The sequence below is a fragment of the Coregonus clupeaformis genome, chromosome 17 (genome assembly GCF_020615455.1).
Source record: "Coregonus clupeaformis isolate EN_2021a chromosome 17, ASM2061545v1, whole genome shotgun sequence".
Lineage (NCBI taxonomy): Eukaryota > Metazoa > Chordata > Actinopteri > Salmoniformes > Salmonidae > Coregonus > Coregonus clupeaformis.
The window spans coordinates 7,076,778-7,148,866 of NC_059208.1; the positions used below are offsets into that span (position 1 = coordinate 7,076,778).

The following is a 72,089-nucleotide window of genomic DNA, read 5'->3' on the forward strand; positions in this document are numbered from 1 at the left end:
TTATTTATGATGCAAGGTTCTTTGTAGATCAGTCAGTTGGCAGACACCTGTGGGAAGATTTGTAATTGACAGCCTGCACTGTCGGCTGCTATGTCCATCAAGCACAACCATTTCGACTATGACGTCATATTTAGGGTTTATGGCGTACCAGGGGATGATGTGGGTTCTAGAATTGTAAAGTTCAACTCAAATTCTTGTACTGTCTGTTCATGTTATACCCTAAAACATTTTTTCATAGAATAATGCCACTGGAAATGATCCAGTTTTCTTCATCAGAATGAGAATTTGAATTTGATCAGTATGGCACATATGGTATGTAGGCTATTTTCTATACAGACAGTTATATTTCAGCTGCTATAGCTATTTCTTCAATATTCAACAGCTTTTTTTAGTCACTGTCTGATTTCTAATTAGACCATGGCATTTGTACAGTGTATTTAGTTTCATCCATAAAATTAGTTTGAGTTTGGATGTACAGTAGCCTATTTAAAAATGAAACCCCAGTAAAGAAAAACATTTGTCTTTATGGTCAGCTGCCTTCTTATCCTATATGCTACATTATTGATTGAGAGGTTTGCTTATCCACTTCAGGGTGGTGGTAAACAGACCACCCCTCACCCTCTGGACCTGCCCATCCGAGGAAAGATCCCTGTTATCTCTGGGGTCTCCAATGTCTACCACACAACCCGGCTCTGTGAGAGGGTAAGCAGCACTAAGCGCTATTGTTAGCACCACTAAGCACCAGGGTAAGCAGCACTATATCTATTGTTAAAATAACTTTGAAAATTGTAAAGGGTTCAAGCTATCATTTCCTGTGCATCTGCATGTTTTACAACCAATTCTTACACTCTCATGAAATAGCCTACTATTATTGATGAGATAGATCCAATTCCACTTGACTGGGAGAAAGGTCAGAGAAATGTATCACTTATCATGTCATCATGTCAGTTGTTCCAGCCGAAGAGTGACTTTGACCTGACGGACCCCAACGGCTACCTGTTGAGCTCTGGGTACAGCAGCCTCCATGACCCCAACCTCAGGAAGTACCTCCATCGCAAAGACATCCATCAACGCCTCCTTAACCTGGGCTTCATCACCAAGGATGAGAAAGTTAGTGAGCTTTCAGCCTTTTATAATGAGCCCTGTTAATTCCTTTTATGAACTGTATCATAATGTTTGGTGTGATTCTAAGAGTTTTAGTGCACTTGGATAGTACTGACACTACAATATAACAGCCCTCAGGAAAAATAAAGTAATCCTAAATAGAAGTTCTTACACTTAGACCCATCCATGTCTCTACCATGGATGTATTCTAATTCTATGGTCTCCACTCCCTATTTCCCATTCTTCAGATTATCTGTTCAGTCAAAGAGTTGAACCGCTATAGAGATCACCTGGTGGATGTGGAGTTGGACTGGGGTCGCAGATTCAGGACTGAACAGGTGAGTCTGGGCTTTGTGAGAGAATTCAGATTTCAGATACCAGGGCTTTGAGAGAGAGAGGGCGAGTGAGAGGGAAGGAGAGAGAGCGAGAGAAAGAGACACATTCTAGCCATCTCGTCATCGACTACAATTTCTGTGACATGATCCTTCCCTTCTTGGTTTTAGAAAGAATTGGTGCGCAAGTTATATTTGTGTTATTTTTTCTCTCTAATTCCAGAAAGAGTCGGTGCGTAAGTTCCTGACCCTCCAGCAGCAGGGTCAGATCCCTGAACATGTGACTCTGTCTGATGTCACAGAGTGGTTACTGCACAGGGGAAGGAGCCTCTTTATCAAGAGACAGCAGTCCAACAGGGCCAGGTGAGACTGAGAGAGGGCACAGACAGGGAGGCTGACAGGCTACTAAGGAACCTAGGGAATGGCTACTGTTACGGTATAGACACAAAACATGAGAGGAATACATGAGAGATGCTGGCATAGTACCTGATGAGAATAATATGAGTAAGATTAAGAAATAAATTAAGTGCAAAACGAGTATGGTGTGTGTGTGTCTAATAATACCAAAAAAGTAGCAAGGAAAAATGCCCCATGGAAGTTCTCTTTATTGATTTGTTATGGGAGCTATGGTGAATGTGGCTGCACATGGAGAAAAACCCTTACTGACACTTATTACTTTGATGTGTGTAAAACCTTTTAGAAGGTTCCCTTCCAACTATGTGCTGGAGGAGGACTGTTCTCTTGCGAGACTGCCCAGTATCGCTATGAGGGGCAACATGGTAGATCTAGACTGCTGCTCTAGCTTCACCTGCAGGTCGGAACTGGTAAGACATCAAATCAAATATGAGGGGGGGATGGAATTCAAATATAGCCACAACATCAGTAATGAAAGCAATACATAAAAGTTAATATACATCTCTATATTCCACTGAATAGGTGAAATAAAGTTCTGATATACTGTAGCATTTTGTAACATAAAATTTAAAATAACTTTTGGTACATTTATATTCAGTCAATGACTTTAGAACCCTCTCTCCCTGGTCTTAGTTGTGGAATGCCAAGGGTCGTGCGTTACTGCAGGAGGTCACCAAGGAGGTGAAGAGAGAGATGAGGCTGGAGCAACGCTGGGTCACAAACCAGCAGGAAAAAGAGAAAATGGTATGGCTTTGGGTTTTCATTTTATGTTTCAACTCTCCTTAGTCGTGGCCACGCTATACATACTAGTTCAAACTGCGGGTTAAGGATAGCCCTGGCCTAAGAGCATGCAGTAGGAAAAGCCAGTGTGTTTTGTTGCAAAAAGCATCAATGCCTTCACCAACAGAAACAAAATACATGGATCCCAACTTAAAATGATATTGTTTTGATCCCTTGCTCCCAGAAACGAGAGAGACAACAGAAGAGACTGTGTCTCAAAGGCCAGAAGAAAGAGAGGCATTCCCCAACCAAGACAGATTCACAAGACAACCCGGAGAGCATGGAAAACATCCTGATATCAGTATCGGATCCTGACAACAACCAAGGTGAGACTTTCCTACTGATGTTTGCTTTGAAAAGACAGCCAAGTCCTGAAGTATGGTGCAATACATAAGCTCTTTGTAAAGGAATTTAGCCAGTAAGAGATGCCTTGATGTTTTGTCTTTGTTTTTATTCCTCATCAGTCGACCTGGATGGCTCCACTAGAACGAGCCCCTCTGATCATCAACCCTCACCTTCTCCAGTGGAACATAATTGTGACTTAAGGAGAGTAAGAATCTTAATTGATCACTTATAGTGGAGGTGATTTATTTCTGGCTAATGTCGGAAATAACACTATCTGGTCAAAACTAGGGCACTACATAGTGAATAGGCTGTAATTTCAGGCAAGGCCTGTGTGTTTGTATGTGGTTAACATGTTACTTATGAAAAGTTGTATTTGTGTTATAGAAACTCTTGGCTCTGTGTCAAAACATGGTTGAAGCAGTGAATCAGAAATCCATCATCTCTGCCCACAACCTCTGTAAGTAGGAGGCTGGGATTCCTCTTTTTTCTTTCTGTTTAAAATATTTTATGATTTAGTAAATCAGCATTACAATGAAACACCACACTGAGATTCAGGGGTGCAACTTTGGTTTTAGAAGTGGGGACATATATATTAATTTTTTTATCCAGTCGGATAAACACTCCAAGCAGCCTACCCGACTGCTCGGAGGAGTCCGCATGGTCCTAAAGCACACAGTTGCCATGTTTTGTATCACATTCCAATGATAAAACTGGGGTGGACAAAGAAGCAATTTCAGAATGTGGGGGGGACATGTGAAAGTTGCGCCCCTGCTGAGATTAGTCACAACGGCCATTTTGTTAATTGCATGACAGTTGTAGCTTCAATTTAGAGTGAAAACCATAATCATTTCTTGCCATAGGTGACTTTTAACTTACTCATTCTATACTTGATGTGTATGGTATAAATAGTGTTTTTTTCATGTCTTGTAGGTGCTGAGGGCCCAGGGCTGGTTGACTCGGTCTCCTGCACCTTGGCGACCTGTGGCAGTCTGATTGGACAAGCTGGCTCCCTTCATTCCATCACCCAGCAACTGTCTGAAATGTAAATCTGTACTTTCAAAGATTTGTAAATGTTTGCTTTTATATGTATGAAATGTGCTGTATATATATTCAGCAATTGATTGAAAGATGAATTGACATGTATGGTCCACTGAGTTTTAACTGTAAAAGCTGTGGTTCAGTCCGTTTTTCTAGAGGTCTTTTTGAATTTTTCATGGTTTCCCTCCACAGAGAACAGAGGCTAAAGGAGGAGCATTTCAAAGGAACTGTGAGTTTTGATTTATATTCATTCTGCGACCTACATTATTAGTCACTTGTCAAGTAAACGAGAACATCTAGGTATCAATATCAAATATAACTGTCATTCATGTCTACTGGAAATACAGTCTGAATGTTGCATGGGTCCAGTCTGAACGAAGTTTGAATGGATCTTGTGTATTGATTGTTCATTGCTCATGCCATCCTCTCTACATAGATCCACACTGAGGAGCTACACACTATCATGTGCAGTGTGGTGGTGACCGTAGTGGAGGAGGTCAACGGGATCCTCATCCCAGCCATCATGGCCTTCGAGTATGAGCGCCTAACAGGCTCCATCAGCACCAGTGACATACCCAGCAGCGACGTACCCAGTGATGTACCCATCTACAGCAGCCCCTCCTCCTCTGACTACTACCAGACATCCTCCTTCAGCACCAGCCTGCAGTCCTCCTCCCCTCAGATAGGGCTGTTCAGCAATACACCTACACCTCCCATCATGCCGTTCAAACCTACTACCGGTGTCATCAGACAGGAGACATTGACCGTGAACTTTCCTGAAGAGGCTGATCGAGAGTCTGCGAGAGAAACTGAGAGAGAGGCCTCAGTGGACCTGGCTGCCTCCAGTAGCCCAAGCCCTTCTGTAAACCAATCCTCGCCTTTAGAGACAAGTCCTCTGTGCTTGGGGTCTTCAGGAACCCGTTTGGAATCTTCTGGAACCAGTCTGGGGTCTTTAGGAACCAACCTGCTGGTGAAGGTTGAGGCCATTATTCAGGAGGTGATAAGGGGAGCCGTGGATAAACTAGAGGCCGAGGGGTACAACAGGCACATAAGAAGGGTGAGAAACATGAGTCCTGAGGAAAAAGCTGAGAGGGTCTCCAAGAGTATTGAGGCTGCATCAAGAGATAGTAGTGGTGAGAGGAGAGTCAGGGGAGTAGAGACTGTTGCAGATAGAGTGGCTAAGACAGAAGTTCCAGAAGGGTTGACTATTGCAGACACAACAGCCAAGACTGAACTTCTGACTATTGAAGATACAATGGCAAAACTGGAGATAAAGAAAGTAGAGATTATTGCTGATGTGATACCCAAGACTGCAAGTAAGGAGGTGGCCACTGTTGTGGACGCGATGGAAAAGGTGGAGGCTAAGGAAGAGGATACTCTTGCAGATGTGATGGCCAGGACTGAAGTTACAGAGGTGCCAACTATTGCAGGTACAACAGCCAAGAATGAAGTTCAGGAAGTGGAGACTATTGCAGATGTGATGGTCAAGACTGAAGTCAAGGAAGTAGTTGAGATTAACAAGAGGGACACCCAAGAGGCAAAGGTAGAGGCTAGTTTTGAGACAGAGGTCAAGCTGACTGAAGGGTTGGACATTGACACTAAAACGGAAGAAGAAGCCAATACTGAGATGAACAAAGACGAACAAGACAATACCATTTCAGAGAATAACAGCAGGCGCTATGAGCTTATTCTAACAGCTAGAACAGAAGTCAGAGATGAGAAAATAGAATCCAAGATAGAACTCAGGGATGAGAATATTGATGCAAAGAATGAAACTATGGATGCAAAGGATTCTGTAGAGAATGCACATGCTGAGAAGAGTGAACACAGCCATGGAAGCCCTGAGCTATCTCAGTCATCATCAGACAATCATGAAGATGGTCCTTCGATGTTCCCCATGATCAGCATGTTGAAGAGCGCTGCCCTGTCCTCGGACCAGGTTGATGAGATCCTAGACAAGGTAATCTATTGTACAGTCCCTTGTTTTTATGCATAGTTTATTCTATTGATTCTATGGACGTCAAGTATTGTACTTGTTCCACCAGCCATCAGTCCTTGGTCTATGTGTTCTGATGCATGCATGTGTATCAAATAAAGTGTATTCAATTCAATTCAAGGTGATCGATGTCCTGACTGGGGAGGGCCACGAGGTCATCTTCTCAGAGGACAGGCCAAGTATCACCTCCAGCCCAGAGTACAGGCCAAGTATGACCTCAAGCCCAGACTCCACGGTGTGTATTGCCTCAAGCCCAGAATCCAGACCAGGTCTTACCTCTAGTCCAGTGGACAGAACAAGCAGTTCCTCCATCCCTGAGGATAGACCAAGCAGTTATTCTGCCACCCCAGGGTCCAGCCCCAGCAGTGAGTCCCTGTGCTGCGTGTCCGGCGGCCAGGATCAGGAGATTAATGTCCAACGCCCATCTGACCCACCTGGTAAGCTCCTAGGAGGCCAGGCCAGCACCCTGAGGTCTCTCAGCCCACTGCTGCTCAATGAAAAGGATCTGTCAGACAGGGAGATAATGCCCTATGCCAACAGCATTATCAACATTATCATGCAGAAGATGCACCATGACGATGATCTTTACGAGTCTGTGGGTGGCCAGAAACCATTGTCCCCAAGAAAGCGATCACACCCAGCTCCTCTGTCACAATACTCTCCTCAGCACAACTCCGAGATCCCTGTGCTTTACATCCCCAAGAGGGCTGATCTGAAATCATTGAAGTCAGTTGATCCGAAGGCCCTGAGAGTAGTCCGGTGGGTGTTGCAGACCATCCAGAGACGCCATGGGTGGCTGGGTCAGGCTAACGACCACAGCAGACAGGCCAAAGAGAGCCGGCTGCTCTGTGATGTCATACAGGTCCTGCTTGAGAAGCTCGACCACAAGATGCTCACTACTGGAGATCTACAGGTGGCACCTAGCCAAACATATGTGCACCATACTGACGACTGCTTCAAGACGAAGTTGCAGGAGGCTACAGTGGAACCCATCAGCGATATCATCGAACATCTGTCCACCAACCTGCTGAGGTCTGAGTCTTGCTTCGTGCCCAAGAAAAGATGGTCATCGTCAAGCACCCTGGCTAAGAGTATCTCATTGACCAACCTGGGGAGCCGAGCTGTGGCTTCGGCTGTGGCCATGGACATCAGCTCCAATGTGGTTGAGAAGCTCAAGGAGGCCTCAGGTAGCAGCAAGTCCACTTGCTCGATTACTAGCCTTCGGGACTTTGTCAGAGCCATGACCGTCAGCCATCCAGAGCTCAGCCAGCAGGCCACCTCACATGGGTCAAACATTTACAAAGTCTACATGGAGGTTCTGGAGATGGTTGTGACCAAGCTGAGGAGTTTCGTCACCAAAGGGGGATCATTTCACAAGCCCAGAGTGCACTTGGCGCAGAAGATGGCGGAGAGCTGCCTCGAGGTAGAATGTGCTTTCATGGAGATTCTGCAGACGCTTAAGAGTCACGGAACAGGCGACGAGGCATGCAGCACCTGGGCAGTTGACCGCATGTCCACGACTATCTCTGACACCATGTTTAAACGTGTGACTGAGTGCCATCCTCCTCAGGTGAACACCAAGCCTCCCCAGCAGGGGTCTACTGCTCCAGTCAAAGGCTGTCTCAACACTCCGTCATTGTCCGCCAAGTCATCAAAGAATGTCAAGACAGAGAAACAACAACATATCTCCACCATCACCATCAGATCACCCACTATGGAGACCAGGGTGCAACCTTCCCATTCCATCAGCATGAATGTAACCCCACAGAAGATGGCCAAGGATGTGCTTCCTCCTAAAAGCTGTGAGCCGCGGGATGTTGCCATGTTGTCAGGCCTAGTAAGCATGGCAAACCTAGTTGATAGAGTGCCTCACAATCTCACTCAAGTCTCTGGGGCAACGGTCCCAAACTGTGGTCCAATCAGAATCAGTGATGTTAACCAGCAGCGCCCTATCAAGATCAAGGCTAGAATGTCCAGGTCCTCCGTGAACCTCCTAAAAACCACTGTGGAAAAGTTTGTGCATAAACTGACGGGTGAGCGGGTGTCTCTCCCAGAACTAGGAGAAGGAATGTCTACTTCTACCAGTCCCCAGCAGTGGGCGATGTCTCCCAGTCCTCAGCCAGGAAAGGATCCTGGTAAGATCGACAGAGGAAATTATCTATTTTATTTATTTATTATGAAATGTATAAATAAACAAATAATTCAGCCTTCTTCGCTATTGATACTATGTAATGTTTCCTAATTGTAAATAAAATCACTCTCTCTTCTCTCACAGAGAACCAGTGTAGGCCACTGAGTGTTCAGAGGAGATTCACTACTGAGTCTCCCTCCGAGCTCTCGCCACGGAGCAAACTGAAACGGGACGAGCTGATTGGTATGCTGTGTACATTGATGACCAATTGCATCATTAGCTCCTTGTCTCTGGATAGTGCTTTTCAGATTCCAGTTGACACAGTCTCAGGTAGGAGTCCTGAATACCTTTATCGATCCTTTATGATATTCATCACACCACATATTAGATTGAATTTGGTGCAAAATATGCCATAGGCTACTGTATATTATTTTATAAACATTTTCTTTCCACAGATACAAAGGAAAGCAGAGCTTCTGCTGTGAAGTTGGGTATGAATACCAGAACACTGGTGCCAACCCCCCCTCCTCGCCCCACCCTCACTAACAGCCAGAGGGATAAGAAGCCTGTCCAAGAGGACAGCAGGAGGAGAATCCGACCTCTTCGTACTCTTCAGGCTGCCAAGAGGTAAGTAGCCCAGAGGTTAGAGGCAGACCAGTAGCCAGAAGGTCACTGGTTAAAATCCAGGGCAGGGCAATTAAAAAAATGTGGGAACTGAAATTACAACTGAAGGGCTGGTGGTTTCAGATACATTTTTGAATATCCTTTGCAAGATGGACTAATAAAGTTATATTTTTTTCTTCCCTTATTCTCTAAAAAAGGGTGGTCAGCTCCATGGACTTGGACATTTCCAGGACCAGTAGTAGAAGCAGTGGGATGGTGGCTCAGCTGACTTGTCCAGTCAAGAGCAACAACAGTCTCTTCAGCGAGCCTCCAAGCACCTCTGCAGCCATCTCAAACACATCCCTAGCAGCCTCTGAGATCACTGAGAATTTGGTGTGTAAGCTCCTCCAGGGGGATTCTCCAGACTTCATGTCATCCAGCAACCACACCAGCCCAAGCCCCAGAGGAACAGCAGTGAAAACATTCAACTAATGGAACTGCAGAAACATCGTTTTCTAAATATCTAGGCTTAATAAAAAATAATTTTGCATTGACATTATTTGGTCACTTGTTCATGATTTAATATGGTTAATATGATAACAATGCAAAGTAGACTACCTGAATTTTGCATTTTCAGGTGTAAGCAAAGATACTGGTAAGTATCCCACTAAAGGTTTCCTCATGTGTCTGTTGTGTAAGCATAGACCATAAAAAGAAAAGGATGTAAGGGAAAATATTGATTTCATTCCTTGACAGAAGATCATGAACACCGTGAATGTGTTGTAAACATTTCATAGCAATCATAACCAAAGGTTATCTATTATATTGACAAGATAGCCCAGTGACCACTCTAACAATGGAAATACATGTCCTCAATTAGTAAAGGCGTGTGAGGTCAGGTGGGACCATTCTAGCCCATAGACAATAAAAGGAGTGTGAACAACAAGCACAACTAGTAAGGGTTCGTAAATTCAGAGCGTTGTCAGATTGTCCGTTCGTAAATTCAGAGCGCACTCTAGCTTGCTACTTCGAGACACAAGTACGAGAACACCTCACTCTGACCCTTTTACTCACCCTAGCAGAGCTAGTTAGTCTGTTTTCATGTTATCTAGAGCGTTAGTGACTGTAACTGTGCTGCTAGCAACAATTTCATTCGTTTTTGCCAACCTTTACGGACACCTGTCATATTCAAAGCGTGTTGCGCGTTCGTAAATGCATGAGTTATTCTGCGCTCTGGCACACTCAAACGAAAGTACTCTGAAATCCGAGTAGATAGCCTAAATTAATTTATGAACGCACCCTTAGTGGTTTTTCTCAAAGTTGCTGGAATGCTACGTGCATCCACTTATATCATTTTACATTTACATTTTAGTCATTTAGCAGACGCTCTTATCCAGAGCGATTTACAGTTAGTATATCAGTACATTTGTAACAGCCTAAACATTACGAAACGTCTATTCAAATAATCCTCACGTAATTCGACACTCATAGACCTCCATATAAAAAAAGCGCAGACAGATTTTGGGCGGAGTAAATCCTCTTCGCCTCTTCTATAGGGCTGGACGATAAGAGATAAGTACACCTGACCTGTACGCGTTCCTGAATTTAATAGACTGGACAAGACCAAAACAAATGATATTTCGATTCAAATGTATATGTTTAACAGACTGTCTGCAGTTGGTTAGTTAGCGTCGATTCGTAGCTAAGAAAACTCCGACAAAAGCCATCATCTGTCAACATCACCACCGGGAAATTTCAACATTACTTTCTGCCTGGCTGGAAGTGTAGGAGTTGGTGGTCTCATATAGGATCAAATTGAACTGTCTGTATTAGACAGAACCCTGGTATGGTACCATATACATATGCTGTTCATAGGATATGCTTTCTACCTAGCTACTAAATTATCCACTAACGTTAGTCTGCTCATCACTGAATTTTGGGCTAGCTAACTAGTTAACATTAGCCTAGCTTTCGTTAGCCTAGCCAGCTAAGCGGTCTCACCAATTAAATGGGTCACGCACAGGCACAGCTGCTAGTTAGCCAGATAGGATGGATAATATGAAAGTCGAATTGTTCTCTTCAATGAGTGTATATTTTGAGGACATTATTTTCATACACTGGATACGCTTGGTGGTATTGTTGTTGATTCAATGACGACATGCTCCACTCTCATTTACTGGAACATGTTTGTAGCTAACGTCACTGGCAACGCGCTAGTCGATGTTATTGTTAGCAAGCTAGCTGCCTATGTAGTTAGGTAGCTAACTAGCTAGCAAGATATCGGTGACTGTTTATCTGCTCCGGACGCTCAAAACCAGGAGAAATCAAAACTAGCCACCGTTTTTCGTAAATCATGAAAAATTGCGAATACCAACAAATCGACCCGCAGGCACTTTCAACGCCTACACCAACCCCGACCCTGCCGCCGCGACCCGCTGTTGAAGAAGAGAAGGAGGAAGAAAGGGCACGGAGAAAATGGGAAGTTTTCCCCGGCAAGAATCGCTTCTACTGCGATGGACGGTTCATCGTGGCTCAACAAAGCGGTGTCCTACCACTAACCCTCGGCCTCATTCTGGTCACCACTGTACTGTTCTTTGTATTCGAGTAAGTACAAGTTCTCTTTTTGTTTTGCATTTATTTGACGCAAAATAATGTTTGCCCTAGCCAAGAAAACAATTCACAGGTTTCAACAAACCATGGTAAGTTTGGTTGTGCGTCTGGCTCTTTACACAACACAGCAGATTCTGGAATAGAATAATAGTTTTAATACTAGAAAATGTCATTACATCTTCCTGCAAGTGTCTTGTTGAAATGTGTGTTGCATCTCCTGAGACTATGCTACAGTGGTGATTAAAAAGTGAGTTGTCTAAAACCAGATCCTCTCTGGGTGGTTGAGAAACTCAATTGTACTATTTGCGTGTCAGTCTGGTTTGACAGCATTTTCAGTTTCTAATGTTGAAAATGAGAACTAGTCCTTCATGTGGTTACTCAGGGTCCTGATTGTTGCTGCAATGCTCTGCAATAAATCTTAACGTCTTTAGTTGTCCTGGTGAGGGGAAAAAATGACCTTAATGAAGGCAGCATACACAACACTTTAGACTGCGTTTACACAGGCAGCCCAATTCTGATCTTTCGTTTCAGTACCGACACATTGACGTCACTCACAGACGCGCACGGGAAGTCGCCCATCGTCAGTCAGTGCGCATGTATTACCACTGAAATAAGCTCTTCTGAAAAAAACTTTCTGATGATCTCATAGGCTTATAATGTTTTGATTATTGCTTGAATAGTCCCTAAGATTATATTTGGTTGTGATAGTTGCAAAATACCTATTTTAGATGCAGCAGTTGTTAGCTAGAATGCTAACACTCATTGGCATAGGCTGGTAACAAAGCTAGCCAAATAGCTATTTTACTGGTTGAAGTGTTTTTGAAGTATAATGCAGTTGATTGGCGACGATGACACAATTCTATTAAGCAGAACATTTTATACAAGACTTACAATCCAATTATAATCCAAAAGTAGTGTGAAATGCGCTCATAAGCAACATGTAAATGGAGGCTTTTTTTGCTGTCTGTCTAACTCCCGTGTTTTCCCCCACGGTTGGGAAATTGTGAATAGCAATTCAGAGTATTGCTGAATGTGATTTTTCTGGAGAAGCACTCCCGATCTTGCGCTGATAATGCACAGTAATATTCAGAATACATTGTGAAAAACGAATACTTAAGCTCAACATTTTGAGCTCCACACAGATTTTCTGCATCTGTAACTAGCGGTATCCTTAACTAGCGGTTTACGTATTAGCAGGGAGAGGTTTCTGCAACCAAATTGTGTGCACATCGCCCTCGTGTGGCAATGTTTGCAAACACAGAAACGGGCCTATTTTTTGATCAATCAGATCAGCTCTTTTGCAATAATTTGGTAAAGGATCAGAATTGGGCTGCCTGTGTAAACGCCACCTTAGTTTTAACATATAAGGTAGTCCACTTCAATTGTTGCTGAATATGGTCCTCTTTTTGTCCTGTCATCACAGCTGTCCCTTCCTGGTGAAGCACCTGACCGTGTTCATCCCAGCAATTGGAGGAGTGCTGTTTGTGTTCGCGGTCATCTCTCTCCTGCACACCAGCTTCACTGACCCTGGCATCCTGCCCCGGGCCACGCCGGACGAGGCCGCAGACATTGAGAAGCAGATCGGTAAGGGCAACACGTACACACCTGAAAGAACATTCTTCCTTTCCCACTTACTTTCACAGCTTTGTGCACATGTTCACCTACACTGCCCAAGTGGCAACATTTGTTTTCCTGTTCCATATTCTGGTCTGTTTGTTTTTGCGCTGGTTTTTGAGACATTGTAGCAGCAACATATACTTTAGTTTCCTGTTTTTTGTTCGACGCAATGCATTATTCAGTCAGCAAATGGTTGAACCTCCATAATTACAGGCTTCCTCCTCCCTTGAGGGAACCACACACAGTCTCCTCTGACATCGGTAGATGGCTTGATGGATGAGGAATGGATGGATCGAGGTCTTTGAACTGTTAATGGCGCTGTGTGTGGTCAGCCCCCTGGGCTAGTTGCCTCTGCCGTTTTAATTGTGTGAAAAATGAAAGGACACTCTGGCCTAATTGTAGTGGGATGCCACTAACATCTCTCGCTCTCTCACATTCACACAAGTAGCGGTGCGTGGGTAAAATCAATGGGGATGCCAAGCCAGGCTTCCCCAGGCAATTTTTTTTTTTTTACAACCTATGTTGTGATAATTGTGTTGTTTTCTCTATAACCCATTAGAAAAGCATTTAATGGCACCGTGATAGCCGATAAGCCATAGCCTATATCGTTTCACAGACCGTTCCAAAGTGTCACAGTGGCGGAATAAATTCAACCACATACATTTGTGTTTCATCACAGTTAAAACTGGAGAGCAACATCTGTCCTGTTTAAGTCCACAAAGAAAATATGGCATGCAACAAACTGACACAGCATGGTCAAATGCAAGTTAAAGTTAGTTGACAAAGTTAATTTCACCATCGGTTTGCTAAATTTATAATAACATCCTTACTAAAATGTTTCCGACGCAGCAAGATTAAAATAGCCTAATGGGAAGTACAATCGCAATGCACTTCAACTTTGACATGTTGTAGGCGAACTATAGGGAGACGCCCCCGGAATACTGATGTTAACCTGTGGGAACCCCAAGATGTGCATTAAAACAGACTCTGAGCACTCTCAACATTGTTTCAGGACCACAGAGAGTTACCGGAGAGCGTGGCCTCCACTATCAGCACCTCCAGTTGGACAGCGCCTCTCTGGCGGAGGCAGCATCTCAACGAGCACATTCGCACTGAGTCATCACAATAATATATGCAATTTAGAATAAACCTGTGCAGAATATATGCCCACAGTCCAGACTAGATAAATAGTTAAGTATTACCGTCTTGCAGCGAAGATGGAAGCAAACATGAAATAAACCGAGCTAAAAAAATGAATAATATGGTACACAAATTGTAAGCATATAGACATTGATCATCTTATGGCAAAGATGAAAACACATACTATTTAAACAACATTCCAACAACATAAAGTATATGCCTAGTCTAATACAATGGCAATTTTAAAACACAAACAATTCAGTCTAATCGATCTGTGTGTGTGCGCAAAAAGAGAAACATGTTGACTCACCCTACTTGTAAAGGAATGCCGTCCTGTCTTTCATGCTGGCTAAATGGTCAATTACTGTTTCATACAGTACTCCGCTGGACTTAAGTTCATGCAGCACACACGTTTCCTTTGACATTTTTGCCAAATGCGTGAGTCTCTTTTCCACAGCTACCGTAGGGTGGTTTTATCCCTTTCAGACAGGAAAATGACCTTTCAGCTGATGTACTTGTAACAGGGATGGCGCATCAGTTTCAGGAGCTTGCATACCTCGTGTAAAGGGGTGGTCAGTTCATTTTTCACGAGTGATTGCAGCAGCTCACCTGGTGGTTTGTGGAAGGAGGCATCAGCATAGACTACCTGCAGCTCATTTTTCAATCTCTGGTTGTCAAAGAAAGGGTACGTCTGGAACGGCTGTGTAAGTACTCTGTCAGTTAACCCCTCTTGCTTTGAGTACTCAGGAAATTACCCATGATAAAGAACATGGAAGAAGTCGAGGCTCTTCATGTCAGCAAACCTCTGGGTCATGTGCAGTATGATTCCATAGAGTATTCCGAAGTACAGTCGTCGGTATCTGTCCAGGAAGCCTGGGTCATTGTCAGCGTTTTCCCGGTGGTTGAGTCCCTGCTCATAGTCATCCCAGCCACGGCGGTGTCTTTTGCGTCTTTCATCTTCCATTCCAACAGTCTGGACAGTGTTGTCAAATATCCCTTGAAACTTCGCATCACTTCTGATGGCATACAGTGTACTATCAACCCATACACAATAATGTCTTATGTCGAGATTTGCTCTGCAGGGCCTGAAACAGTGGTTCTGTGAGTCCAAAAATGGCCTCACATGCCAAGTATTTTTATTTTTTTACATGAACTCTTTCAGTTTCAGAGCACTGCTCTGGGCGATTGAATCTTTATCCCAGCCGGGCTCAGTAATATTCTGATCAAAAACAATATTGTTATGTGAATTATTAAACAAACTATTTCAGTGTCTCTGTGCGTCTCCCAAAAGGTTGTAAGTCTTTTGGGATTTAAGTAATGGACAGAGTCCCGATCTGCATAGTCAGAGATCTTTATTCATTGAGAATTCTAAAACAAAATGGTGGTACAATCCTTTTATACACACAAGTCATATGAAAAATCCCCCCCATTTGTTGTCTGGTCTAACTCACATTGCTAAATAGTACCTCAATGCCATAGTCTTTACTGGTCCTACACTCACACATTTCTAACACATTATACACAGTTTCAGGGTGTAATAATTAGTCATTAATAATTAATCTATCAATCCACCCTTTGACTAAATATTACGCATATACAAAATATATGTTGCTATAGAAATGAATCACACTCATTGAAGTATATAAGTTGGTTTGCATATAAAAACATAACAAATTGTCTTACCCCATGATTAAAAGCGTAACATTACTCTTTAGCAATGGTACCTAACCTGTTTACCCACTATCTGGAAACAACAGTCTAAGCCTATAGTGAAGAACATTTGCTTCATCACATCCTGCAATATTGATTAATTAGTACATCATACTTAAAACTTTAATACACAAAAATCATTACAATAACTTTTAAACTAGAGATTTGTAGTTCTAGGTTAACATCCAATCACAGCTCTTCGTTAGATTTTCACTGCAACCTTCACACATTAGAACAAAAAAGTTTCATCCAGTCTCAAACTATCTGAATCGTCGTCATCCTCCACCAAGCCTGGTAGGTCATATCCTTCATTCCTTAGGTCGGAGTCCGGGATTGGGCCGTATCTCACCATCTGTTGGGAAACCGCCTCCTCCAATGCCTTGCTCACCAACCCTCGGACACAGGGAATAAGACAACATCCACAAAGAACAAGTATACCCATAGAAGCTATAGCTGCACCCAGAATAGTTACAACAATAGTTTTCCATTTACCAAATATGTTATCAAACCAACCGTTTAGTGAGCTATCAATACCAGAGTTCTCAGCCAGTTCGTTCGCCAGCGTGGTGAGTCCCTGAAGCGCTTTGGTCACGGACCCGTCCGGTGCTGTATTGTTGGGGATGAAAGTACAGCACATAGATCCAAACAGAACACAAACTCCGCCCCGCTCAGCCAAAAGCATATCTAAAGCTATTCTATTCTGCCATGCCATTAAGCTAGTTGCCGCTGTCTGCTCAGCCAATCCCTTTATTGCATCACGAGTGTGGTTTATAAATCTTTGCTACGTTTTTATTAATTGTTGACCACCAGAAAATACTTGATTCAAACTCAGCTGCGATCTGATTCCTAGCTTTGAATTCTTCTGGAACCCCTCGAAGTACTCCTATCCCATCAATATATATCCTTTCATCAAAGGATCCCGGGAGGAGGTCCCGCTTTCTACGTGACAACTCACCAGTCTCTGACACGTTTGATTGTTTGATGAGAGTGAAGGGCATTACCAGCTGAGCTAGCGCACAGGTTCCTGTCCAATTAGTATGTAGGTGAGGCCACAGTCTGTTATCACCACACAACTACCAGATGTCAGCACGGGCCTGGTTTTGGTTCCTACAATCCTCTGGCTGCAACAAAGAGGAGCGATTAGTCATGGTCTATTTAGTTGTGACATTCTCTGTGTGGGAGCAGAAGCTAAAATGCCCTACCCTGTATCCTATCTTATCAGTCCTAGAGAAACAATAGTAAGAATCCCCTGAGACTTCAAACGGAGGCAACCTAGGTCGGGGTGACTTTGTTATCGGGGGATACAGATAGTGCAAGTTACTACAAGACTCCTTCACCACATTCCCAGGTGGCTTGAACAATTTAATCATGCAGGATAAACCTGACGGAGAGTTAAAGCCCGTCAAGGGGAACGGAGTAGTTGTTAACCTTGGTTTGGCTGTCCCACAGGCATAACAGTCCTCTTTAGACATAGTTCTTGCCGTATACTGAATCCATTCCAACCACAGGTTAGGATCCCTATACCCCGTCTCCACCTGTACTACTTCCTTCAGGTCTATAGTTTCCACTATCTTCACCACAGCCCCGGTCTCACTAACTCCCTCAGAGAGGTTTACTCTATAGGGGTCCCAGTTGAAGAGGATATCTCACTTGTCAGGTCTGTAACATCTGCTGGGTTGATTACTACCCAGAAAGCCACTAATGGGTCTCCACAACATTTGCGGTCAAATCCTATGTACCACATTCGCTCATCTGTAGCCTTTACCTGTATTAGCGTAATTCAGACTTTCAGACAGTACTTACCCTTATATGGGTCGCACTGCCATTTCTGGTAATTCCCTACTTTCACAATACTCCACCTGTCCTTAAACTGTGTATGGAGATTGACATATCTCCCCCGCTCGGTATGAGCAACTACATGGTCCCAGGATGTACATGGTGACATACATATATATCTCCCATCCTTTACGATACTACCAGCCAGTAGTCCCCAACTCCCCAACTGGTCCGCAAAGACCTCAAAGGTGATGTCCTTCCCTACAGTCCTTAGTACTTCCCCTTTCCCTACGTCTAGCTGTCTCCCTATGCCTTCGTAGACTGTGCTCAGGTATTATTTTATCAACTTGTGTTAGGTTAACTACTACTTCTGGCGGATCAGGAGGGTTTGAGTGTGTTAGGAATATGGCCCCCACAATCAGACAGCTACCTACCGTCAGGAGACCTGTGAATCCCCACCCTCGCCCTGAGAACATGTCAGACGCCAGAGGCCAACCCATTGCTTTACCTTCTATCGAACTCACACAGGAATGATCAGACAGGGTAAGGAAATCTTCGTTAAGGAGCCAACCCCCGAGCCCTAGTGGTGATCGGTTCTTTCTCCTAACTCTGTGTTTGTTCGTCAGGTGTAGCTGGGTTTACCTTTTTACAGTGTGTGACATGCACGCAGGTGGATCTTTCCGCAATTCTTACAGCGAAGGCCGTCACCAACAGGACCTGATATGGACCTTCCCAACGGGGCTGCTTCCAGTCTTTCTTCTTCAAGGATTGGATCCACACCCAGTCACCTGGTTGGATGGAGAGGGTTACCTTCTCCTTTAGTTCGCCTGTGGGGCACAAAATCTTTGACATACGTGTTTGGTTAATGAACAGTCTTCTCGTGTTGTGCCAACGTGTCTTCTACTTCTATGTCTGCCTGTTCTGGCCCTGCCAACTGTGGCATCCTGTAAGGTCTTCCAAACACTTTCTCAAAGGGGGACAATCCATTCTTATCTGGCGTTATTCGGATAGTCATTAGTACGATTGGCAGACATTGTACCCAATTCCTTCCTGTGCTCATGTGAGTTTTTCGTAATCTAGCCTTAATCGTCTGATTCATGCGCCAGCCGATTTCGGGCTGTATGAACAATGCTTCTTCATGTTTATTTGTAACTTCTGTCCAATATTATCTATTACTTGATTAGAAAAATGGGATCCATTATCAGAAAAAATAGTTTCTGGAAGGCCGAACCTTGGTATTATATCCTGGCATATTGCTTTTGCTACTGTTATAGCATCTGCCGAGGAGGTAGGGAAAGCTTCTACCCATTTAGTGTATTTGTCTATTATATTTACATTACATTTACGTCATTTAGCAGACACTCTTATCCAGAGCGACTTACAAATTGGTGCATTCACCCTATAGCCAGTGGGACAACCACTTTACAATATATTTTTTTTTTGGGGGTAGAAGGATAGTCAAACACCACTTCTTTCCCTCACTCCTGGTCAGCTCTATAAAGTCAATTTCTAATTTTTGAAAGGGGTACTTAGCCGGAGGGTACTCACCCAGAGGTGCCCTTTGTCTGCCCTGGTGATTACTTTGAGCACAGATAACACATCTTGAACAAAAGTGTTTTAAATAATGTGTAATCCCATATGCAACAAAGTGTTGTCTAATCTGCTCTACCATCCATCCGGTTGACACATGGCTCTGCCCGTGTGTCAATATTGCAGCATATCTAAACAGTGATTTCGGGAGAATTGGTAAGCTCTCTTTGACCCATATTCCTTCCTTATTTACTGCGCCTTGCTTCACCCATCTGTGAACTTCCTTAATTGGGGCCCTACTGTAGCTCTCTAAGTAGATCTGTCTATCAAAACTTCCTCTTTTGACAGCTGACAGGAACCAGAAGTGTTTTGACCCAGCCTTCTTAGCTTCCTCATCTGCCTTAGCATTCCCCAAAGTAATGCTATCCTTCCCAGTAGTATGCGCCTCACACTTACATATTGCGAGCTTTTTTGGTAATAGTACTGCATCTAGGAGGTCAAGAATCAACTCTGCATGTGTTATTGGTTTACCCGAAGTCGTAACCATTCCTCTATTCTTCCACTGGGCAGCAAAGACATGTACGGTATTAAAGGCATATGCACTGTCGGTATAGATAGTTATAACCTTCCCTTTACCCAGTTGGCATGCTTTTGTTAATGCCACTATCTCTGCCTGTTGGGCAGAGTAGTTTATTGGCAATGGTTCAGCAGCTAGAACCTCGTTCTCTGTCACTACAGCATAACCAGTTGCATTCGTGCCATCAGGATTCTTCCTAGAAGATCCATCAACAAACATTGTTACTTCACAACATGGTATAGCTAAGTCTGTTAAGTCAGGCCTGGGTAGTACTATTTTTTCAGTTTCTTCAATACAGTTATGGGGACTACCATCATTCACAACTGGAACCAATGTTGCAGGATTCAGCGTTGTACATCGTTCAATAGTTAGATTTGGCATGTTCAGCAATCTTATCATACAAGATGGGTGTCGTGCTGGTGACATGTACGCCATCTTGTGTTCCAATAGCAGATTTGACACTGCATGTGGAACTTTTAAGGTTAGATCATGGTATAGTACTATTGGAGCTGAATGTTGCACTGCATTAGCAGCTGCCACAACTGATTGCAAACAGACAGGCATTGCCTGAGCCACCTCATCAAGTCTTGAAGAAAAATATGCTACCGGTTTATTTTTGTCCCCATGTTTTTGTGTGAGTACTGATGTCATATATCCCTCTACAATCCACAGTTTGAGTGAATGGTCTGTCATATCTAGGGAACGCCAGCACCGTTGAAGAGGTCAATAATTGCTTAATTTCCTCAAATTGCAAATCAGCCTTGTTATTCCAGATTATTTTATCATGTGCTGCCATAGCTTTTCCATAGCTAAGATCACTCAATTTTCCAGTGTGTAATGCATAATGGGGAATCCATGCTTGACAGTAATTTATCATTCCCAAAAAGCTCATCATTTGTTTCTTATTCAGAGGTTTAGGAGCTTCTAAAATTGCTGTTTTTCTTGACGAGTTTAGGGTTCTCCCATCCTGCTTTATCGTGTGACCTAGATATATTACCTCTTTCTGCCAGAGTTGTAGTTTCTTTTTACTGACCTTGTGCCCTTGTCCTGCCATAAAAGTTAACAACTGGAGAGTATCCTTTTTACACCTCTCCTTTGAGGGGTTTGCTACCAGTATATCATCGACGTATATCAAAATTTGGCTCCCCTCTTGGGGTTCAAACATTCCCAGGTTACATGTGATAGCCTGGGAAAAAATTGTAGGACTTTCCGAATAACCTTGTGGAAGTCTCGAGTATGTGTATTTCTGACCTTTGAAGGTAAAGCCAAACCATCCTTGACTATCAGGATGTACAGGTATACTAAAGAAAGCATTAGCTATGTCTATCACAGTAAAGTAAGAATGTTCTGGGTTCAATTGGTTCAATAGTGTGTGTGTGGGTCTGGAACACAGGTTGCTCTTGGAATTATGTTCTTATTTACCCCCTGTAGGTCCATTACCATTCGCCAAACATTGCTTGGAGCTGCCTTCTTTACTGGAAATACAGGTGAATTACACTGTGCCTCATCCCCCGGGATTATCACTCCACCTTTTGAGTAAATGGTCAAATGTGGGAGTAATCCCTATAATGGCTTCTGGTTTCATTGGATATTGTTTTTGGTATGGCCTATGGTTTGACTGCGGAACCACCTGGACTGGAGTTACTCCCTTAATTAACCCCACATCGGCTGGTCCCTTAGACCACAACTCTAGAGGTACAATCTCAAGGTCTCTTTCTTGTTCCTCTGTGAGGAAAATGTCTGGTCATCAATTATCACATCTATGTCTAGGTGCACAGCGGGTGTGCAACCTGCTCTCCAATTCAACTTCCTACGATATTGGCCGGTTGATTGGCTATGTTGGTCCCCGTTAGGAGCAGTCTGCCAGTCTTTAACATACTTTGCCTGTGTCACCCATTTCTCCAGATCTAACCACTCCTCTTGAGCTTCCTTTGCCAAGGAGACATGTGGGCTCCATCTCTCTCTATAGAATTGCTGACTCTGTGGCCTCAATTCGACTTCTGCTGCTGCATGGGTGTCATCATAATGAAACCATTTCAAGCCTATTGTCCTTTCTGTGGTTTTAAACAGAGCTTCCTCATATTCTTTACTAGGGCCAGAGTGTGTATTATACCACAGAGTACAATGTAAGTCATCCTCTGTCATTTTAGGTGAGTCAGGTAATAGGGTTTTAGTCAAGTCTCCTAAGGTCTTTGGTATGTCTGAGTTACCTCCCCTCAACAGGTCCTGGCTATACCAATAACATGGTTCCCCTTCACCACTTACAACCATATTATCCTTTACCACATGAACCTGCAGTCCCCTCACTGTCGGTCTTACTTCTATGTTTAACTGCGTCATCGCATCTCTTCCCAATAGATTAACAGGACATTGTACTGAAATCAGTACAGGCAGAGTAGCTTCACTCCCTGTCTTTACATGTTTCAGTGTTACTGGTGCAGACAGTTGTTCAATACCTTTATGACTAGAGGCTGATCGCACTATAATTTTTTCTCCATTAATGTCAATTCCCTCTGGTGCATTATCTTTACAAATACAGGTACAGTCTGCCCCAGTATCACAGATAAATTTTATCTTTTTACCCATTACTGTCAATGTTAGGTATGGTTTATGTTCCTGTTGTAATGCCAAATCTACAAGAGACAGATTAAACACCTCCAGTGCTTCTCCTGATTTCTCTCTTCCTCCCACTCTAGTCATGCCTCCTCTTCTTCCTCTGATTCTGGCTTTCTCCTCCTCCTCCTCCTCTGCCTGGATTATACTTTCCTCCTTTTCCTCTCTTCCCCTTCTGCTTACAGTTTCTTGACTGGTGCCCTTTCCTTCCACAGTGACCAACACGGCTGGTCATGGCTCACATCAACACCATTATCCCAGAAACCCTAGACCCACTCCAATTTGCATACCGCCCCAACAGATCCACAGATGATGCAATCTCTATTGCACTCCACACTGCCCTTTCCCACCTGGACAAGAGGAACACCTACGTGAGAATGCTATTCATTGACTACAGCTCAGCATTCAACACCATAGTGCCCTCAAAGCTCATCACTAAGCTAAGGATCCTGGGACTAAACACCTCCCTCTGCAACTGGATCCTGGACTTCCTGACGGGCCGCCCCCCAGGTGGTAAGGGTAGGTAACAACACATCTGCCACACTGATCCTCAACACGGGGGCCCCTCAGGGGTGCGTACTCAGTCCCCTCCTGTACTCCCTGTTCACCCATGACTGCATGGCCAGGCACGACTCCAACACCATCATTAAGTTTGCCGACGACACAACAGTGGTAGGCCTGATCCCCGACAACGATGATACAGCCTATAGGGAGGAGGTCAGAGACCTGGCCGTGTGGTGCCAGGATAACAACCTCTCCCTCAATGTGACCAAGACAAAGGAGATGATTGTGGACTACAGGGGAAAAAAAAGAGGACTGAGCATGCCCCCATTCTCATCGACGGGGCTGTAGTGGAACAGGTTGAGAGCTTCAAGTTCCTTGGTGTCCACATCACCAACGAACTATCATGGTCCAAACACACCAAGACAGTTGTGAAGAGGGCACGACAAAGCCTATTCCCCCTCAGGAGACTGAAAAGATTCGGCATGGGTCCTCAGATCCTCAAAAAATTATACAGCTGCACCATCGAGAGCATCCTGACTGGTTGCATCACCGCCTGGTATGGCAACTGCTTGGCCTCCGACCGCAAGGCACTACAGAGGGTAGTGCGTACGCCCAGTACATCACATTTGCACTTGCCCCCCACCCCATCTTTTTACGCTGCTGCTACTCTGTTAATTATTTATGCATAGTCACTATAACTCTACCCACATGTACATATTACTTCAACTACCTCAACTAGCTGGTGCCCCCGCACATTGACTCTGCACCGGTACCCCCCTGTATATATAGCCTCCCTACTGTTATTTTATTTTACTTCTGCTCTTTTTTTCTCAACACTTTTTTGTTGTTTTATTTTATGCACTGTTGGTTAAGGGCTGTAAGTAAGCATTTCACTGTAATGTCTGCACCTGTTGTATTCGGCGCATGTGGCCAATAAAATTTGATTTGACTTTGGAGAAGTCTGCATGTCTGTGATAATATTCTCTCAGATTATCACAGAGTTGTGCCAATTTATCTCCATAAGCCCCTCCTTCTGCCCACTCTAGGACCTGCACATTCCCATCTCCGGGAACCCAGTTCCCTCTCACTGCCGCCCAGTCTTTTAACACTATCTGTCTGACTGCCCTCTCTAGTTCCACTGTATTCAGCTTAAAGCTGGCGGTCAGCCCTTCCATATCTCTTCTGAACTGGTGTACCCCTGTCTTGTGGTGGGAAATCCCTTCCACTGCTCTCACTACATCTCTCTGAGTCCATGCTCTGTATACTTGTAAGGTATCAGGCTGGTTGTCTTCTCCTGCTCTGGGGTTTGGCAGGGCTATTAAGGGATAGGATTGCTCCATTTTACCCTTACCACTGCCAGCCCCATCTGATTCTTCCCTTTCTGACTCATCATTCCCCTTTCTCTTGGCCTCAGCCCTGTGCCTCTCTAGCTTTTTCCTTTTCTCTTTCTCCCTTTTAGCCTCCTGTCTGACTTTCTCTGTTCTTGTCCTGTACTCCTCTGGCTCTTCCTAACCTTCATCTTCCCTTCCTCCTCCAGCCCCTTCTTCCTCATAGGGAGGTGGGGCCGGGGGGGGGGGGGCGACATTATTCCCCTGCACTCTCCTTCTCCTCCCTACGTATTCATCATCTGGATTTTCTCTCCATGCCTGGTCTGCCAAGTTTGGATATAACCTTTCTGCTCTGGGGGAGGCACGGAGACCTCAACCTTCACTTCTCTTTCACTCTCACTCACTTCTCTTTTCTTCCCGCTTTCTAGTTTCTACCCTGCCACACCCTGGCTGTTTCTAAGCCCTCTCTTTTCTGTTGCTTTAGATCAGTACCACAATTTACATGCATTTGTTTAATCATGGTTGCCAGTGAAATCAAGTCGCCCAGTAAAGCCATATTTCTTTCTCCAAATATGTCCATAATACACATTTCGTTTGTCTCGCATTTCCATGTATTTCTCGTCCCCAGTAAATTCTGGGACCTCTAGTGAGGATTTGCCCCCCATGGTTGGTACTGTTAAAAATCCCTTAGCCACCTCTTCTATATAACAAGTCAATATAACAAGTAATTCAAAACAGCTTCACACCACAACACCTGGAATCACCCCTCCCTGTATAAGTATTCTTGACTAGTCCCCCAGAATTATCTCCTACTCTACGGAGGAATTTATCCCCACAATGTAATCTTGACAATTCCTGACAGTCTCATACAACAGGAATGGGTTCTCCCTCTTCTCTATACAACCACCTGGAATTATTCATAGATGTGACTTTTGAGCAAATATTAGGTCTCACACGTATACAACCTTACATGATTATTGGTTAACACTATCGGTAACCCGGAGTTTGTAAGGCTCCAGTTTCATGAAACGGATAGAGTTATGGCAAAATCTACAGTTGTTTTTGACTTTACTAATATTCTATTCCTCACACATGCTATTTTAATTCCTTCTGGTGTACACCCCTCCCTGTATTTCTTTATCCCGGATTATTTGTTGAACATTACTGTTCTATAATCTACTACAGGTTCTCTGTAGTTTATTTTGTTAATGGCCTATTACCGTGAATCGTTACGGATCCACCCTGAGCAATCCCAGACTGCCCCAATTAATGAATAAAGACTACTGACCTTATCCTTGCAGCCGAGATTCAATGTAGGTTTGGATTCCGTCTCTGTCATTAATCAGGTGTCCTCTGGCCTGTCTTAACCCTTAATGTCAAAGGGCAGGACTTTCTATTTACGAATGTATCATTCGCCCGTCGATGGTTTTCAGAGTTACCTGGAATGACAGAAGCAGGTATTGGAGTCCGGCCTCGAAGGACCAAGCTGTTATGTGAATTATTAAACAAACTATTTCAGTGTCTCTGTGCGTCTCCCAAAAGGTTGTCTTTTGGGATTTAAGTAACGGACAGAGTCCCGATCTGCATAGTCAGAGATCTTTATTAATTGAGAATTCTAAAACAAAATGGTGGTACAATCCTTTTATACACGTAAGTCATATGAAAAATCCTGCCTGCCAGCATGCACTGAAGTTCAAATGAGTGGCACAGCCTCCCAGTACCCGACTGGAATTGTCAACCTCAGTAAGCATGGCTGTCTTTTTGCATGACCGGGTAAAAAAAGTTATGAAAACTGTCAATGGATGCAAAAAAGTTTGCGTCTTGAATATTGCTTGTCTCCTGTGCTAAAACTAAGTTTAGTTTGTGGGCATAACAATGAATGAACAGGGCATATTGACAGTGGGTTTTCACGAGCGGCTGAACCCCACCTCACTGCCCACTCATCCAGCTTGTCCCGTCGTAAATCAGATGAGATTGACTGCTGGGTTGTATTTGCCGATAGTTTCCATTACAACAGCGGTGATCGCCTCTGCGTTTCTCTCTGCGCTCACATCAGAAAAACCCCAGGAATCTCTTGCGTATAACACCCTTATCATTGACGTAGCGTGCTATGATTGTCAATTGACATTTGCAGGATATGTCTGTGGTGTCCACCTGGACTGCTATGAAGGGTGCTGAACTGATCTCACTGTCAATTTCACTTTGTATCACGTCTGCGACGCTGTGAATGATGTCATTCTGTATGGTGTTTGACATACCTGTAAATATGGTGCTTGTCCCAAGGTGTTCAGCCATGGCAGTATTGAACTCTGCAAATGCTTTGACAAGTTCTACAAAATTATCTTTAAGGCTTGTTGCTGACTCGTAATGCCCCCTGAAGGCTTGCTCCTGATGTCCCAGGTACATTACTGCGATGACTAGTTTCTTCAGAATGGCTCTGTTTTTATTCACCTGTTCATTGTGCCTCTGGACACTGATCACTGCGGCCCAGTCGAGAGCCTTGTTGATCCGGACGCGACCAAAGAGCTTTAGTTTCAGGCTCGCCATAATGTGTTTTTGAGACTTTCCATGTCGTTCAAGGGACCTGCCCAGGTTTGCAAGATCGGAAAACCAGTGGTGGCCCAAGGGTTGTTGCGCAATCGTGTGCTCTTGTCAAATAGAAGGCATGGCCAGCAAAACAGCCTCTTTAGCCTAGCACTCCCAGCTAGCCAGTCGGTCCTATTCTAATTCTCAGTGATGAAAGATCGGGTCCCACCCTGTACTCCTCTCCCCTGCACAATATCCAATTTTGGAGTTAGCCTCCCATTCTCCTTGATTTTCAGCTGCTGCTCAAATGACAAAATCGTTTTGAACTAGAAACTCTAGATCCCCATCTCATCCATAGCTAGCTACTGCAGGAATGATGAAACGCAGAGAGACAAATTTTTTTTTTTATATACAGTGGGGGAAAAAAAGTATTTAGTCAGCCACCAATTGTGCAAGTTCTCCCACTTAAAAAGATGAGAGAGGCCTGTAATTTTCATAGGTACACCTCAACTATGACAGACAAAATGAGAAAAAAAAATCCTGAAAATCACATTGTAGGATTTTTAATGAATTTGCAAATTATGGTGGAAAATAAGTGTTTGGTCAATAACAAAAGTTTCTCAATACTTTGTAATATACCCTTTATTGGCAAGGACACAGGTCAAACGTTTTCTGTAAGTCTTCACAAGGTTTTCACATACTGTTGCTGGTATTTTGGCCCATTCCTCCATGCAGATCTCCTCTAGAGCAGTGATGTTTTGTGGCTGTCGCTGGGCAACACAGACTTTCAATTCCCTCCAAAGATTTTCTATGGGGTTGAGATCTGGAGACTGGCTAGGCCACTCCAGGACCTTGAAATGCTTCTTACAAAGCCACTCCTTCGTTACCCGGGCGGTGTGTTTGGGATCATTGTCATGTTGAAAGACCCAGCCACGTTTCATCTTCAATGCCCTTGCTGATGGAAGGAGGTTTTCACTCAAAATCTCACGATACATGGCCCCATTCTTTCCTTTACACGGATCAGTCGGCCTGGTCCCGTTGCAGAAAAACAGTTCCAAAGCATGATGTTTCCACCCCCATGCTTCACAGTAGGTATGGTGTTATTTGGATGCAACTCAGCATTCTTTGTCCTCCAAACACGACGAGTTGAGTTTTTACCAAAAAGTTCTATTTTGGTTTCATCTGACCATATGACATTCTCCCAATCCTCTTCTGGATCATCCAAATGCACTCTAGCAAACTTCAGACGGGCCTGGACATGTACTGGCTTAAGCAGGGGGACACGTCTGGCACTGCAGGATTTGAGTCCCTGGCGGCGTAGTGTGTTACTGATGGTAGGCTTTGTTACTTTGGTCCCAGCTCTCTGCATGTCATTCACTAGGTCCCCCGTGTGGTTCTGGGATTTTTGCTCACCGTTCTTGTGATCATTTTGACCCCACGGGGTGAGATCTTGCGTGGAGCCCCAGATCGAGGGACATTATCAGTGGTCTTGTATGTCTTCCATTTCCTAATAATTGCTCCCACAGTTGATTTCTTCAAACCAAGCTGCTTACCTATTGCAGATTCAGTCTTCCCAGCCTGGTGCAGGTCTACAATTTTGTTTCTGGTGTCCTTTGACAGCTCTTTGGTCTTGGCCATAGTGGAGTTTGGAGTGTGACTGTTTGAGGTTGTGGACAGGTGTCTTTTATACTGATAACAATTTCAAACAGGTGCCATTAATACAGGTAACGAGTGGAGGACAGAGGAGCCTCTTAAAGAAGAAGTTACAGGTCTGTGAGAGCCAGAAATCTTGCTTGTTTGTAGGTGACCAAATACTTATTTTCCACCATCATTTGCAAATACATAAATTAAAAATCCTACAATGTGATTTTCTGGAGAAATAAAATTCTCAATTTGTCTGTCATAGTTGACGTGTACCTATGATGAAAATTACAGGCCTCTCATCTTTTTAAGTGGGAGAACTTGCACAATTGGTGGCTGACTAAATACTTTTTCCCCCCACTGTATATACACACTACCGGTCAAAGGTTTCAGAACACCTACTCATTCAAGGGTTTTTCTTTATTTTTACTATTTTCTACATTGTAGAATAATAGTGAAGACATCAAAACTATGAAATAACACATGGAATCAAGTAGTAACCAAAAAAAGTGTTAAACAATCAATATATTTTATATTTGAGATTCTTCAAATAGCCACCCTTTGCCTTGATGACAGCTTGGCATTCTCTCAACCAGCTTCATGAGGTAGTCACCTGGAATGCATTTCAATTAACAGGTGTGCCTTCTTAAAAGTTAATTTGTGGAATTTCTTTCCTTCTTAATGCGTTTGAGCCAATCAGTTGTGTTGTGACAAGGTAGGGGGGTATACAGAAGATAGCCCTATTTGGTAAAATACCATGTCCATATTATGGAAAGAACAGCTCAAATAAGCAAACAGAAACGACAGTCCATCATTACTTTAAGACATGAAGGTCAGTCAATCCGGAACATTTCAAGAACTTTGAAAGTTTCTTCAAGTGCAGTCGAAAAACCATCAAGTGCTATGATGAAACTGGCTCTCATGAGGACCGCCACAGGAATGGAAGACCCAGTGTTACCTCTGCTGCAGAGGATAAGTTCATAAGAGTTACCAGCCTCAGAAATTGCAGCCCAAATAAATGCTTCACCGAGTTCAAGTAACAGACACATCTCAACATCAACTGTTCAGAGGGGACTGTGTGAATCAGGCTTTCATGGTCGAATTGCTGCAAAGAAACCACTACTAAAGGACACCAATAATAATATGAAGAGACTTGCTTGGGCCAAGAAACATGAGCAATGGACATTAGACCGGTGGAAATTTGTCCTTTGGTCTGGAGTCCAAATTGAGATTTTTTTTGGTTCCAACCGCTGTGTCTTTGTGAGATGCGGTGTGGGTGAACGGATGATCTCCGCATGTGTATTTCCCACCGTAAAGCATGGAGGAGGAGGTGTTATTTTGTGGGGGTGCTTAGCTGGTGACACTGTCTGTGATTTATTTAGAATTCAAGGCACACTTAACCAGCATGGCTACCGCAGCGATATGCCATCCCATCTGGTTTGGGCTTAGTGGGACTATCATTTCTTTTTCAACAGGACAATGACCCAACACACCTCCAGGCTGTGTAAGGACTATTTTACCAAGAAGAAGTGATGGAGTGCTGCATCAGATGACCTGGCCTCCACAATCCCCTGACCTCAACCAATTTGAGATGGTTTGGGAGGAGTCGAACCTCAGAGTGAAAGAAAAGCAGCCAACAAGTGCTCAGCATATGTGGGAACTCCTTCTGTCTGTTGGAAAAGCATTCCAGGTGAAGCTGGTTGAGAGAATGCCAAGAGTGCAAAGTTGTCATCAAGGCAAAGGGTGGCTGTTTGAAGAATATAAAATATATTTTGATTTTGTTTAACACTTTTTGGTTACTTCATGATTCCATATGTGTTATTTCATAGTTTTGATGTCTTCACTATTATTCTACAATGTAGAAAATAGTAAAAATAAAGACAAACCCTTGAATGAGTAGGTGTTCTAAAACTTTTGACCGTGTGTGTGTGTGTGTGTGTGTGTGTGTGTGTGTATGGGGACCTGGCTTCCCTTGGTGTCCATGAATACACGCCACTGACACACACACACACACACCCCCACACAGCTCAGAGAGTAGAGAGAGAGAGGGGGGGCACCAAAAGTATAACAACGTTTTTGAGTGATGATGATATTCTCATCTGCAAGATGGTTTAGGCCTAATGTTTTACATATCTGCTGGTTAGGCCTATTTTCCTAAACCAGATGAATACATCCAGAAAGTTCTTATCAAGGGTATCATACTTAGTTCTGACTAGCTGCCTAATATTCAGCAGTCTATCAAACATTGTGACACAAAGTTGTTCTCTGTAGAGTACCTTACACTTTACTGTGAATGATCTCATGCCATGGAGTGATCGAGCCAGTCTATTAATACATCAAATCACCACTAATCTGAAACCTTCTGCTACTATGGCTGCGTTTCCACATGCAGCCCAATTCTGATGTTTTGCCTAATTATTGGCAAAAGAGCTGATCTGATCGGTCAAAAAATATCAGAATTGGATTGCCAGTCTAAACGCAGCCCATGGGACTGCTAGGCAGGCAGTACACTTTCATACATTACACAGAGCCTGTGTTGATTGACTGCCTCCCCCGTGACTCCGCCTTAATGTACACCACTCCGCCAGCAATTAGGCCTAACGCCACTGCCTGGATCACAACATGGACACACGCGTGCACACACACGCGCAAGGTTTTACTATCCTTGTGGGGACCTAAAATGAATTTCCATTAAAAATCCTATTTTACCTAACCCCTAAGCCTAAAATAGAATAATGTTCTTTGTTTTACTATCCTTTTGGGGATTTACAGTACCCACAAGGATATTAATACACACACACCTTGTGTACTATGTCTCTTGATATGTCCTCCCTGTCTTTCTCCTCCTCAGATAACTCTGGCTCTTCTACCTACCGACCCCCTCCCCGCACCAAGGAGGTGATGATCAACGAGCAGGTAGTGAAGCTCAAGTACTGTTTCACCTGCAAGATCTTCCGGCCACCGCGCACCTCCCACTGCTCCCTTTGTGACAACTGTGTGGGTAAGGACTGGTGACAGAGGGGGGCGTTCAACACGGAACACAGACGGGGGGGGTCAACACACTGACATTTATTAGACTGAATTATTTAGACTACTACACAGCCTGTTACTGAGATTGTTTTTTTGAACAGTCTATCGGTCTTATAAAGAGGATGTATTAGTGTTCTCCTCCATAAAGATGCTGATCAACTCTGAAAGCAGGGCCTCTTAAAATGTGAGACTTTTTTTCTACATTTCATTCAAATGTATTTTCCTATTGAAAGGCGCTTGAGATCTTGGCCTCAATGTCAATGAGATGTTCTTCGCCCTATTGCTCTCTCCTTCCCCCTATCGCTCTCTCCTTCCCCCTATTGCTCTCTTCTTCCCCCTATCTCGCTTCCTGTCCTCCAGAGCGATTCGACCACCATTGTCCCTGGGTGGGGAATTGTGTTGGGAAGAGGAACTATCGTTTCTTCTACACCTTCATCGTCTCTCTGTCCTTCCTGACAGCCTTCATCTTCGGCTGCGTCGCTACACATCTAGCACTGAGTACGTAGTCTACACAGCAGATACATCTGGCCACTGCCCTGGCTTGTGATAATTACGGAACTGTTGAGTGTATCCTGATATCATCCTGTCATGATAGTCATGGTTTTCTGTAACAATCTTAAATTGTTCTGTCCTCAGGGGCACAAGGAGGGAGAGGCCTGATGTTTGCTCTTCAGGAGAATCCAGCCAGATATCCTTTTACCAAGACTCTGTGTGTCTAGGTTAACCTATCAGATCCCCTCATAATACCACTCCCTGCCTCGCGTAGTGTGGTGTTAGGGCACCTAAACTGTCATTCACTTTAGCTTCTTGGCTGTATTGCAGAATAAGAATGAGTCTCTGTCCAGCTGACGTCTCTGGTGATATTTAGATACTCAAACCATAAATGTTGTCCTTGACTTTTCTTCCTGCACTGCTGTGGAGCTGGTGATTTGCTTCTTTTCAGTTTGGTCGATCTTGGGCCTCTCAGGCTTCCATACCTACCTGGTTGCTTCTAACCTGACCACAAATGAAGATGTGAGTAAATGCCAAGGAGTGTGATGTCTGTCACCTCTGGGATATGTGTGATAAACCTATAGATATTATATACTTTAAAGGTCCAATGCAGCTGTTTTTATCTCAATATCACATCATTTCTTACTGTGATTGTTTTAAATTAATATGGTCAAAAAGACACATAGCTTCTTAGCGAAGCACAATTCCTCAAGCAAGAATTTAGCTAGAACTGTCTGGGAGTGGTCTGAGTGGGGAGGGGTAAACGGAAAATTGGCTCTTATTGGCAGAGAGGTTTGGAACTCTTTCTTATTGGTCTATTAACTAATTTACTGCATGGTTGTGTCACCATGGAAGGCCAAAACTCCATCCCACCAAAACAGGCAAAAATTTCACTAAAAGGGCATTATCATAATTTTCACAATCATAGCATTATTCTAACCTTATAGTGTGGAAAATGTGTGTCTACCTACGTATGTATGTATGTATGTATGTATGTATGTATGTATGTATGTATGTACGTACATACAGTGAGGGAAAAAAGTATTTGATCCTCTGCTGATTTTGTACGTTTGCCCACTGACAAAGAAATGATCAGTCTATAATTTTAATGGTAGGTTTATTTGAACAGTGAGAGACAGAATAACAACAAAAAAATCCAGAAAAACGCATGTCAAAATTTTTATAAATTGATTTGCATTTTAATTAGGGAAATAAGTATTTGACCCCCTCTCAATCAGAAAGATTTCTGGCTCCCAGGTGTCTTTTATACAGGTAACGAGCTGAGATTAGGAGCACACTCTTAAAGGGAGTGCTCCTAATCTCAGCTTGTTACCTGTATAAAAGACACCTGTCCACAGAAGCAATCAATAAATCAGATTCCAAACTCTCCACCATGGCCAAGACCAAAGAGCTCTCCAAGGATGTCAGGGACAAGATTGTAGACCTACACAAGGCTGGAATGGGCTACAAGACCATTGCCAAGCAGCTTGGTGAGAAGGTGACAACAGTTGGTGCGATTATTCGCAAATGGAAGAAACACAAAACACCTGTCAATCTCCCTCGGCCTGGGGCTCAATGCAAGATCTCACCTCGTGGAGTTGCAATGATCATGAGAACGGTGAGGAATCAGCCCAGAACTACACGGGAGAATCTTGTCAATGATCTCAAGGCAGCTGGGACCATAGTCACCAAGAAAACAATTGGTAACACACTACGCCGTGAAGGACTGAAATCCTGCAGTGCCCGCAAGGTCCCCCTGCTCAAGAAAGCACATATACAGGCCCGTCTGAAGTTTGCCAATGAACATCTGAATGATTCAGAGGAGAACTGGCTGAAAGTGTTGTGGTCAGGTGAGACCAAAATCGAGCTTTTTTGGCATCAACTCAACTCGCCGTGTTTGGAGGAGGAGGAATGCTGCCTATGACCCCAAGAACATCATCCCCACCGTCAACCATGGAGGTGGAAACATTATGCTTTGGGGGTGTTTTTCTGCTAAGGGGACAGGACAACTTCACCGCATCAAAGGGACGATGGACGGGGCCATGTACCATCAAATCTTGGGTGAGAACCTCCTTCCCTCAGCCAGGGCATTGAAAATGGGTCGTGGATGGGTATTCCAGCATGACAATGACCCAAAACACACGGCCAAGGAAACAAAGGAGTGGCTCAAGAAGAAGCACATTAAGGTCCTGGAGTGGACTAGCCAGTCTCCAGACCTTAATCCCATAGAAAATCTGTGGAGGGAGCTGAAGTTTCGAGTTGCCAAACGTCAGGCTCGAAACCTTAATGACTTGGAGAAGATCGGCAAAGAGGAGTGGGACAAAATCCCTCCTGAGATGTGTGCAAACCTGGTGGCCAACTACAAGAAACATCTGACATCTGTGATTGCCAACAAGGGTTTTGCCGCCAAGTACTAAGTCATGTTTTGCAGAGGGGTCAAATAATTATTTCCCTCATTAAAATGGAAATCAATTTATAACATTCTTGACGTGTTTTTCTGGATTTATTTGTTGTTATTCTGTCTCTCACTGTTCAAATAAACCTACCATTAAAATTATAGACTGATCATGTCTTTGTCAGTGGGCAAACGTACAAAATCAGCAGGGGATCAAATACTTTTTTCCCTCACTGTACATACGTGTCAGTGGCGGTTGGTGCCGTTTAAGATGAGGGAGGATTTCTTTATTTTTTATGAGCATGGTCTTATTTCTATTACAGCATATTGGATGACTGTCATTCATATTCAATTCATCCAGTTCAATGTAACATCGATAGATTTAGGCTACTACGTGATACTCAAATTTTCCCTATATCCATCACGAGGTTGCTACAACCTAGCCTATGAATGAAAGTTTACAACGTAGGTGCACACAGGTCGAGAGAAAGATTTGAGGTGACACAGTGAAACATGGACAGACAGTGACACATTCAATACCGCCTTGCACACTCTTGCCTGCATCTAGCTGATCTAGGGTGTAATCAATAGTCCAACAGTTGCAAATGAGTTTCTATTGGACAAATTCAGGTATGTTTATCCCTGTTCCATTTGCTTCCATATAAGAAATGTTTTTCAACACAATCGGTGGAATGAATACACCCCTGATCATACTTTTACATTTACATTTTAGTCATTTAGCAGACGCTCTTATCCAGAGCAATTTACAGGAGCAATTAGGGTTAAGTACCTTGCTCAAGGGCACATGGACAGATTTTTCACCTAGTCGGGGATTAGAACCAGCGACCTTTCGGTTACTGGCACAACGCTCTTAACCACTAAGCTACCTGCCGCAAACAGCCAAATATAAACCGCTCGTTGTATTCCTTCTCGCATCAACGCGCTCCCCTCACCTTTTCCCTTCGCTTCTGGACTTCAGTGCACAACACATCAGCTGTCTGTGACCAGGCGAAAAAACCTTTCCAAACCAAACCTTCATATCATAACAGCTACACACAGCTTACATCGTTGTCACCATATTAGCTAAAGTAACATCATAGTCAACATAGCTAATATAACTAACTCTTTAGTAAACCCGCTACAATCATGCAGTACAGTCAGTAAGCAATTAACAGTTGCACCAAATTAGTAAAACCAAAAGCTTACCTTGACTTGGAAGAGTTCCAGTGTTGGATAGTCATAGCCAGCTAGCTAACATAGCATCCCTCTCTGTTTGAGCCGGGTGTGTGAGTAGGCTAAAGTAGCTAGCTGCATTTGCTACCTAAGTAAATGAAAGTGAATTGTTTTTAAAAACATATTTTCTAATATAGCTCTTTTGCTCCTCCATTTATGAGGAAATTAATTTGTTCAACTATTGTCTTTCTCTCTCTTTGAGTCAACTACTCACCACAAGTTATGCACTGCAGTGCTATCTAGCTGTAGCTTATGCTTTCAGTACTAGATTCATTCTCTGATCCTTTGATTGGGTGGACATGTCAGTTCATGCTGCAAGAGCTCTGATGGGTTGGAGGATGTCCTCCGGAAGTTGTCATAATTACTGTGTAAGTCTATGGGAGAGGGTGAGAACCATGAGCCTCCTAGGTTTTGTATTGAAGTCAATGTATCCAGAGGAGGACGGAGCTAGCTGTCCTCCGGCTACACCGTGGTGCTACCCTTCAGAGTGCTGGTCACGCTACTGTAGACCTTCATTGCAAAACAGTGTGTTTTAATCAATTATTTGGTGACGTGAATATATTTAGTATAGTTTTATCTAAAAAGGATACGTTTTTAAAGGTTTCACTATTTTTATTAAATTCACTGAGGAGGATGGTCTTCCTCTTCCTCTGAGCCTCTCTCTCTATATATAGAGACAGACAGACACAGTCAAAAGTTTGGACACACCTACTCATTCCAGGGTATTTCTTTATTTTTACTATTTTCTACATTGTAGAATAATAGTGAATACATCAAAACTATGAAATAACACATATGGAATCATGTAGTAACCAAAAAAGTGTTAAACAAATCAAAATATATTTTATATTTGAGATTCTTCAAATAGCCACCCTTTGCCTTGATGACAGCTTTGCACACTCTTGGCATTCTCTCAACCAGCTTCATGAGGTAGTCACCTGGAATGCATTTCAATTAACAGGTGTGCCGCCTTAAAAGTTAATTGTGGAATTTCTTTCCTCCTTAATTTGTTTGAGCCAATCAGTTGTGTTGTGACAAGGCAGGGGGGTATAGAGAATATAGCCCTATTTGGTAAAAGAGAAACGACAGTCCATCATTACTTTAAGACATGAAGGTCAGTCAATACAGAACATTTCAAGAACTTTGAAAGTTTCTTCAAGTGCAGTCGCAAAAACCATCAAGTGCTATGATGAAACTGGCTCTCATGAGGACCGCCACAGGAATGGAAGACCCAGTGTTACCTCTGCTGCAGAGGATAAGTTCATAAGAGTTACCAGCCTCAGAAATTGCAGCCCAAATAAATGCTTCACCGAGTTCAAGTAACAGACACATCTCAACATCAACTGTTCAGAGGGGACTGTGTGAATCAGGCCTTCATGGTCGAATTGCTGCAACGAAACCACTGCTAAAGGACACCAATAAGAAGAAGAAACCTGCTTGAGCCAAGAAACCCGAGCAATGGACATTAGACCGGTGGAAATTTGTCCTTTGGTCTGGAGTCCAAATTTGAGATTTTTGGTTCCAACCGCCATGTCTTTGTGAGACGCGGTATGGGTGAACGGATGATCTCTGCATGTGTAGTTCCCACCATAAAGTATGGAGGAGGAGGTGTTATTGCTTTGGGATGAGTCGGACGGCAGAGTGAAGGAAAAGCAGCCAACAAGTGCTCAGCATGTGGGAACTCCTTCAAGGCTGTTGGAAAAGCATTCCAGGTGAAGCTGGTTGAGAGAATGCCAACAGTGTGCAAAGCTGTCATCAAGGCAAAGGGTGGCTATTTGAAGAATCTGAAATATCAAATATTTTTTGATTTGTTTAACACAGGGGTGTCAAACGTCCGGCCCGCGGGCCGGATCAGGCCCGCAAACGGGTTTAATCCGGCCCGCGAGATGATTTTGTAAAGTATAAAAATGCGCTGCAATTTTTCAATAAAATAAACTGCTGTTCCAATTGCGTCCACTGGATGGCGCAATAGCAATTGTGTTAAGCAAGCAAACTGTTTATACCGGGGCAGAGCAAGTAGGTCAAGTCTGTGTTTACTCACAGCCGAGACATCAGTGACGCTGCAGTGAAAGCTAGCTACCTCATTGCTAATGAAATCGCAGTGGCTTCAAAACCATTTAGTGAGGGGGAATTTGTAAAAACATGCATGATGAAGGCAGCGGAGATTGTGTGCCCTGAAAAGCGTCAGGCTTTTGTAAATATCAGCCTGACAAGAAACACAGTTGCAGACAGGATTTCCGATCTTTCAGTGGATTTGGACAGCCAGTTGAAGCAAAAAGTAAAGTCATTTATTGCGTTTTGGGTTGCAATTGATGAAAGCACGGACATTACAGATGTTGCACAACTGGCCATTTTCATCCGCTGGAGTTGATGACACATTGACCGTCACCGAGGAGTTCGTGGAGTTGGTGCCGATGACAGATACAACGACAGCAGCTGATATTTTTACCGCATTCGTCGGGCGCGCTGGACAGGGTCGGAGTGGACTGGTCCCGCGCTGTCAGCCTGGCTACAGATGGTGCGCCCTCAATGATCGGGAAAAAAGCAGGCGTTGTGACAAAGTTCAGAGAGAAAGTGCAATCTGCAAATGGAGGACGTGATTTTTTGACTTTTCACTGTATTTTGCACCAGGAGGCTTTGTGTTGCAAGTCATTAAAGATGGATAACGTCATGAAGGTGGTCATCCAAACTGTTAATTTCATCCGACCCAGAAGCCTGAATCACCGTCTGTTTGACAGCCTTCTCAGAGAGAAAGACCACATATATGGCCTGCCATACCACACTGAGGTAAGATGGTTAAGCCGAGGTGCTGAGGCGTTTCTTTGATTTACGAGAAGAAATTGAACAGTTCATGGAAGAAAAGGGCAAACCAGTGTTAGAATTCCATTCCGCAGAATGGATGCAGGACCTTGCATTTATGGTGGATGTTACAGAGCACCTGAATAACTTGAACAAACAGCTGCAAGGGCGCAACAAAGTTGTCACGCAGTATTATGACAGCATACGTTCTTTCAAGTTGAAGCTGTCATTGTGGGAGACGCAACTTGCCGGTGGTGATGCAGCTCACTTCCCCTGTCTGAAAAATGTGTGCGCGACCCAACATGTGGCAGACATGAAGCGGTTCAAAGATAAAATAACGGGACTGTTACGGGAGTTTGAGCTGGAGAAAGACTTCAACGTTTTTTGCTCGCCATTCACCGTGAATCCCTTTTGATCTGCCCGTCAGCATCCAACTTGAAATAGACTTGCAGTGTGACTCGGATTTGAAGGGCAAATTTGCTGCAGCTGGCTTGGACACATTTAATCAGAATCTCTTGCCAGGTTACCCCAACTTGACAGCCCTCGCTGCAAAACTGTTGTGCATGTTTGGAACCACATATCTTTGTGAGCAAGTTTTCTCTGTAATGAGCATAAATAAAACAAAGCTGCGCTCAAGGCTCACGCACAAGCACTTTGAATCACATCCTGAAGTTGGCTGCCACTCAGGATGTGACGCCTGATATTGATGCGCTGGTGAAAGCTAAAAGATGCCAGGTATCAGGAGTCAAATAAACTATGCAACCCCACTTAAAGTGCTACATGAGACACCCTGATATAGTTCTGTGATCTGTGATATACTTCTGTGAATCACTGAGGCATTGTGTGTTTGTGTGTTCTTTGTCCTCAGAACTTTCAAATAACTTGAGGTGTTTTATGATTAATAGTGATGTTGTGCTTTTGGACACACTGTCCTCAGGCTCCAGCTTTATGTTTATATGTTTTTATGTTGATGTGCTATTGTTTAATTTATTTTATTTTATTTGTATATTTAACCTATTCTTGACTCTGTGGTTCTTGCACTTGTTTGGGGAACAGGATTTCATTCTTTTTATCTACATTTCTGCCTGAGAAATGACCCCCTGATATAGTTCTGTGATCTGTGAAACAGTTCTGTTAATCACTGAGGCATTGTGTGTTTGTTCTTTTTCTTTAGAATTTTCAAATAAACTTGACGTGTTTTATGATTAATAGTGATGTTGTGCTTGTACTATTTTGGACACACTGTCCTCAGGCTCCAGCTTTATGTTGTATGTTGATCGTATTAAAACAAAGAAAACAATCTGAAGTTGTTGTTTTTAAGTTATATATACCATGATTTTTCCTGTCCGGCCCACTTGGGAATAGATTTTCCTCCATGTGGCCCCTGAGCTAAAATGAGTTTGACACCCCTGGTTTAACACTTTTGGTTACTACATGATTCTGTATGTTATTTCATAGTTTTGATGTCTTCACTATTATTCTACAATGTAGAAAATAGTAAAAATAAAGAACCCTTGAATGAGTAGGTGTGTCCAAACTTTTGACTGGTACTCTCTGTGTGTGTGTATGTATATATACAGTGGGGAAAAAAAGTATTTAGTCAGCCACCAATTGTGCATGTTCTCCCACTTAAAAAGATGAGAGAGGCCTGTAATTTTCATCATAGGTACACGTCAACTATGACAGACAAAATGAGAAAAAAAATCACATTGTAGGATTTTTAATGAATTTATTTGCAAATTATGGTGGAAAACAAGTATTTGGTCAATAACAAAAGTTTCTCAATACTTTGTTATATACCCTTTGTTGGCAATGACACAGGTCATTCCTCCATGCAGATCTCCTCTAGAGCAGTGATGTTTTGGGGCTGTCGCTGGGTAACACGGACTTTCAACTCCCTCCAAAGATTTTCTATGGGGTTGAGATCTGGAGACTGGCTAGGCCACTCCAGGACCTTGAAATGCTTCTTACGAAGCCACTCCTTTGTTGCCCGTGCTGTGTGTTTGGGATCATTGTCATGCTGAAAGACCCAGCCACGTTTAATCTTCAATGCCCTTGCTGATGGAAGGAGGTTTTCACTCAAAATCTCACGATACATGGCCCCATTCATTCTTTCCTTTACACGGATCAGTCGTCCTGGTCCCTTTGCAGAAAAACAGCCCCAAAGCATGATGTTTCCACCCCCATGCTTCACAGTAGGTATGGTGTTCTTTGGATGCAACTCAGCATTCTTTGTCCTCCAAACACGACGAGTTGAGTTTTTACCAAAAAGTTCTATTTTGGTTTCATCTGACCATATGACATTCTCCCAATCCTCTTCTGGATCATCCAAATGCACTCTAGCAAACTTCAGACGGGCCTGGACATGTACTGGCTTAAGCAGGGGGACACGTCTGGCACTGCAGGATTTGAGTCCCTGGCGGCGTAGTGTGTTACTGATGGTAGGCTTTGTTACTTTGGTCCCAGCTCTCTGCAGGTCATTCACTAGGTCCCCCCGTGTGGTTCTGGGATTTTTGCTCACCGTTCTTGTGATCATTTTGACCCCACAGGGTGAGATCTTGCATAGAGCCCCAGATCGAGGGAGATTATCAGTGGTCTTGTATGTCTTCCATTTCCTAATAATTGCTCCCACAGTTGATTTTCTTCAAACCAAGCTGCTTACCTATTGCAGATTCAGTCTTCCCAGCCTGGTGCAGGTCTACAATTTTGTTTCTGGTGTCCTTTGACAGCTCTTTGGTCTTGGCCATAGTGGAGTTTGGAGTGTGACTGTTTGAGGTTGTGGACAGGTGTCTTTTTATACTGATAACAAGTTCAAACAGGTGCCATTAATACAGGTAACGAGTGGAGGACAGAGGAGCCTCTTAAAGAAGAAGTTACAGGTCTGTGAGAGCCAGAAATCTTGCTTGTTTGTAGGTGACCAAATACTTATTTTCCACCATAATTTGCAAATAAATTCATAAAAAATCCTACATTGTAATTTTCTGGATTTTTTTTCCTCAATTTGTCTGTCATAGTTGACGTGTACCTATGATGAAAATTACAGGCCTCTCTCATCTTTTTAAGTGGGAGAACTTGCACAATTGGTGGCTGACTAAATACTTTTTTTCCCGTGTGTGTGTGTGTGTGTGTGTGTGTGTGTGTGTGTGTATGTGTATGTGTATATATATATATATATATATATATATATATATATATATATATATATATATATATATATATATATATATATATATATATATATATATATAACCAAGGAAAATAACATTTTTGACTGCACTGGGCCTTTTAAACAGTTAAGTGACCCTCCCAGTAACCTGCAGATGGAAAGTAAGCATGTACATGTGGTGACATGTTTGTTGTGCATGGTCCCTGACAATTAAACTAAAACTAGTCTAGGACGAGGACTGATGGTCAATCTTGTGTGTCTCTCTTGTTCCCAGATCAAAGGCTCGTGGTCGGGGAAGAGTGGGGCGGAGGACACTGCTAACCCCTACAGCTATAACAACATCATTACTAACTGCTGCTCTGTACTCTGTGGACCCATGCCTCCCAGGTGAGACTCAACCTGGTTTATAATGCATATTTGATAGGGTTTGAGTCAGTACATTTTTAAAATCTCTCCATTGTTTTCTGAGGATTTTCTCCAAAGCATGAATTTAATATCTATCCACTCCTTGAATTGACTAAACAGGAAACTGAATTGACCCTAACCCTGAAGCCTAACCTTTCTGACTAACCTGTTTCCTCCATGTTGTCCCGTGTCAGTTTGATTGACAGGCGAGGCTTCGTACCGGTGGAGGAGTCATCCCAGACAGTTGCCACGGAGATAGAGCTGCCCATGCTGGCTGCTAAGAACGAGATAAACGTGGTAGGAGGGCCCACGCCGTCACAGCTGCCCCCCTCCCCTTTACCTGCAACCCCCAACCCCCCTCAGCCTGACTGGCAGACCCCAGTTTAGTTGCCTGTTCTAACCCAACCCCCTTTGACTGTTTGCTGACTGGCTGTTGTGTATGGGGTCACCCTCTCATGACAGTCCCACATACCAGTGTACTGTTTAACTATTGGTCAGGATCCAGTACAGACCAGTGTACTGTATTACTGTGGGTCAGGATCCAGTACAGACCAGTGTACTGTATTACTGTGGGTCAGGATCCAGTACAGACCAGTGTACTGTATTACTATTGGTCAGGATCCAGTACAGACCAGTGTACTATATTACTGTGGGTCAGGATCCAGTACATACCAGTGTACTTTATTACTATTGGTCAGGATCTGGTATTCAGGACATTACAGCTGGTGATCTCAGTAAAAACAACAAAGGACACCTGGGTTTCTCCCTACTCCCCACTGTTGTTGTGGTCATTACATATGGTGTTGCCTGGTCCTGGTAGCCTAGTCTACACCAGACTGTTCATCGTTTACAGCTGACAGTAAAAGACGAGGAAGTGAAACCGGATGCTAGGCCATGTTTGACCTGGGTGTAGCTCAACGTCTTAACGTCATAACCAGGCAACTCAGTGTTATTTATGTCTTTTCATTTCAGTGAAAAGGGGAACATAGCCTATAGATGATTCGTCCACTTCCTAGCTGGGTTAGAGGCTTTGCTGTTGTTGTTTTTGAGGTTGAGAAAACTTAGGTGCTAGGAGTTTATTAAAACATGTTGGTTTACAAAGTGTGACTGCCATTGGGCTATTTAGTTCAGTCTGACAGCAGTGGCACTCTCCACTGTTTGCTTCTTCCAAACCAACAGGCCTTTCTTCTGTTTACACTCAAGCAATATAGGGACAAGCTAACCTAACCTTTTACTTTAAGGATACAAGGGCTCAATCTTGTCTGCTGGAAGTTTGCATATTATGTATATTTTTGCACAGAAGAAGTTAGACCATGTACAGTATTAGTTCAGAATTTATACTTTTAGCAAACACATGCTGGTAATGGAAGTGGTTACTGCTGGAAATGTACCTGTCACAAACACATATCTGTACCCAAGTGCTGTTTTAATTTGTCTCAATCTGGAAACAATCTGGTCAGCTGAAATAGTGGGGGAAATGTTTTATTGATGCACATGGAATTTACAGATTGATGCACATGGAATTTACAGATTGTGAACACACTCATTTGGCTTTCCTCAATGGTCTTGTTGTCGTCTGTATTTTATATTTGTCTCTGACGTGAGTCTGTTATTACATTTAAATTTTAGTCATTTAGCAGACGCTCTTATCCAGAGAGACTTACAGTTAGTGCATATTTTTATTTTATTTTTTCATACTGGCCCCCCGTGGGAATTGAACCCACAACCTGGCGTTGCAAACGCTATGCTCTACCAACTGAGCTACATCCCTGCCGGCCATTCCCTCCCCTACCCTGGACTACGCTGGGCCAATTGTGCGCCGCCCCATTGGTCTCCCGGTCGCGGATCTCTAGTGGCACTGCTAGCACTGCGATGCAGTGCCTTAGACCACTGCGCCACTCAGGAGGTTGTTATCTGTGTCATAACACACAAGCTACCTACATTTTTACATTTTAGTCATTTAGCAGACGCTCTTATCCAGAGCGACTTACAGGAGCAAATGGGGTTCAGTGACTTGGTCAAGGGGATTCGAACCAGCGACTCCAACGCTGGCCCAATGCTCTTAACTGCTAGGGTACCTGCCGCCCTCAAGTCAAAATCATCTCCCTCTTACTGTTTTCTTATGCTTTTTTATATTTTATATATATTGTTTGTCTTTGTTTATTTTGTCATTTTAAATATTTGTCATTTTGGATTATTATGTCCATCTGAAATGTACAGTATTAAATATATTGCATTTGTACAGTATTAAATATATTGCATTTTAAAAGAAAATAAACACATTTATTTCCAAATGAGTTCTCAATAGACATGCATAAAAAAAAAAGATGTAGCATAATCATAAATGTGTGAACAGTCCCTATGTAGTCATTGTCACTAAGTCTTACCCCTGTGTACGTATTCCATAGTGTCAGCTGGTAATGTGTCTCTCTGTACTTGTGTGTGTACTGGATGTCCCATCACCACCCACCACTAGGAGGATAACTGTCTGGACTTTGCTGTGTCCTGTGCTGGCTGATGAGCCAGGTTTGTGGAGACAGACAGGTTGGTGAGATGACCCCAGGTAGAGTGCAGTGCAGGGTGTTTGGCTGGCCTTATCCATCTCTGTGGCTACTGTGTCTGCATCTGGGTCAATTGAGGAAGTGAATTTTAATGTCAATTCACTTATTTGAAATTTCTAGGGGGCCCTCTCTGTGGCTGGTTGCTGTCTGCTTTTCTTGCTGCCTGCCTGGCTGGCTTCTTTCACAGTGCTGCTATGCTTCTTACTTTACCACGTCTGATTCCTACCACGTCAGGCTGTATCCCATCACACACAAACTCAAGCTCCAGACTTGTGAGATTTGCAATATCAGACGCTCAAAAACTGAGGAAAGGATAATGGTACATTTGTTGTACTTTAATTGCTATATTTGTATTGTTTTCTTGTCAGTTATGCCCGTGCAGATACACTCATGCATGCTTAAATGCACAGATCCACTGAGCTCAAAGTATTGGGACAGTGAAATTGTTGATTTGGCTCTGTGCTCCAGCACTTTGGATTTGAAATGATACAATGACTGGGGTTAAAGTGCAGACTGTCAGCTTTAATTTGAGGTTATTTTCATCCATATCGGGTGAACCGTTTAGTAATTACAGCACTTTATGCACATAGTACCCCCATTTTAGGGGACCAAAGTATTGGGACAAATTCACTTGTGTATTAAAGCAGTCAAAAGTTTAGTATTTGTTCCCATATTCCTAGCACGCAATGATTACATCAAGCTTGTGACTCTACAAACATGTTGGATGCATTTGCTTTTTGTTTTGGTTGTGTTTCAGATAACTTTGTGGCCAATAGAAATGAATGGTAAATAATGTATTGTCATTTGAGTAACTTTTATAATAAATAACAGTAGAATATGTTTCTAAACACTTTAACATTAATGTGGATGCTACCATGATTATGGGTAGTCCTGAATGAATTGTGAATAATGAGTGAGAAAGTTAGACACACAAGTATCATCCCCCTCCCCTGTTATTGTAATGGTGAAAGGTTAGCATGTCTTGGGGGTATGATATTTGTGTGATATCTGTAACTTTCTCACTCATCATTATTCACAATTCATTCAGGACTATCTTTAATCATGGAAGCGTCCACATTAATGTAGAAGTGTTTAGAAACATTCTATTCTTATTAACAATTGAATTTGTCCCAAAACATTTGGTCCCCTAAAATGGGTGTACTATCTATGTACAAAAAGTGCTGTAATTTCTAAACGGGTCGATATGGCTGAAAATACCCTCAAATGAAAGCTGACAGTCTGCACTTTAACCTCCCAGTCATTGTATAATTTCAAATCCAGTGCTGGAGTATAGAGCCAAAACAACCAAAAATGTACTTTTTGAGCACACCAGACAATGATCAAAATAACATGTTCATGCAGTAGACTTAATCGCTTACAGCGAGTCAGTCTTCACACCTGCTTATTTATTTTCTCTTTCGAAGCATAAATGGCTTGACAGAATTGTTCCTGAGGAGAAAATGCAAACCCTAAACCCTTCTAAATTCCCCTTGGTGGGCAGGTTCTGAATGTGTTAAATGTGTGCTGACAGCTACGCCAGTTCTTTACATAACATCGTAAAAGCATCTCTGTCTTCTCTACTCAACCAGTCAGACATGCAATCATCTCCACAGTACAATGTTTATGCTCTGGTGGCTTTTGTTGGCCTTTGTTACTTCATCTTTCAAGTAACTTTCATTGATCTGTCATTTTTGCAAGTGAGAATAAACCCCTCAAAGGACTTTTTCTTCAAGGCAATCGCCTCGTCTCCAGCCGTTAAGGAATCTTACCTGACTCTCAAACGAGAATTTGACGTGATCTCTGGTACTGTGGGAATACCATGGCTGGATTGATACAACAGCACTGTTACTTTGTGACTCCAAGTAACATTTCATCCTCATCTGCATGGTTACCCCTCACCAAAGCGACTGTCGGCTACCAATCATCATCAGAATACCTGCATGTCCTTCTTGCACCACTATAATGACCTTTTGACCCATAGCTTTGCTCTGCATAGCTGTCTGAGGGACCTGTCCTCTCCCTGGGGGGATTTATTTTTCTTAAATATTGCTTTCTTATTTCTGTTTGTTGCTTCTGTCATTTTCTGCTCAGCTGTTTCTCAGTCTTTTTTCCAACTCCTCCAATGATGTCTTATTCTTTGCTTTTCTGTCTTCCCCTTTATCTTATCTTGCTCGCTCTGCCTCTTTCTCTCTTGCTCGCTCTGCCTCTCTCTCGCTCGCTCTCTCTGCCGCTCGCTCTCTCTCGCTCGCTCTCCTTCCACCCAATGCACACAGGGAACTAAAGACCTGTTGGAGTCGGCCTCTCCATGCCCCCAGACAGGGAAACCCCAGACCGTCTCTACTTCCTGTCTAGACAGCATCGACCCAACTGACCCTGCGGTGACCTTTAACCCTGCTGTGACCTCTGACCCTGTTGCTGTACCCTCTCTGACATGCGGAGGCCGCCACCACAGCCATACCACCAGCCCTCCGGACGAACCCCGCCAGCAGCACCGCCACCATAACCGGCACCACAAGACCCGGTCAAAGCGGAGCAGCAGCAAGCGGGTTGCTCTCCACATCTCCAACCCGGCTTACAACGTCAGCCTCAGCCCCCCCACCTTTCCAGGCCTGGGGCCTAGTCATGGTACAGGGGCAGAGGACCACAGATGAAGAGAAAGCTTTGCCGCGCTGCACTGACTCAAACAAACTCCCCCTTAGGGAATGAGCCTGTGCCTTGCCGTCTTCCACAGCTCTAAGCTCTGCCAGTGACACATTACAGCTTCCTATCAGCAGAGGGTGCTACCTGCTTTGTGAGATGCAGTGAGGGGGTGAATGTGATGTGAACAGTTACACTACCAGTCAAAAGTTTGGACACACCTACTCATTCAAGGGTTTTTCTTAATTTTTACTAGTTTTTACATTGTAGAAAAATAGTGAAGACATCAAAACTATGAAATAACACATGTAATCATGTAGTAGCCAAAAAAGTGTTATTTGCCTTGAGCTTTGCACACTTTTGGCATTCTCTCAACCATTCTGCAGCGATATGCCATCCCATTTGGGCTTAGTGGGACTATCATTTGTTTTTCAACAGGACAATGACCCAACACACCTCCAGGCTGTGTAAGGGCGATTTTACCAAGAAGGAGAGTGATGGAGTGCTGCATCAGATGACCTGGCCTCCACAATCCCCCGACTTCAAACCAATTGAGATGGTTTGGGATGAGTCGGATGAGTCGGATGGCAGAGTGAAGGAAAAGCAGCCAACAAGTGCTCAGCATATGTGGGAACTCCTTCAAGACTGTTGGAAATGCATTCCGGGTGAAGCTGGTTGAGAGAATGCCAAGAGTGTGCAAAGCTGTCATCAAGTCAAAGGGTGGCTATTTGAAGAGTAGCTCTCGTACTTAACCCTAGACCCAAGGACAATAGAGTAACTAGTAACCACTACATGAATATGACTGAACTGCACTGGCAGACAAGGACATCTTGAAAATCCTAACTGCTGTATAATGGTTCAAAACCAACCATTCATTCAACACCAATGACTCAAGACACTACTACAGCATACCTCAGAAATGCTTCACCCCACACAGTTTTTTTAACTTTCTTACTTAAGCAGTGTTTCTCATGAGTCATGTACGCTTTTATAATACTTCTATATACCCGAGACATGTTAGCAGTATCATGCATTGCATGTGGTTGCCTCATGCCATGTCCAAAGAGTCCTTCCTCCTCGAGTTGCCACTTTGTCCAGACAGGAGTACCAGCACAAATGACTATTCCTTAATCCACATAAGAGATTAGATGCATGACTCTAATCCCTTCCTTGCTTTTGAGCAGCGAACCCTAGACCAATCTAGCCCCTTGTTCTTTTGAACCTTCCTGTTCTTTGTGCGGTTTGACTAATCTAACATGGTGATGTGAGAAGGCACACTGAACCAGGTGGTCTGAATGGGAGGAATTCAGACTGTGGTTTCAGATTGAGACGTGTGTGTGTGTGTGTGTGTGTGTTTATAGGTTTAGTTATTTGATATGCAAGTTAAATGTGAAAGTTCATGTTGATCCACTTTGTTACGCCTACCCCTGCAATACTTGCACAAAAAATGCAATTAACTAACACTGAGCATGAAATGTGACCACACTGATCACTTAACACTGACTAACACATGTATTATATTCCTATAGTCCACTTGGACATACAGTATTCTCATTCACTAGAGCAGAGAAGTGAAGTCACTGCATATTTTGTATTTTAATGTGTGTTTCCCTTCATCACAGCAACTTAGACATACTGTAGATCGGTGGTCATTGGAGAGAAAAACAATGCATTGTGGAGGTTGTTTTCAAATTGTATTCTAAAGGGCTTTTTCTGTTATTTCAGCCAATGTTCCTCTCAAAATTAAACTTTTGAATTAAAAGCACTGACTTGATAATGGTTTATTTTATGTTAATCATGGATCCAGAATGATTGGTCTGTTGAGCTCTTTGTTTAGTTTTGTTCAACATTATTTATTTATTTATAGAAACCTGTCAAAACATTTGTGTGTTTATAATCTGAGTGAGATACTTGTCTCCTCCATACAGTAACTGGAATTGATACACGCTGTTTACGTGTTACACACCAAGATCACCAGATGGCGATGGTTACAACCAAATGGATATTTACATGTTTACACACTTTCAAAAGAGCTCTCAGAATTAATACAATGTTTGCTTAGTCAAGTAGTCACGTAAACATGGTCTTTTCTTTAAGAGTATTTTTTATCGTTTGTGTTTGTTTCTATTTACTGGCAAAATCACCCAAACATGAGTGCACAATTCCCCCTTTAGATTTTGATAGTCTTACAGTATGTCACCGTTATTTTGGATCCCGAGTGGCACTGCATCTCAGTGCTAGAGGCGTCACTACAGACCCTGGTTCGATTCCAGGCTGTATCACAATCCGGCCGTGATTGGGAGTCTCATAGGGCGGCGCACAATTGGCCCAGCGTCGTCCGGGTTTGACCGGGGTAGGCCATCATTGTAAATAAGAATATGCTCTGAACTGACTTGCCTAGTTAAATAAAGGTAAAATAAAAATTAAGCAATTCAAACCATTACAAATAAATAAACTGAATATAGGCGAACTGAATCGTGGGGAATGTTGCACAATAAAATATTAACTCAATATTTCTTCTTCCTTCAGCAACAGGCCCCTGCATGCCCCTTGTAGTTTGCATGCCCCTTGTAATTGTAATTTGCCTGTGCTGTCTGAATGATGTTGAGGGTTACACAGGGCACATGTGTATGTACAGTATGTTTGCCTTGGATCATCTATAATATATACCACATAGCAGACACTTTCATCCTAACATGCTGACCACAGCGAGCGTTGCAAAATAAATGTACACATACATGTTATTCAATTATTGTACCCACACTGCTCGCGAGCGTCTGCGTAACCAGACGCAAAAATAGAACTTGGTTCTCCCATCTCCTCATTGGTTTTTAGGAGCATAGACCCACGTGGGTGATTGAATGGGCATTAATGTGGGGATTCAGGTTCTCTGTAGAGAACTCAAACAGTGTTCTTTACCAGGAGGAAGGTGGGAGATGAGGTATGCTTGAGGTTATATGGGAGAAACTTGGAGGGGGCCTTCAGGTTCCTTGGGGTATACTTTGATACTAGACTGACCTGGGCAGAACACATTGAGAGAGTGGTGGGAAAGTGCTAAATGTGATGTGCTGTCTGACGGGGAAGGAGTGGGGGGCTGGGCGTTCCTCATTGAAGACCATGTACAGTGGGGGAAAAAATTATTTAGTCAGCCACCAATTGTGCAAGTTCTCCCACTTAAAAAGATGAGAGAGGCCTGTAATTTTCATCATAGGTACACGTCAACTATGACAGACAAAATGAGATTTTTTTTTCTCCAGAAAATCACATTGTAGGATTTTTAATGAATTTATTTGCAAATTATGGTGGAAAATAAGGATTTGGTCAATAACAAAAGTTTCTCAATACTTTTGTGATATACCCTTTGTTGGCAATGACACAGGTCAAACGTTTTCTGTAAGTCTACTCAAGGTTTTCACACACTGTTGCTGGTATTTTGGCCCATTCCTCCATGCAGATCTCCTCTAGAGCAGTGATATTTTGGGGCTGTCGCTGGGCAACACAGACTTTCAACTCCCTCCAAAGATTTTCTATGGGGTTGAGATCTGGAGACTGGCTAGGCCACTCCAGGACCTTGAAATGCTTCTTACGAAGCCACTCCTTCGTTGCCCGGGCGGTGTGTTTGGGATCATTGTCATGCTGAAAGACCCAGCTACGTTTCATCTTCAATGCCCTTGCTGATGGAAGGAGGTTTTCACTCAAAATCTCACGATACATGGCCCCATTCATTCTTTCCTTTACACGGATCAGTCGTCCTGGTCCCTTTGTAGAAAAACAGCCCCAAAGCATGATGTTTCCACACCCATGCTTCACAGTAGGTATGGTGTTCTTTGGATGCAACTCAGCATTCTTTGTCCTCCAAACACAACGAGTTGGGTTTTTACCAAAAAGTTCTATTTTGGTTTCATCTGACATTCTCCCAATCCTCTTCTGGATCATCCAAATGCACTCTAGCAAACTTCAGACGGGCCTGGACATGTACTGACTTAAGCAGGGGGACACGTCTGGCACTGCAGGATTTGAGTCCCTGGCGGCGTAGTGTGTTACTGATGGTAGGCTTTGTTACTTTGGTCCCAGCTCTCTGCATGTCATTCACTAGGTCCCCCCGTGTGGTTCTGGGATTTTTGCTCACCGTTCTTGTGATCATTTTGACCCCACGGGGTGAGATCTTGCGTGGAGCCCCAGATCAAGGGACATTATCAGTGGTCTTGTATGTCTTCCATTTCCTAATAATTGCTCCCACAGTTGATTTCTTCAAACCAAGCTGCTTACCTATTGCAGATTCAGTCTTCCCAGCCTGGTGCAGGTCTACAATTCCTTTGACAGCTCTTTGGTCTTGGCCATAGTGGAGTTTGGAGTGTGACTGTTTGAGGTTGTGGACAGGTGTCTTTTATACTGATAACAAGTTCAAACAGGTGCCATTAATACAGGTAACGAGTGGAGGACAGAGGAGCCTCTTAAAGAAGAAGTTACAGGTCTGTGAGAGCCAGAAATCTTGCTTGTTTGTAGGTGACCAAATACTTATTTTCCACCATAATCTGCAAATAAATTCATAAAAAAATCCTACAATGTGAAATTCTCAGTTTGTCTGTCATAGTTGACGTGTACCTATGATGAAAATTACAGTGGGAGAACTTGCACAATTGGTGGCTGACTAAATACTTTTTTCCCCCACTGTATGTTGCATTGATCCGATCTGTAATAGACTATGGAAATATAGCATATGGTTCGGCAGCCCAGACCTCACTGGAAAGGCTAGATGTCATACAGGGGCAAGGACTCAGAATATGTAGTGGGGCGTTTCGGACGTCCCCAGTGGCTGCATTACAGGTGGAGATGGGGGATATGCCGTTGCAGATTAGGAGACAGCAGCTGGCAATGAATTATTGGGTCAACCTACAAGGACATGGGGTGGCTCATCCTGCAAAAGGGATTTTACAGGAATGCTGGGAACATGAGCGAAGACCGAATACGAGCTTTGGGTGGGTGGGTAATACCCAGACGAAGGAGATGGGACTGTATGGAAGGGAGTTTAGTCCAACGGTAGTTATTCCTGTAAATCCACCATGGCTACTCCCGCCTCCAGTAGTTGATCTAGAAGTGTTGGAGAGACTACAGAAAGATAGGGAGGGGGTTGATCCAGCTGATTTCTTTAAGAGACGTCTGGAAAATGTGTATCAGGATTTTGTGGACATTTACACAGATGGTTCAAAAGATCCAAGGACAGGACGTACTGGGTCAGCATTTGTAGTGCAGGAATGTGGGGTGGAAGTCAGGAAACGTATTACAGATAATCTGGCTGTATATACGGCGGAGCTGATGGCCATACTGTTGGCCTTGCAGTGTGTGGAGGAAGTTAAGCCAGACAGAATAGTTATTTGCTCTGATTCATGTGCAGTGTTAATGAGTCTCCAGTCCTTTAGCTCACGTAGCAGATGACCTGCTTTATGAGGTGCTACAAACCCATGGCAGGATTAAACAGATGGGTATACAGATAAGATTTACTTGGGTTCCAGCCCATGTGGGGGTGGAGGGGAACGAGGCAGTAGATGAACAGGCTAAACAAGCACTTAGTAGTGGGGATGTTGATGTTGAAGTGTCAATGAGCAAGGCAGAGGCAAAAAGACTGATATATACAGTGATGGTGCAGAGATGGCAGGAGCAGTGGAATAGAGATAATAAGGGAAGGCATTTATTTCAGGTACAGAGGAAAGTCGGGGAGGGGAGGACGGCAGGAAGGGACAGAAGAGAGGAGGCTAATTTTACAAGATTAAGGGTGGGACACAGCCAGTTGAATAAGACATTAAACGTGATAGGAAAGCATCCATCAGGAAAGTGTGATTATTGTCAGGAAATAGAGACTGTGGAGCATGTATTGCTATAGTGTGGGCAGTATCAGAGGACAGAGAGCGGATGAGATTTAGTATGAGGGAGAAGGGGATACAGGATATTAGTTTAAAGAGTATATTGAGCAAGAACGTCATTAGATATAGTCTCAAATATTTTGTTATATTTTTTTAAGAGAAACAGGGTTGGCAGGTAGGATTTATTTTCTCCCTGTCTCTGGCCCACATTCCATAGAAGGCGGTAATGCATCATAACGTTGGATGCCAACCGCCGATAAACCCCACTGAAGAAGGGTGATTGAACTATGAACTGAGGTCCACACTCCAGTCCAGTAGGTTGTGGTAATGCACCTTAAAGTTGTTTGCCAACCGCCATATGAAGTCCAAAGAAGAAGAAGACTAAAGGAGGCGAGATTATGAGAAACGAACTCGGTTTACCCTTTTATCTGTGGATTAATTGTCGGAGAAGAGGACCTTGTTCATTTCAGGGAAAATAACAACCCAATGTTTATATAGCAGGACAAATTAGCTAGCAACAGCAAGCTAGCTAGCTAAATTGCCATAATTGCTTAATGCTTTTCGACCTGTCCCCAAATGAATATTGTTGGTTCAGAGTTTGTTTTGATATTTCAACCGCGTGTCCTGATCGCGTCTGGTGTGGGTGGACAAAATCAACATGCACAGGGAGGGCATATATTTGTATGTGTATGTGATTCCTGAGGGAATTGAACCCAAACCCTAGCAACAGGATGGCTTATTTTCCTCCCCGGTCCATGTATTACAGTGCCATGACATAAAGACAGAGTTATCAGGGATGTAGGCAGGGAGATCCCCACTTCAGCTGATGATGAGAGGGTCTTTATCTTAGTATTAGGCTGCAAGTCGCAACATTTCATCAATATTTACAAACTATCTGGCATGGAGTCATACCTCTGTTTGATATGATCAATAATTTGATCAGATAAGTCTGATTTTCAATCAGGAACTATTGATGAGAGGTTATTGCTGACCAACCCTAATAACAGGTTACAGTGTCTGTAATGATGATGATAACCTGTGTCCTATTTCAGTGATGATGTGGCCACGTCAATTGGTTTTGGAGAGAATGATTGCAGACAATTACAGTGATTCCCTTTCCACTGGTCCATGATGGTCCATGCTACAAATAGAGTACCATTCAATACTGCCACTCATAGCAGTAAATATGTATCTCTTCACTGGAGGATCCTGAGGATCCTGGAGATGATTGTGGACTACAGGAAAAAAAAGAGGACTGAGCACGCCCCCATTCTCATCGACGGGGCTGTAGTGGAACAGGTTGAGAGCTTCAAGTTCCTTGGTGTCCACATCACCAACGAACTATCATGGTCCAAACACACCAAGACAGTCGTGAAGAGGGCACGACAAAGCCTATTCCCCCTCAGGAGACTGAAAAGATTTGGCATGGGTCCTCAGATCCTCAAAAAATTCTACAGCTGCACCATCGAGAGCATCCTGACTGGTTGCATCACCGCCTGGTATGGCAACTGCTTGGCCTCCGACCGCAAGGCACTACAGAGGGTAGTGCGTACGGCCCAGTACATCACTGGGGCCAAGCTTCCTGCCATCCAGGACCTCTATACCAGGCGGTGTCAGAGGAAGGCCCTCAAAATTGTCAAAGACTCCAGCCACCCTAGTCATAGACTGTTCTCTCTGCTACCGCACGGCAAGCGGTACCGGAGTGCCAAGTCTAGGTCCAAAAGTCTTCTCAACAGCTTCTACCCCCAAGCCATTAGACTCCTGAACAGCTAATCATGGCTACCCGGACTATTTGCACTGCCCCCCCACCCCATCCTTTTTATGCTGCTGCTACTCTGTTAATTATTTATGCATAGTCACTTTAACTCTACCCACATGTACATATTACCTCAACTACCTCAACTAGCCGGTGCCCCCGCACATTGACTCTGCAACGGTACCCCCCTGTATATATAGCCTCCCTACTGTCACTTTTATTTTACTTCTGCTCTTTTTTCTCTCAACACTTTTTTTGTTGTTTTATTTTTAAAAAATAAATAAATGCACTGTTGGTTAAGGGCTGTAAGTAAGCATTTCACTGTAATGTCTGCACCTGTTGTATTCGGCGCATGTGACCAATAAAATTTGATTTGATGGGGAATTATTGGCAAAACACTCATTTATCCACTCCAGATCTCACACACACACACACACCTGATAACACAAGAGTATTGTAGCGACCCTCTAGCTCTATCATGTGGGGGGCTCATGGGGAAAGTATGGGGGGAGGAGTTCAGATAGCTGATAGGCCACTAGTTTTGGGGGTTGGGGAGGGTCAGAGCGAGACTGAATGGATCACAATAACATCTCTGAGTTACACCAAGTTATACAGTGAGTCTGATACGCTTATTGTTTTGGGCAACCCTTCTGTATTTCGAGGGCATTAAAACTTGGTTTGCCGGTTCAACTTGAGCTACCGTCTCCTTGTTCTTCTAGTTGGTTAACTAGCTAAGGAGTGGACCCTATAATGCCGCACTGGTGTCAGAAGTGGGATGGTGGCTGTGGGGCCATCGGAACGCACAGTCCGGGACGTGTGAGGGGGCTCAGGTTAGTCAAAGCATGGGGACGTGCATTCCTGTTCGGAGGGGGCAATGTAGCGATCCTCGCTGTATAAGCCACGTTACAATTCCCACCAAGTGGGTTAACCTTATTGCCACGATGCGTAGGGTGTTTGCCTTTCAAGCCAGCAACCTGGGTTCGTTCTGCATTACACAAGACTGTGTTAGCATGTTGAGCTGAAGCCTCAGAATGAGCTTGGGCACTTTACTCTCAGGCAAAGTTACTCTCATCACCCAAGTGTGGTTCACTAAACCATTTCCATTACACATGAATGAAACAAACCTGCTTGTATCCAACTGGTTCTGACACTGTAGCTGTCAGCATCACAGGGTTTGCCATGTTATGCCATGCCAATTAATTGGCAACACTGAATATGACTTGGAGCAACAAGCCTTTTTAAAAGTAATGCCCATATAAATCGGTTTATTCGGCAGTCCTTTTAAACTGATTTGGGCTGAGATTAACTGTGGCTATAGACCTTCTGTTACCTCTCCACACTGCCATCCTTTCTCTCAGCATTAACGGCAGCCAGTTACTGTACTACAGGCAGAAAATGGTTCATTACAGGGCAAAGCTTTTTGGATGGCAGAGATGACATTCAGAAAAATGAATTCATTAATTTGGCTCTCAGGGACGTAGTGGCTGTAGTGGCCATGTTAGGTATAAAGGTTGTGTACCACACCCATGTTCTCAATGGATTAACCCCTGTCAGACAGACATACACATACGCACACCCTGCATATGCAAACATATACATTATAAACATATACTGTCCATGTATACACAAACACTTAGTGTGAAAACTAGGAGGAGTTGTGCTTTGTTTCGTCTTTGTTAGTTTTTCCGTGCTCTGTGCTTGTGGAAGTATAAAGAGGGTTCCATGGGTTAAATTCCATACTTCTTCATGCTGTAAAATGATACACCTCCATCGTTATTATTTCCTGAAACGTTCAACCCTGTTGGCATGAACTCTACCTCACTGTCATGAACTCCATGATCAGAAAGGGAACAAATCCAGTTTTGTTACCTAGCTAAAATAGTTAATTACATATGGTCACTGATGTGGAATTCTTTCTGTAGGCCTGTCTTAGAACAAACTCTGTGGTTCTTTGCAAGCTGCCTATTTGACCTTCTCCACTCCTTTTCCTGGCACTCGAAGCACCACTATACATTGACAAGTGCTGGGAACCAAGTGCCAAGGACCAGGCCTTTCCAGTGCAGGGACACAAAAGCCTCCTTGACCATATTAACTTCTGCCCCACAGCCAAGAGAAGAGTAGTACTGCTCTGAAACACAATGCATAGCCATTATTATGCTTCTTCACACTCTTCTGCATTTCTTCATTGCATGAAGCGCTGCCAGTCCAAAAATACTGCCTCATGTTTACTGTAAACATGAGGCAGTATTTTTGGACTGGCAGCGCTACACACACACACACACACACACACACACACACACACACACACAACAGGGTCAAGGAGGTATAGATCCCTTCACACACTGACAAACTCATACATATGTAGATATGCAAGTAAACCCAGCAAAATTACAGCTGTATGTGGCTCACTTGTTCAAACTCACTCATGGACACGTGGAGACAAAGTGTGTATAGTCTATCTACCGGTAAGCCAGTGGAGAGGGGCTGAGAGGAACTGTGTCACTGTGTTAATACCTACTTGGTCTGGTTCCCCCAGGGCGGCCCGGCAGGATGAGTAGCTAATCCACCAAAGAAGAAAGTGCCTGTGATCCACTTAGTCCACTGAGGAACCTTCTCTTGTCCTGTCGTCAATTTCCTTCGCTGCAGATCAAGAGCTTAACGCTGATTCTACTTACCCTTTTTCTTGTTCCTCAAATAGTACTTCCTGTATGGTTGCCAAGTCAGTCACGAGGAGTTGGACCATTTGATTTAGATGAGAAAGATACAAGCTAATTAGAAACAGAGGTCTTTGATTAGGATTTCAGTTTTACAGTTTTTTCTAAATACTAGCCACAACTAATTTTTTTCACAGTGTATTTGATTTTGTTTGTTTAAAAAGTGAGGCTGGTTACCATGACCACAAGCATAATGGGGGATATTGATGGGACCAGCAACCTCTACATAGACACATCTGTGGCTGTGTCTACACTTGACTGAGGAGAAATCTGCACACAATGTATCCCTGGCTGTGTCTACTCTTGACACTTACTTACATTAGACTTCTGCTATCAGAATACAAAGATCGCATTGAAAAGACAGGTCTAGACGCACAAAAGTCGCATTGAAATCCACACACAATGCGTCACTTCCTGAAGTGGTCAGCCAGATCTCAACACAATCCGACCACAATGCGACTTTTGTGCATCCAGACCTGTCTTTTCAATACGATCTTCGTATTCTGATAGCAGAAGTCGCATGTAAGTGTCAAGTGTAGACACAGCCAGGGAGTCATTGTGTGCAGATTTCTCCTTAGTCTGGATGCAATCAGGCTACCGAAAGCGCATACAATGGGCGGCGTCATCAGCACTCTGCTCACAAGTCTCCAGAAAACTTCAGTTTTGGGAGTGAGAGGCAAATGTAGGTGTAGAAGCATTACGTGTTAGGAATTCCATGATCAGAACTCCATGATCAGAATACAAAAGCTGAATGAACTGTCATTTTACCCCATTTTTACATTCTGTCAACTTAATAAAAAACAAGTTTTCCCATTTTTAGATAAGAAAATAAGAAAAAATACTATAGTAACTGCCTATTAAGTGCCAAATAAAGTAACGGGTGACCGTAACAGGGGTGACCGTAACAGGGTTGACCGTAACAGGGTTGACGATTTCATCTTAAATCAGGAAGCTTGTGTGCAACAGGGATAGCAATTGAATGAAAGCGTAATTAATTTTTATGTTTTTAGCCTGTCTATAGATAACAGGGTTGACGTCTTCTGCTAAACCCGCTCAGTTTTCCACCACAAAACACCAGAAAATGGCCAAAAAGAGTAGAACCAGCCCACCTGCTTCTACACTATGATTTGACTATTAGATTTTCAATGTTTCTTTTGAAAAAAATATTTAAAAAGGAATAGTTTGACCATATTAAAACGATAGTTTAGTTCACGTAACAGAATGACCATAAAATGAGGGACCATACAGTATATAAATGAATCACTAATCACAGGAATGATGGTGAAAACTTGGAGACATTTTGGGGTTAAGTAGGTTAAAATCTTCCTAGAAATCACAGAGGGTGCACAGAAGGCATTTTAGCAAGTCTTTATTCAGATACAAATCTGATTTATTGAATTATCCATGTGGTCTATATTAAAGGGCACTTCATTGAAAATAACAGGCTTTTTAAAATGCAATATTAGTGCACAATTTCTACTTAAAATATCAAAAGGATGCAAAGTGCACTCATTTTGTGGAACGACCTATTATCAGTGTGACCTCGGCCCAGCCTGGCGTCAAACTTTAACCATAACATTCAACACTGGCAGACATTTGATACTGGCAGTTAAACTGGCCAAAGGTAGTAACATCAGTACTAAGTTACAACAGATAATTATAGACTCAAAAAGAGGAAAATGATTAATCAAATAATTTCCCATTACAAGCATCATCAAAGACGGTGCTGAAAGATAACTGAGGCTCGGCTGCCAGACACTCTGTGGTGTATTGATTATTCATCTACAAGCTTTGTACTGTTAGAAAGCTCAACGTTTAGCATTAGTGCTGGACAGGGGATATTAATGACAAATAGCCAAATAGCCTACACACAGCGGAGTGTTCTCCCTGATGCATGCAGTCACACCCTTTTGTTTTGACATATCTTATGAAGATCTAAACAATATTTAAGCTATATCTAAATATCTAGGCAATATGTAAACACTCACGAGACTCTCTGACTCTTACACACACACACACACACACACACACACACACACACACACACACACACACACACACACACACGGGCCTGGATTAGTATGGGGTTTAAATGGTACTTGGCTGTGGCCCTGAGGGGACACGCTGACACAGTGACACAGTTGTGACATACAGTGAGGGAAAAAAGTATTTGATCCCCTGCTGATTTTGTATGTTTGCCCACTGACAAAGACATGATCAGTCTATAATTTTAATGTTATGTTTATTTGAACAGTGAGAGACAGAATAAACAAATAAACAAAAAAATCCAGAAAAACGCATGTCAAAAATGTTATAAATTGATTTGCATTTTAATGAGGGAAATAAGTATTTGACCCCTCTGCAAAACATGACTTAGTACTTGGTGGCAAAACCCTTGTTGGCAATCACAGAGGTCAGACGTTTCTTGTAGTTGGCCACCAGGTTTGCACACATCTCAGGAGGGATTTTGTTCCACTCCTCTTTGCAGATCTTCTCCAAGTGATTAAGGTTTCGAGGCTGACGTTTGGCAACTCGAACCTTCAGCTCCCTCCACAGATTTTCTATGGGATTAGGGTCTGGAGACTGGCTAGGCCACTCCAGGACCTTAATGTGCTTCTTCTTGAGCCACTCCTTTGTTGCCTTGGCCGTGTGTTTTGGGTCATTGTCATGCTGGAATACCCATCCACGACCCATTTTCAATGCCCTGGCTGAGGGAAGGAGGTTCTCACCCAAGATTTGACGGTACATGGCCCCGTCCATCGTCCCTTTGATGCGGTGAAGTTGTCCTGTCCCCTTAGCAGAAAAATACCCCCAAAGCATAATGTTTCTACCTCCATGTTTGACGGTGGGGATGGTGTTCTTGGGGTCATAGGCAGCATTCCTCCTCCTCCAAACACGGCGAGTTGAGTTGATGCCAAAAAAGCTCGATTTTGGTCTCATCTGACCACAACACTTTCACCCAGTTCTCCTCTGAATCATTCAGATGTTCATTGGCAAACTTCAGACGGCCCTGTATATGTGCTTTCTTGAGCAGGGGGACCTTGCGGGCGCTGCAGGATTTCAGTCCTTCACGGCGTAGTGTGTTACCAATTGTTTTCTTGGTGACCATGGTCCCAGCTGCCTTGAGATCATAGACAAGATCCTCCCGTGTAGTTCTGGGCTGATTCCTCACCGTTCTCATGATCATTGCAACTCCACGAGGTGAGATCTTGCATGGAGCCCCAGGCTGAGGGAGATTGACAGTTATTTTGTGTTTCTTCCATTTGCGAATAATCGCACCAGCTGTTTTCACCTTCTCACCAAGCTGCTTGGCGATGGTCTTGTAGCCCATTCCAGCCTTGTGTAGGTCTACAATCTTGTCCCTGACATCCTTGGAGAGCTCTTTGGTCTTGGCCATGGTGGAGAGTTTGGAATCTGATTGGTTGATTGCTTCTGTGGACAGGTGTCTTTTATACAGGTAACAAGCTGAGATTAGGAGCACTCCCTTTAAGATTGTGCTCCTAATCTCAGCTCGTTACCTGTATAAAAGACACCTGGGAGCCAGAAATCTTTCTGATTGAGAGGGGGTCAAATACTTATTTCCCTCATTAAAATGCAAATCAATTTATAACATTTTTGACATGCGTTTTTCTGGATTTTTTTGTTGTTATTCTGTCTCTCACTGTTCAAATAAACCTATCATTAAAATTATAGACTGATAATTTCTTTGTCAGTGGGCAAACATACAAAATCAGCAGGGGATCAAATACTTTTTTCCCTCACTGTAGTAGTGAAAGCCACAGATCAAAGGTGACCATTATAGGACAGATATCACGATGTCCCTGTGGCCCAGCTGTGACGTCACACCAGCCAGTCTCTGCTCTGTGAATAAGACCTACAATATGTTCTGTACTTGAGGGAAGGGTAAAGAGATGAAGAGACCAGCCAGTCACTCCCTGCTGTCTGATGGAGGGGTAAGGAGATGAATAGACTAGCCAGTCACTCCCTGCTGTCTGATGGAGGGGTATGGAGATGAATAGACTAGCCAGTCACTCCCTGCTGTCTGATGGAGGGGTAAGGAGATGAATAGACTAGCCAGTCACTCCCTGCTGTCTGATGGAGGGGTAAGGAGATGAATAGACTAGCCAGTCACTCCCTGCTGTCTGATGGAGGGGTAAGGAGATGAAGAGACTAGCCAGTCACTCCCTGCTGTCTGATGGAGGGGTATGGAGATGAATAGACTAGCCAGTCACTCCCTGCTGTCTGATGGAGGGGTATGGAGATGAAGAGACCAGCCAGTCACTCCCTGCTATCTGATGGAGGGGTATGGAGATGAATAGACTAGCCAGTCACTCCCTGCTGTCTGATGGAAGGGTAAGGAGATTAAGAGACAAGACAGTCACTCTCTGCTATCTTATGGAGGGGTATGGAGATGAATAGACTAGCCAGTCACTCCCTGCTGTCTGATGGAGGGGTAAGGAGATTAAGAGACAATACAGTCACTCTCTGCTATCTTATGGAGGGGTACGGAGATGAAGAGACTAGCCAGACACTCTCTGCTATCTGATGGAGGGGTAAGGAGATGAAGAGACTAGCCAGTCACTCCCTGCTGTCTGATGGAGGGGTAAGGAGATGAATAGACTAGCCAGTCACTCCCTGCTGTCTGATGGAGGGGTAAGGAGATTAAGAGACAAGACAGTCACTCTCTGCTATCTTATGGAGGGGTACAGAGATGAAGAGACTAGCCAGTCACTCCCTGCTATCTGATGGAGGGGTAAGGAGATGAATAGACTAGCCAGTCACTCCCTGCTATCTGATGAAGGGGTATGGAGATGAAGAGACTAGCCAGTCACTCCCTGCTATCTGATGGAGGGGTATGGAGATGAAGAGACTAGCCAGTCACTCCCTGCTATCTGATGAAGGGGTATGGAGATGAAGAGACTAGCCAGTCACTCCCTGCTATCTGATGGAGGGGTATGGAGATGAAGAGACTAGCCAGTCTCTCTCTGCTATCTGATGGAGGGGTAAGGAGATGAAGAGACTAGCCAGTCACTCCCTGCTATCTGATGGAGGGGTATGGAGATGAAGAGACTAGCCAGTCACTCTCTGCTATCTGATGGAGGGGTATGGATATGAATAGACTAGCCAGTCGTTCCGTGCTATCTGATGAAGGGTAATAGACTAGTACAGACTCAGCGTCACTGCAGACTTCTGCTGATGCCCCTACCGTAAATCTTAATTGTACAGTAATCTTATACACGTAGACCTGGGGGTTAGGGTTAGTTGTAATTATATACATGTAGACCAGCAGGGTCAGCTCCCGTCCATGAGGACCAAAGTATCAAACGGCATTTGGGTTGTACCGTGTCCACTATTTGACGCGTCAAATAGAGGACACGATACAACCCAAACTGCGTTCGATACCAAATTGTCCAGTTGTCATTTCAGCTGTTTGCGATGCCCTGCTGCCTGCCCTACTGGTTACCCCATCAGCTTGGCAGCTCTCCTAACACTCATAACAGCGAGGACAGCCAGTGAAAGCAATAGCATTTCATAAAATCTCAATACCGTGTCATGCCTGCCGTGTCTTGTTTCAGCTCCAACAATGACTATTTTCTGAGTTTACCTTTTCATCTACAGTAAATACCAAATTGGAAGCTGACACTTGATATGCCCAGTCTATATATAAATGCAGGAAACCAAGAGCTGGATTTTTCCTCTATAGTATTTCTCATGTGTTGGTTGTGTGGTGTGGTACCAAGGATGGCATTAAAGAAAGGGCTCTTACTGTGAGCGTGTCATCTGTGGGCACCGTGCGTTGTCCTGGTGTAGCTGTCTGATTTCATGTTTGTCTGTTAAGAGGCTGTCAACGTCTGCTCTGCTATGAAAAACGGGTCTCAAGGTGCAGTAAGAGAAAGATGAAATAATATATTTTTACCAAGTAGGTGATAAAGGTGCTGTTTCAGTGTTATCTTCTCTGTGTGTGTCTCTCTCCCACAGTCGCTCTGTGTGTGTGTGTGTGTGTGTGTGTATGTGCATGTGAATGCATGCCTACATGTCTGTGCTTGTGCATGCGTTCATGTGCGTCTCACATTTTCATCTTCTCTCTGTTCCATTTCTTTGACACTTTTCTGCTAGTGGAGTGCGAAGTTAGTAGATGAAACTCTGAAATAAGTATGTGTAGAAGTTAAAGATGAGAACAAGATCAATTAGGTCTAGGATCATTTTCATAACCTGGGTTACGTCCTAAATGACACCCTATTCCCTATAGTGCGCTACTGTTGACGAGAGTCCCTATGGACCCTGGTCAAAAGTAGTGTACTATATAGGGAATAAGGTGCCATTTGGGACACATTCTCTGCCTCTCCAGGTGGTCTCTCTGAGAGATAAGAGTCACATCAGTTGGTTCTGTGATCTTCCTATCCTCAGGTTGTTTTGGTTGTTACGTGTTATAAGTCTTCAGGATCTGACAGAGTTACAAAAGTCTCCAGCTGGAATGTTTGGGTTATAGTAACTCTGCCGAGTAGATTCTGTAGCAGACTGTGAGTCCTACACACGGCTAGCCATCAAATCAGTCTTCCACATCACTTAGAGCATAACAACTCAGAGATGTCTACGCAAGAGCTTGAACTGGAAGTGGATCCAGATGTGGGTCAAATACAAGCAGTATGTCGAAACATACTATGTGCTCTTGATTTAGCTTGGAGTTTGTATTTTGGTAACACTTTATTTGTATAGTCCATCTGTAGATGCTCTACAGACTATCAGTAACATTTCAACTAACTATCTATTAACCATAGCCCTAACCTTAACCCTAAACTTAACCCTTATGCTAATGCTAGCCCTAACCCTAACCTTAACCCTTATTCTAAAACTAACCCTAACCGTAACCTTAGAAAGCAGTTGCTTATCAACATATAGTTTGTTGATAGTATGATCTACAGATGGACTATCCAAATAGTGTGACCTGTACTTTTGGGAATAATGTACAGTTTTTGACCCAGGTACAGTGCCTTCAGAAAGTATTCATACCCCTTGACTTATTCCACATTTTGTTGTGTTACAGCCTGAATTCAACAATTTTCACCCATCTACACACAATACCCCATAATGACAAAGTGAAAACATGTTTTTAGAAATGTTTGCACATTAATTGAAAATGAAATACAGAAATATCACATTTACATAAGTATTCATAAGTATTCACACCCCTTAGTCAATACTTTGTACAACACCTTTGGCAGCGATTACAGCTGTGAGGTAAGTCTCTAAGAGCCTTGCACACCTGGATTGTACAATATTTTCTTTTTTAAATTCTTCAAGCTCTGTCAAGTAGATTGTTGATCATTGCTAGACAGCCATTTTCAAGTCTTGCCATAGATCTTCAAGCCGATTTAAGTCAAAACTGTAACTAGGCCACTCAGGAACATTCAGTGTCATGTTGGTAAGCAACTCCAGTGTAACTTTGGCCTTATGTTTTAGGTTATTGTCCTGCTGAAAGCGAATTCGTCTCACAGTGTCTGTTGGAAATAAGACTGAACCAGGTTTTCCTCTAGGATTTTGGCTGTGCTTATAGCTTTATTCCGTATAGTTGTATCCTAAAAAACTCCCAAGTCCTTGCCGATGACAAGCATACCCATAACATGATGTAGCAACCACCATGCTTGAAAATATGAAGAGTGGTACTCAGTGATGTGTTGTGTTGGATTTGCCCCAAACATAACGCTTTGTATTCAGGGCAAAATTTCCATTTATTTTCCAAATCCTTGTTGAAAACAGGATGCATGTTTTGGAATATTTTTTATTCTGTACAGGCTTTCTTCTTTTCATGCTGTCATTAAGGTAAGTATTGTGGAGCAACTACAATGTTGTTGATCCATCTTTTTTTTATTTTTACAACAACCATTAAACTCTGTAACTGTTTAAAAATCACCATTGGACTCATGGTGGAATCCCTGAGCAGTTTCCTTCCTCTCCAGCAACTGAGTTAGGAAGGACGCCTGTATCGTTGTAGTGACTTGGTGTATTGATACACCATCCAAAGCCTAATTAATAACTTCAACATGCTCAAAGGAAATTCAGCATCTGCTTTTTTTTTTACCAATCTACCAATAAGTATCCTTCTTTGCAAGGCATTGAAAAACCTTACTGGTCTTTGTGATTGATTGAATCTGTGCTTGAAATTCACTACTCGATTGAGGGACCTTACAGATAATTGTATGTGTAGGGTACATAAATAAAGTAGTCATTCAAAAATCATGTTACACACTATTATTGAACACAGAATGAGTCCATGCAACTTATTATGCGATTTGTTAAGCACATTTCTACTCCTGAACTTATTTAAGCTAGCCATAACAAAGGGGTTGAATAATATATAATAATAATAAGCCATTTAGCAGACGCTTTTATCCAAAGCGACTTACAGTCATGCGTGCATACATTTTTGTGTATGGGTGGTCCCGGGGATCGAACCCACTACCTTGGCGTTACAAGCGCCGTGCTCTACCAGCTGAGCTACAGAGGATTCAGAATACTTCAGGTTTACATTTTTTATTAATTTCTAAAATGTTCTACAAACTAAATTCCACTTTGACATTATGGGGTATTGTGTGTAGATCAGTGACACAAAATAAAATATTTATTTGAATGCAGGTGAATGGGAGAAAATGTGTACTTTTTTGGATGGTGAGGTGTTATAGTGAAGTGATGTCTCAGAACAAGGTGTTGTCATCTTGTTTTGTAATCTGCAGAGTTGTGTTTGTCTAGTGGCTAGCAGAGAGCGGTGGCGGAGGAGCATAGATTACCTGTTCTGATGATAGACGGCAGGAATATGAAGAGATGTGAACAGATGGATAGACACACACACTAAGCACAAGTCACATGTCATGACATTACATAAGTACATATTTTCACATTCTTATGCTCTTTTATCTCTTTTCAAAGTTAAAAAGCCTCATTGGTAGTGTAGTAAATATATACTGCTAACAAAGCATACATACAGTTTACCGACTGTATGACAACCAATATAGTTAACTCATAATAACACTGTATAGATAATGTACATTGCTATCAATGCTGCTGAGGTTATGGAACTGTGTAGGTATGGTGTCTGTCTGTCTGTCTGTCTGTCTGTCTGTCTGTCTGTCTGTCTGTCTGTCTGTCTGTCTGTCTGTCTGTCTGTCTGTCTGTCTGTCTGTCTGTCTGTCTGTCTGTCTGTCTGTCTGTCTGTCTGTCTGTCTGTCTGTCTGTCTGCCTGCCTGCCTGTCTGCCTGTCTGCCTGTCTGCCTGTCTGTCTGTCTGTCTGTCTGTCTGTCTGTCTGTCTGTCTGTCTGTCTGTGCCTGCAGGCAGGCAACAGATTGAGTTTATGTAGTAGGATGGACAATGAAGAGAAAGGGTGAGGAGGGTGGTGGGGGAGGGGCATGTGAAGAGCAGAGTTTGTATCCAAGAGGTGAGAATGTAAAAGACATTTGAGTTCCAGATGAGACTTCACTTGGGAGACTTTGGGAGAGGGAGGGAGAAAGAGATGCAGAGAAAGAGGGAGCGAAAGAGATGGAAGAGAGATAGAGAGAGACGTCTGAACCAGCTTGCAGGTGATTAGCTCACTTATGTCAGGCCTGGCTTCCAGGGTCACAGTAAGCAGCTACATCCAGGTTGCCGTAGCGATGGCATAGTGTACATCACAGCGATCAGCCTCTTAGGTAATGACAAGCTGTCTGCTTATCACACCCACACTGATCTGATTCCCCCAACAGACAACACAGAGGGAAAACACAACCTGCTAGCCATGGGAAGGCAAGGTTGTGTGTTTTTGTGCCTGTGTGTGTGTCACTCAGTCATTAGACACTTCCCCTACACTCTTAGGAAAAAAGGTGCTATCTAGAACCTTAAAGGGTTCTTCGGCTGTCCCCATAGGATAACCCTTTGAAGAACCGTTTTTGGTTGCAAGTACAACCCTTTTGGTTGCAGGTAGAACCCTTTTCAGTACCCAAAAGGGTTATACCTGGAACCAAAAAGGGCTCTACCTGGAACCAAAAAGGGTTCATCTATGGGGACAGCCGAAGAACCCTTTTGGAACCCTTTTTTTTCTAAGAGTGTACAGACAGAGAAACAGATAGACAGACATGTCTGATATACTCTGTAATGCTTCTATAACAGACAGGCCACAACATGTTTGTCAATGTCAGCAACACATTGGCCCGGCCCTCTCTCCTCCACATGCATCATATATTCTCTCTGTCTTTTATATACACTACCATTCAAAAGTTTGGGATCACATAGAAATTTCAAAATTGATCAGAAATACAGTGTAGACATTGTTAATGTTGTAAATGGCTATTGTAGCTGGAAACTGCTGATTTTGAATGGAATATCTACATAGGTGTACAGAGGCCCATTATCAGCAACCATCAGTCCTGTGTTCCAATGGCACGTTGTGTTTGCTAATCCAAGTTTATCATTTTAAAAGGCTAATTGATAATTAGAAAACCCTTTTGCAATTATGTTAGCAAAGCTGAAAACTGTTGTGCTGATTAAAGAAGCAATAAAACTGGCCTTCTTGAGACTAGTTGAGTATATGGAGCATCAGCAATTGTGGGTTCGATTACAGAGTCAAAATGGCCAGAAACAAAGAACTTTCTTCTGAAACTCGTCAGTCTATTCTTGTTCTGAGAAATGAAGGTTATTCCATGCGAGAAATTGCCAAGAAACTGAAGATCTCGTACAACGCTGTGTACTACTCCCTTCACAGAACAGCCAAACTGGCTCTAACCAGAATAGAAAGAGGAGTGGGAGGCTCCACTGCACAACTGAGCAAGAGGACAAATACATTAGAGTGTCTAGTTTGAGAAACAGATGCCTCACAGGTCCTCAACTGGCAGCTTCATTAAATAGTACCCGCAAACACCAGTCTCAACGTCAACAGTGAAGAGGCGACTCCGGGATGCTGACCTTCTAGGCAGAGTTGCAAAGAAAAAGCCATATCTCAGACTGGCCAATAATAAGAAAATATGAAGATGGGCAAAAGAACACAGACACTGGACAGAGGAAGATTGGAAAAAACTGTTATGGACAGACAAATTGAAGTTTGAGGTGTTCGGATCACAAAGAAGAACATTTGTGAGACGCACCAAATGAAAAGATGCTGGAGGAGTGCTTGATGCCATCTGTCAAGCATGGTGGAGGCAATGTGATGGTCTGGGGGTGCTTTGGTGGTGGTAAAGTGGGAGATTTGTACAGGGTAAAAGGGATCTTGGAAGGAAGAAGGAAGAAGGAAGGCTATCACTCCATTTTGCAACGCCATGCCATATCCTGTGGACGGCGCTTGATTGGAGCCAATTTCCTCCTACAACAGTACAATGACCCAAAGCACAGCTCCAAACTATGCAATAACTATTTAGGGAAGAAGCAGTCAGCTGGTATTCTGTCTATAATGGAGTGGCCAGCACAGTCACCGGATCTCAACTCTATTGAGCTGTTGTGGGAGCAGCTTGACCTTATGATACGTAAGAAGTGCCCATCAAGACTGCAAATGGAGGATTCTTTGACAAAAGCAAAGTTTGAAGGACAGAATTATTATTTTAAATTAAGAATCATTATTTCTAACCTTGTCAATGTCTACATTTCCTATGCATTTTGCTATATTTCCTATTCAAACTAATTTCATGTATGTTTTCATGGAAAACAAGGACATTTAATTGTTACCCCAAACTTTTGAACGGTAGTGTATGTCCGTAAAATACCCAGGGCCTTTAATGTAAAGACTTATAGCTGTATATCTGGCGGTCGATTGTCGGTTGTCGCTATATAACCGTAGAGTTATGATATATAATCTATAAACTTTAGCTCCCATATGTTACCACCCAGCCGTGGTCAATGTTCCAGCCAAACATTCCGTGACAGAGATCCTACTCTGAGACAGTCCCATTTCATTTTCCACTTTTCAGCTTTTCCCAGCTCTGTCTGTGACACTGTAAATAAAAGTAGTCCTGGTCAAAAGTATTGCACTATATAGGAAATAGAGTGCCCTTTGGGATGCAACCGGAGATTGTGATTACTGGAGATTTCCCTCTGTTTTCGAGCAGAGGCTGTTTTATGGTCGCGTTTCGGCATTTACGAGCACGGAAAGTTCCTTCTTAATTAGGGGTGCGATCGGGGAAAGTCTCTGGGAAACTGGGAAAACTGCGAGCTGGTCCACATTCTGTTCAGAATCTGACGGCGTTCTGACTTCAACCACAGGAGGGGAAAGATCTGAGGTTCTCCTGGGAACCACTGATCCATATCTCGGCTTAATAAACTACACAGGTTTATTGGAGGGTAGATGGTTCGCTCTCGTTCTCTCTCTCTGTGTGTGTATGTGTGTGTGTGTGTGTGTGTGTGTGTGTGTGTATGTGTGTGGACAGAGTTCCAGTTCAATATGAGAGGAATTTTAGGAGATGACCTCAGATTAAGAAATGGCTAGACTAGCCAAACATGGCTGCCACTGTGGTTGTCTGTGCCCAGCGAGAGGCCAGTTCTACAGCCCTCAAGGGCCCTTAGATGGCAAAACGCTTCCCTAACACACTCTCTCTCTCTGTCTCTGTCTCTGTCTCTGTCTCACTCAATCTCTCTCTCTCTCTCTCTGTAACACTGATACAGACAGAAATACAGACATTTACAGTGGCTTGAGAAAGTATTCAACCCCTTGGCATTTTTCCTATTTTGTTGCCTAACAACCTGGAATTAAAATGGATTTTTGGGGGGGTTTGTATCATTTGATTTACACAACATGCCTACCACTTTGAAGATGCAAAATATTTTTTATTGTGAAACAAACAAGAAATAAGACAAACAAACAGAAAACTTGAGCGTGCATAACTATTCACCCCCCCAAAGTCAATACTTTGCAGAGCCACCTTTTGCAGCAATTACAGCTGCAAGTCTCTTGGGGTATGTCTCTATAAGCTTGGCACATCTAGCCACTGGGATTTTTGCCCATTCTTCAAGGCAAAACTGCTTGAGCTCCTTCAAGTTAGATGGGTTCTGCTATTGTACAGCAATCTTTAAGTCATACCACAGATTCTCAATTGGATTGAGGTCTGGGCTTTGACTAGGCCATTCCAAGACATTTAAATGTTTCCCCTTAATCCACTCAAGTGTTGCTTTAGCAGTATGCTTAGGGTCATTGTCCTGCTGGAAGGTGAACCTCCGTCCAAATCTAAAATCTCTGGAAGATAGAAACAGGTTTCCTTCAAGAATTTCCCTGTATTTAGCGCCATCCATCATTCCTTCAATTCTTACCAGTTTCCCAGTCCCTGCTGATGAAAAACATCCCCACAGCATGATGCTGCCACCACCATGCTTCACTGTGGGGATGGTGTTCTTGGGGTGATGAGAGGTGTGGGGTTTGCGCCAGACATAGCGTTTTCCTTGATGGCCAAAAAGCTCAATTTTAGTCTCATCTGACCAGAGTACCTTCTTCCATATGTTTTGGGAGTCTCCCACATGGCTTTTGGCGAACACCAAACGTGTTTGCTTATTCTTTTTTTTAAGCAATGGCTTTTTTCGGGCCACTCTTCCGTAAAGCCCAGCTCTGTGGAGTGTATGGCTTAAAGTGGTCCTATGGACAGATACTCCAATCTCCGCTGTGGAGCTTTGTAGCTCCTTCAGGGTTATCTTTGGTCTCTTTGTTGCCTTTCTGATTAATGCCCTCCTTGCCTGGTCCGTGAGTTTTGGTGGGCGGCCCTCTCTTGGGAGGTTTGTTGTGGTGCCATATTCTTTCATTTTTTAATAATGGATTTAATGGTGCTCCGTGGGATGTTCAAAGTTTCTGATATTTTTTTTATAACCCAACCCTGATCTGTACTTCTCCACAACTTTGTCCCTGACCTGTTTGGAGAGCTCCTTGGTCTTCATGGTGCCGCTTCTTTGGTGGTGCCCCTTGCTTAGTGGTGTGGCAGACTCTGGGGCCTTTCAGAACAAGTGTATATATACTGAGATCATGTGTCAGATCATGTGACACTTAGATTGCACACAGGTGGACTTTATTTAACTAATTATTTGACGTCTGAAGGTAATTGGTTGCACCAGATCTTATTTAGGGGATTCATAGCAAAGGGGGTGAATACATGTGCACGCACCACTTTTCCATAATTTCTCTTTTAGAATTTTTTGTGGACAATTTTGTTTATGTCCATTACATGAAATCCAAATAAAATCCAGCAAAGGCTAGCTTTTTCAAACAGAAATTTGCATCCTGTAGCACTAACTCCAAAACGTTTTGGGACACTGTAAAGTCCATGGAGAATAAGAGCACCTCCTCCCAGTTGCCCACTGCACTGAGGCTAGGAAACACTATCACCACCGATAAATCTACAATAATCGAGAATTTCAACAAGCATTTTGCTACGGCTGGCCATGCTTTCCACCTGGCTACCACTACCCCGGCCACCAGCTCTGCACCCTCCGTTCTGAAAGAGCTGCAAAATCTGGACCCCTACATATCATCTGGGCTAGACAATCTGGACCCTTTCTTTCTAAAATTAGCAGCTGAAATTATCGCAACCACTATTACTAGCCTGTTCAACCTCTCTTTCGTAACGTCTGAGATCCCCAGAGATTAGAAAGCTGCCGCGGTCATCCCCCTCTTCAAAGGGGGTGACACTCTAGATCCAAACTGTTACAGACCTATATCCATCCTGCCCTGCCTTTCTAAAGTTTTTGAAAGCCAAGTTAACAAACAGATCACTGACCATTTCGAATCCCACC

General features: G+C 43.3%; 2 protein-coding genes across 2 annotated transcripts; both read left to right on the forward strand.

Annotated features, from left to right (window-relative positions):
* Positions 1 to 218: 218 nt before the first annotated feature.
* Positions 219 to 9,258, forward strand: LOC121586531. The gene is made up of 17 exons (XM_041903282.2): positions 219 to 312; positions 592 to 702; positions 949 to 1,110; positions 1,353 to 1,442; positions 1,660 to 1,799; positions 2,137 to 2,260; positions 2,484 to 2,594; positions 2,815 to 2,956; positions 3,095 to 3,180; positions 3,360 to 3,432; positions 3,906 to 4,017; positions 4,206 to 4,242; positions 4,450 to 5,973; positions 6,131 to 8,144; positions 8,285 to 8,470; positions 8,596 to 8,767; positions 8,962 to 9,258. The coding sequence occupies exons 1-17, from the start codon at positions 301 to 303 to the stop codon at positions 9,233 to 9,235; spliced, it is 5,370 nt and encodes a 1,789-aa protein (XP_041759216.2). The 5' UTR covers positions 219 to 300; the 3' UTR covers positions 9,236 to 9,258.
* Positions 9,259 to 9,928: 670 nt separating this feature from the next.
* Positions 9,929 to 47,299, forward strand: LOC121586532 (palmitoyltransferase ZDHHC18-B). Its single transcript, XM_041903283.2, has 9 exons — positions 9,929 to 11,347; positions 12,777 to 12,937; positions 31,167 to 31,316; positions 31,706 to 31,843; positions 31,982 to 32,033; positions 32,257 to 32,359; positions 41,705 to 41,817; positions 42,030 to 42,132; positions 46,670 to 47,299. Exons 1-9 carry the CDS (start codon positions 11,097 to 11,099, stop codon positions 47,045 to 47,047), a joined length of 1,449 nt encoding a protein of 482 aa, XP_041759217.1. The 5' UTR covers positions 9,929 to 11,096; the 3' UTR covers positions 47,048 to 47,299.
* Positions 47,300 to 72,089: the final 24,790 nt, after the last annotated feature.

Bases quoted from the DNA above. Each gene is read 5' to 3' on its own strand.
- LOC121586531 (XM_041903282.2), top strand. The intron at 1,111-1,352 runs GTTAGTGAGCTT...CCCATTCTTCAG, and splicing joins TCATCACCAAGGATGAGAAA to ATTATCTGTTCAGTCAAAGA. The intron at 2,595-2,814 runs GTATGGCTTTGG...CCTTGCTCCCAG, and splicing joins AGCAGGAAAAAGAGAAAATG to AAACGAGAGAGACAACAGAA.
- LOC121586532 (XM_041903283.2), top strand. From the start codon at position 11,097: ATGAAAAATTGCGAATACCAACAAATCGACCCGCAGGCACTTTCAACG. The intron at 12,938-31,166 runs GTAAGGGCAACA...TCTCCTCCTCAG, and splicing joins AGACATTGAGAAGCAGATCG to ATAACTCTGGCTCTTCTACC. The intron at 31,844-31,981 runs GTACGTAGTCTA...TTCTGTCCTCAG, and splicing joins CGCTACACATCTAGCACTGA to GGGCACAAGGAGGGAGAGGC.